The 72,089-nt window shown below is 40.1% G+C and overlaps 2 protein-coding genes across 4 annotated transcripts in view; one reads left to right on the forward strand and one right to left on the reverse strand.

Annotated features, from left to right (window-relative positions):
• Positions 1–4,726: 4,726 nt before the first annotated feature.
• Positions 4,727–34,082, forward strand: LOC134534566 (uncharacterized). The gene is made up of 6 exons (XM_063373047.1): positions 4,727–4,786; positions 6,810–6,937; positions 8,412–8,554; positions 22,966–23,067; positions 27,929–28,054; positions 30,862–34,082. The coding sequence occupies exons 1-6, from the start codon at positions 4,727–4,729 to the stop codon at positions 30,957–30,959; spliced, it is 657 nt and encodes a 218-aa protein (XP_063229117.1). The 3' UTR covers positions 30,960–34,082.
• A 31,582-nt stretch (positions 34,083–65,664) lies between these two features.
• The window catches only part of LOC134534050 (protein diaphanous-like), a 47,517-nt gene continuing 41,092 nt past the window's right edge, over positions 65,665–72,089 (reverse strand). For all 3 annotated transcript variants that reach the window (XM_063372014.1, XM_063372016.1, XM_063372017.1), the window contains exons 17-19: positions 70,332–70,496; positions 68,641–68,863; positions 65,665–66,229 (exon numbers count right to left, since the gene is read on the reverse strand). In XM_063372014.1, coding sequence (XP_063228084.1) covers positions 66,183–66,229; positions 68,641–68,863; positions 70,332–70,496 — 435 coding nt within the window. In that variant the 3' untranslated portion in view covers positions 65,665–66,182. The remainder of the gene's footprint in view (positions 66,230–68,640; positions 68,864–70,331; positions 70,497–72,089) is intronic.

The following is a 72,089-nucleotide window of genomic DNA, read 5'->3' on the forward strand; positions in this document are numbered from 1 at the left end:
TATGTTAATTTAAAACTAATGTTAAATACACAAATGTTCATATTTTAGTTTAATAACTCGTGTTAAATGGCATATGTAAAATTACAAGTAGGTATCTATGTAACTGCAGAAATAAACGTGCGTCGTGTGCAAAAAACGCACCTATCATTAGGTTATTGAATATGTAGCACATCGTTATGAAATAGGTATTATAATCATTACATAATTAATTAATGTGAAATATAGTCGAGATGTTAAGACGTTAGATTGTCCATCAATAGGTCGTGGATCGGTACTCCGCTAAATTACCTACTTAGATTGTAATTGTTACAGATGTTTACTTATCATTAAAATGATATAAAATTAATAATCTCTCTAAAACCCAGATTGTTAACAAACAGCTAAAAGTTGCACTTTTATTTTAATTTAAGGAAGGAAGTAAAAATTTTCTTGCTCATTGTTTGTGTAGATTTACAAAATGATGCAGTAAAATTAACCATTCATTTATGTAAGCATACATAAATATATTTATATAACTTACCTACCACAGAAAGTAGTAAGAATACACCATACGTGTAGGTGTCAAATTGCACTAACATCGGTGGAGACTCTGCTACCTTTTGTATTAAAAAAGCACAATTTGTTTTGCAGCTTCATAAGTATATATATATATATATATATATATATATATATATATATATATATATATATTCGAAAGGATATCTGGGATGAGTCAACAGTAGTATATGTATGTGTTTCAGAAATCTATTCTGCTTAAATTTATCACACGCCAATCAATCCCTTGCGGGACCAGTGTATATGTACTCCCATTACGGAAGAGTTCTGGTGTGGCGTGGACTCCTAAGCCGTAGGAAAACAAGATACGCCTTTTCATCACGACCCGGATGTGTTCGAGGTGGGGTTACAAAGTGAGGCTGAGGTAACCGATCCCAGCATCATTGCCATCCTTTTCTCAACCTAACCTGCACAGAACAATAAATTTCTGTACTTTTAAAAAATATATTCCTTTGGAAACCAGTTGCCAAGAAATAGTTTGCAACACTACAAGAAAGATATTTTAACTTTGTACAATTCATGGCAATGTTTTTTTTGCGTATATGTAATACGTTTTTCCAGTTAATAGTAAAAAAATTCTTACGAAAATTGGCACATAATTTTATATTTTAATTGATGTTTCATTCGAGCCTAATTTTTTTTAAACCACGGAAAATAGTATCGATTATTCAATAATTGGACTCTTATTTCTTTTCAATGTCCACGGTTATAACTGGAAAGTTATTCAGGTAACGGTTTACAAATAACTTAAACTATTGGAGGTACTGGGACAATACAAAGCATGAATGCCCGGATAAGAATCCGAACCCAGTAATATTGGGATCACTATTTTGTAGTGATACAGTTGTTTTCATGTAATTGTACCTATGTATTTGCAAATATCTGTAATGTTACATGAATATTTCTGTTCCATTTGCAAAAAAAAAAAAAAAAACGTACAATGTGTGGTTGTCTGATAGAAGCCCCATCCTAAAAGTATCACTAGGCGCTCATCCAAGTCTGTCTTAGCGCTCTCAGTAACCTGATATATTGAGTGCCCTCTCTGTTCTGAAAATTCATTCCCGTAAACTGAAACAGGAGATAGCTGAGTCTAAACTCTCATGGGGCTTGCCTTTGGGGAAAACACCCCAATAATAAACTCGCAGCAGAAGAATCATGAGATAGCCGGTTATCTTTTCGCCAAAAATTTACTTTGTTCGCAAAGTACGCAAAGTACAATTACGATTTTTTGTTTTCTAGTGAACTGTACCCGGATAATTGTTTTTATTCACGTAAATTGTCTCAAATTTGTCATAAACTAGGAAGTGCTGTACTTTGGTGCAATAAAAATAATGGATCCTTGTTTTGTTCAGTCATTCCGTGGGTGACGATAACCTTAAATAAGGTTATAGTCGCATGTTATTTCGTAGAGAGCAACTGGCCACGATTGTGTCGCTCCTGTGTCGCTGGACGCCCTTTGTCGCGTGTCGCTGCCCAGTAGACTGCGACTTCCCCGCGGCAAGTCGCCATCTATGGAGCGGCGTCTTTACTCGTAGCGACACGCGTGGCGCTGCTCTGGGAGAGAGCGACGTGACGTAACATCCGCGCTGTCGCGGGTTGTGGCCTGGCCCTGCGACTTGCGGTAACAGTCGCGACGACCGCTACTTGCGACATGGTGGTCGCCGCGACAGTAAATATTCCCCCATCCCTAGAAAAAAAGGTAGCGCTGGTGAGTACTACTTCTGAACACTGTGAAATTTGAGACAAGTTATACATTCACTCCGACTTAAACGCCTTTGACGCCTACCTCTCAAAAATATTAATTTTTTTTTCAAGGCAACCTGTGTAAATCTGCTTAACTTATATGTATTTTGAGTGTTTCTAACAGGGTGTAGGGTATTATTTAACTGGGATATTTGTATTAAAGTCTCGTTAAAAAAAAAAAACTGTTATGGAGAAAATGCCCTAGGCATAAATCGGATGTGGGAAACTTATTACCGAAATGAGGAAATTAATATGCGTATGCCGACAAAACATGCATCGATCAAGCAGTGACCGGTAGCTTTACAACCGCCATAAAAAATGTATAATACGCAGTCCAAGAGTGTATCGAAGTGGCACAGACCGCTTCAAACAAACCCAATTACGTGAGTGAGAGGCGAGTTTCAACACACTGCGTGTTGCCCAACAACTGAACACAGGCGTGAAAGGAAGGGGAAAAAACGCCTTTCGGCACAACTTAAAGGCGTAGGTAGATTTCGAAGTAACTGTTTTTCTTCTGGAATTGTTTTGGACACTTTTATAAACTCCTGGAAAAATTTAAGAACTTTATGTACATAACAACCTATATGTTCGACAATATTCAAAAAAAGATCCATTTTAACATTTTCTCATATTCCACGCTGCGAAAATATTTTGAATGTTTTTAATTTAATGCACCCAGCATTTAATGTCTTAACTAATTTCATATTATTATGCCTACTAAGGTAGTTATGCAATTATTTTCTTCCAAACACTAGTTTTCATCTTTTTTTTGGACAAATGTTTAAGGTAATATTAAGATGATAATAAATTCTGATGAATATGATATTAACGAAATTATTTTTTAAACCCCTGTTTATACGGTTAATAGTTCATTTCATCGAAAATTGTTTGAGCCAAAACATTCAGATAAAGTTTAGGAGTTTACAATAAATTATAATGGATTCGATAGTATATCTATAAAAAAAATAATGACTTTTATTGTCTTTCTATCCTTGTTATTTTACCCATTGCAGTAATGATTTACTATAAAAAATATTTTTCAGATAGAAGTTTTCAACAATATTTAAAACGTTAAACAATAATAAACATTTATTCAAAAGAGTACATGGTAGGGAAGTTTTATTTATCATATTTTTTCAAGCCCAAGTTTTTCTCAACACCTTGCAGTAATGGTTGGTATTTGCAAAAATCGATAAAAATGATAAGATTTACGAACGTGAGGATGTGATATTCATATTATAGGAGTTAAAGCGATTTTTGTGTTTCAAAAAACCTTCCCCATTTGTACCCCTTTGGTCGGATATTTCCCATTAACGAACACGGCCGAGATTTTTCACTACTAGATTTTGTGTATCAGTTTGGAAGTGATTTGGGAAAATTGGCCTTATTTGAGGAAAATTGCTTCCCTCTGAGAGAAATATCCAACTCTCTGAGGAGAATGGCCCCTCTCTGAGGAAAATTGCACCTCCAAATTTATTTTAGGAGAAAAATGGGAAATCTTCCCTGGAAACGATATTTTCCCCCTCAAAATAGGGAATTTTAGAATTTAGAATTTTTTTGAGATCTTTTAGTGGATACGTTTCACTAAAAACTGGAAACTTTGAGTCAATTTGGGCGAATTTTGAGTCAATTTGATCTAATTTTGAACTTCGAGATCGAAAGTTAATGTCAAGGCCATCCAAGATGGCCGCCGTGACCTCACAATCCAATAAGATGGCCGGCAATCCCAATCATCATTAGGGACCGGAAAAATTCGCGGGTTCAATGACCCCTAGGATGAACTCCATAGTTCTACGTACACTCGGTCAAATGTCACCCACTCATTGGCTGCTGTCTTGTGAGACGTCCCATCGTAGCAGCCTGTGATTCGATAAAGCTTTGGTCAGGTGTTTCTCATTGGCCCAGAGTCATCCAGGTGAGTTGTGAACCAATAGCAGAGGCGGCACTGAGGTAGTATAACGATTTTTATTTTAGCCTATCACGAAATGAATTCGCGAATTTTTCCGGTCTCTAATCATCACTCCTACTCATGCCGAAGGACCGGCCAACCTAATCTACTCGAACTAGCTGGCCACTTTTCCTCTACTAGACTGCACCGGTTCACACAGGTGAAGTACGTGGGCTGGTGAGCCGTGAGTGTAAAATGGCAGTGGCGGGGGAAGGAGAGTGGAGGAACTACTGTCCACATTCGCTATCTCACTCTACTCTTCCAACTACCAGCTTGAGTACTCTCCCAAGTACTTTCCCAACTGTCCACGCGAGGATAACAGCGCGACTCTACACACTTGCCCCAGTTGTTATCCCGTTAACTCTGCCCGTGTGATCACTCCTTCAGTCCGGGTTCGTGATAGGCGGCACGGCAGTTGACCGACAGGCACCAGGCACGGCCGACAATGTCAAATACTCGCTTACAAAGTAGGTACGCAAGATGCAAAATCGCAACGCAAGGGGTCGACCAAATGCCAACTCGTTGCGCTTCGGCGTGCAGGTAGCTGCGTCACGCAGCGGCGAATCCTCGCGACGGAAGTAGCGTGGGCGCGGTCGCCATCGACCTCTCGACCTCTCGACCTCTCGACCTCTCGCCGGTAGCAGGCGTGCTCGTGGTTCACCGTCCTGTGCCAGTGGCGCTGCAGATGTTTTGGTTCGGGAGGTGTGATGGTGATCATTATGATGATAATGGAGTTAATGACGGAGATTATGGAAAGATCATGATGATGATAAATAGGGGCAGGCATTTTTCGCGAAAAGATCTGAACATTTATTAGACTGCAACAAGGTATACCCGCACCTGTGGTTTCTTCCTTGTGATTGGCGGCCGTCTGCGAGAGAAGTCGTTGCCTTATTTGACCGGGCCACTCAGGATCCTTTTACTTCCGCACTGAATCACTGTGGTTGGAGTTGTAACAATCGATATGCACCTGGGAGAAACTCGCCCAATCACGAAACACAGACGATGCTATAGTTTTTTTTAACTTTCATCTAGTCTCAAAATCTTTTCGCGAAATCTGCATGCCCCTAGTTGATGATGAATGCAGTCCAGATTATTACCACTGTGTCGTACAAAGAAAATACGCAGATGCTAAACACGATGTTATATAGGTCAGAGATTGGCCTTGGAATATTTTACAAACTTTGGTCTCAAATAACGAACTTCAATATTTTTATACATTGTTTGATTAAAAACAAGTTTAAACACGTGAACTTAAGTATCTAAGTAAACATAAATATACCCTCAAAAATTAAATTATAGCCTCTATCAGCCCCCTCCACCCCTACACACACACTTGCTGCGCCACCTCTATCCATTGAAAAATCAATCAATTAATGTTCGTCACGTGCCCAAACGAAATAAATTTTCATTTATTGATGTTATTACATCAAGAAATTTTTTTTTTTTTTTTTTTTTTTAATTAAGCTTCAATACGCTGTGTTCGTGTCTGCCGAATCTAACCACCTCCCTAGCTCTGCCCGGTGAAAGACGCTTGTATGATTCTCGAATGGGTCAATGAGAACACAGACCGACCACGATTCGTTAGAATGTAACTACGTTTCCTTAGACATACGTCTTCCTACCAACATAGTATGAAGAAGTTATGCTGTTTCGTAGACTAGCTTGGCCCAAAGAAAAATGCGTGGTAAATCGTTATCTCTTTAAAATAAAATTAAGTAATGGTGGCATCTGATTCCCTCTTGAGGAAGACGTGACGTCACGCGGTCGTTTCGCGAGTAGGATATGTAGGACTTGCAGAAAGCTTAAAGCAATAAAACACTGAGAGTTGACTCAAGACATAGCGAGCCAGAAGCGTCTAAGCCTCCTGCAAAGGTGCTGCAGTTATCAGTAATTACGTATTTGGTCTTTAGATAATGAAGTTTGTATTATTTTGTGACTACGTTACTCGTACCGAGGCGAAAAAAAAAAAAAGTCTGCAAAGCGCCGACCACGATTACAGTGGTGTCAGGAGATCGTCTCGCCTTTTCCTCAGCTCTTCCGTCGCTGCTAATTGGCCGTAATTGGTTTCACGAGTGGGGTGGTGACGTCATCCTGTCAACAGCAGGAGAGACGGGAAGAAAGAAGCAAAGCCGGCGAAGTCTGCATCAAAGCGACTTGTCTCGCATTTTTGACGCATTTCAGAAGTAGCACCAACGCCACCGTCATTTGCAAAGCATCACGTGATGCTTTGTTTACGTACCACGCGAAGTTGTTTACAAACAACAGTGGCTCTACTTTGAAGATCTGTCAAATTAGAGATATAAAAGAACGTGCCCTGCACCCGGGGCGTGCGAAAGAGTAATTTTTTCTCTCTCTTTCTATCTGTCTCTCTCTCTCTTTCTCTCTTGCCTCGCACGTCGCAGCTGACGCATGACGGCAGGAAGAAGACTCCGCGCGATCGCCAGGCGCGTCACGTGACCGGGTACTTCCCCCCTCCAAGCCAAAGGGGACCCCCCCCCCCCCTACTAGAGTCACGGAGGGAGCCTGAGGACGCGACCATTTGTGCCCTCGGGTGCTGGAGGGGCGTAGCCGCAGCGACACGGCGGGGCGACCACGGGCGTCAGTCACCTGGCGTCGGCGCCCGCGGCGTGGTGTGCGGGCGGGGAGACGCCTGCCCGACAGGAAGTGGACTTCGCGGGATGCTCTGACGTGCGTAGATGCGTGCACGCATTCGCCGCACGTGGGGAAAAAAAAATTGGTTGTCTGTAAAGTCGGTTTACGGACGATAGTTTTAACGTGACAACGTCATAACAAAACATTGATGAAATGACTGCATAATTTTATGAATGAAATTGAATATTTTTTTATTGAATTATCACTATTTTGTATGGATACAAAGAAGGAGTGAAATGAAATCTACAATTTAATTGATAAATTTACTTTTATTTGCACTCATTAATTACTCTAACGAACAGATTATTTTAACTATAACTTTTATACATGTTTGCTATTTAACTTCTTCCAATCTGTGTTGTTCTGTTAAGGCTACGACGATGACAGGAAAAGTAGGAAACGAATGGGAGTGTTTCAAGTTTAATGTGCCTCGAAAAAGTCAAATCGATGGTTGTTCCAGTCGAGTGGAAGAGAGATAGATGCGGCGCAAGCGTACAATGAGCGTAACGGGACAAAGCGTAACGGGACAATGTGCGTGACGGGACAATGAGTCATCCTTTTTCGTGCGTGCAGCCGGCGTTGACCGATTTATTAGACGTGACGTCAAAAATTATATGTATTTACATTAGCCTAACGTTTGGGCAGTTTAGTTGGACTGTCAATTTATTATCCGCCGTGACCGTCCGACCTGGCCGAACAATAAAATATCACTTCGCACGTCCGTCATATTACATTTTCCAATTCAATGCAACCATATTAAAGATATGGCTATAAAACGGAACTCCGGGAACATTTCATTATAGTGTCTCCTGCTTCCTCATTATACGGAAACGTAACAAATGGCAACCAATGGGATTGAATTTCAATATTACGAAGTATTAATTTAATTATATATATATATAATGCTTCTAAATCATTGCACGAGCACAATTTACATAAATAATAAAAATAAACTTCAAACTAATAATATAACACTGGATATGCTTGCACTAGAAATAAATTTTAACGTATGTATTTAGGACAAAAACATGGCTTCTATTGGTCGCACGGAGCAACGTAAACGGAAGAGCTCATCAGTGCCCGTCTCCGTCTGGGTGCTGTTGTACAAACTCTGTTCCGTGAGATCCGTCTCCGTTTACGTGTCATTGTTGAAAGGGGCCTTAGGGAAGCCGATTAGGGGCTATCGCAGGTGGTCGGTTTGGGAATTAGGGTATACATCCCCTCTCCCTCTACAATATCCTAAGAAATATTTAAAAAAAAAAAAAAATCATTCCTCCCAACAACAAAACAACAAAAGGAAATAAATACTGTGCTTACAAACTGCTGGTCTGGTATCACGGGATAGTCATTTGTTAGTTAATATAGTTACTAACACTGCCTACAGATGTCGGATATATCGCGAAATGAAATGACCAGTAAGAGATCTCATTTGTGGACCGACTTCGCACAGGGCATGTGCACACGCGTGCGCATGGCAGGCCTTGACGGCGTGTGGGCGGCGTGGTTGCAGGGGGAACACGGACATGCGGCTGGTGCTGTTGGCACTCCTGCTGCCCCGCTGCCGCCCGGCCTCCGGCGACTCGGCGGTGCTGGAGCACGAGGTGACGGCACTGCAGGCCGCGCAGCAGATCCGCTCCGTCGGGCCGCAGGAAGGTCAGTAGTGTTCCCCTGTCCGCACGCATCGCCTCGCAACTGTTACAGCGATCTTCACGGGGGGCTTCTCGTCACACTCGGTGTTTCAGGCGCCTTGTCTTGTAAAAAAAAAAAAAAAAAAAAAATGAAGGGCGTGAAATTTCACGATGCGCGCGCAAAATGCTACGCAATTTGCACAGGATGAAAAAAAAAAGCTTCATACAAATTAATACAAATAAAAAATGTGCTTTTAAATCTTATACTTTATTTATTAAAACAAAACAAAAAAATATTTATTGTGAATATTAGTGCAGAGATTGTGTTCATAACCTTTTTTAAGTGTACATATTTACATAAGTGAGGTTATGTTCCCGTATATAAGTATAATTTATTTGCCTTAGTTTTAATAAATCATTAAATTCGAATAATCATTCAGCATATTTTTGATTTATTTATTAATTTTAACCGTGTTTTATTAATATTGATTAACAGGTTATTTATGTAATTTTTTTCTTAATTTGATAGAATTTATACTCTACGAACCGTATTTATGATACCACCCCAGGCCTTTTATTATTTTATTTACATTAATTATTTGCATGCAAAATTAAAGTTAGTTTTTTTTATTTTATTTTACCAAGTAAGTATGACACTTCTAACGTGTATACGTAAGTTCACGCTCTTCCCGAACCGCGAGGGAAATGCCGGCGTGCCTGTTGCGTGATCAGTACTCGAGCGCCCTTGTTTTGCGAAGGCGACAGCGGGGATTGCGGTGCGCGGCCTCGTCCCGCGAGGAGACAGACAAGACAAGCCGCCTCCCGCCTCGGCGGCCTCTGTGCCGCGCGGTGTTTGCTCGCGCTGTTTCCCGACACCTCCTCGAGCTGGTCGCTGAGCCCGCCTCGCCAGGGGTGTATCTGTGTTAGTGAGGCGGGATGATAAGCGCGACGCTCGCTGGTGCTCCTAGCGCGGTGTCGCCTCTGAGCTGGCGCGCTGTCTTCTCGTCGTCCACAAAACAACTGTGAAATTCGAGCGCTTACCTTAACATTGCATTGCGCAGAAATGAAGATAAAGGTGTAATGCAAGTCCCTTAAGTGCTTTCATGAATCTGTACCGGTTTTTTTTACGCCTAAAAATTACTCTGAAAACCTGTGTTTTAACCCATTTCAACTCTTCTAAAAATACATTTTAAAAACTTAATCCAAAATCAAAAGTACTTTTCGACCCTCAGAAAACTTTTAAATGCTTTTCGTTAGCAGACCTCCACTCGGATTATCTTGAGTAGTTTTGAAATCGTGTTGTTTTTTCCTGAAGCTCTGAACACTGTATGTGTGCCCGGGTAAGCGGAGCCCGTTTACAAACCGCTCAACATTTATATAAGCTGTCTGACTAATAACATTTATTAGCCATTGCAACTTTTCTATACAAATTTAGTCTCATTGTAATGTCTACGACTTGTACATTTCGGACAGTGGAAAATGCCAAAAAGGGTGTAGGTATGGTAAATTCTATATAAAGTATTGCAAATGGTTTAAGGAAGTGTAGAAAATATCTTTAATATTCCACCATAAAATTATGTCACATTTTACAAATTTTTAAAAAATTTTCCTTGTAAAGAAGTTGCATCTCCACGTGCGACCCAATCACTGACTGATACACACTAATTTAACCGTATGTTTTCTATATAATATTCATTACACAAAACTATATATATATATATATATATATATATATATATATATATTTAAACTCCGCGACCCCGGAGAAACCCCCGGAATGGCCACCGCATGGGGAGCCCAAGAAAAGAAACGGGCTCCCCATTTGGAAGCCACCTGGAAGGTTTTTTTCTGTTACACCCACCGTTTCTTTGGTAGCCTGACTTGTTGCAAGGGATTCTATTCCTTCAGACAAATGCCGCCATTTGCCTGAGACAATCCGCCTTGGAGGAGCCGGGGCGCGAACCCGGGTCCTACAAGTCACAAGTCAGGCGCTCTACTCCAGAGACAGAGTGGTAGAGCGGTGACTTGCAGTCTTCTCAACACGTGCTTACCTCTGGCAGTTGATGTGGGAAGTAATCATGTAGTTATGAAGGGTATTAAAAAAAAACGAGTGAGTGTTGTAATACCCGCCAGTGATCAATATCTAGTTCTCATATTGAAAATACACTTATAATACTTTTACGATTTAATAATGTTGGGCTGTGTTTCTCATTTTTGCTGAAACTCTCTTTCGTGTGACCACAATCCTTTGCGGTATAAAGGAGTGATATTTCCCCTTTTTAATTAATTGTGTTTTAGGATTAGGAAATACCTGCAATTTTTAGTGTTCACTTGAACTTCATACCGTGGCGATTTGATGGCCGATATATATTGTGAAGGTGGCTGGACTGCGCGATGCTGCGATTCAACTGGAATTTGCAGTGGAATGGACAATGCGAGGCTAACGACTGCTTGTCAAGTAAATGATCGCGTGCCCTGTTGTCTCTGTCCTCTTCGCTTCTGCGGTTTCGTTGTCCCTCAGTTCCGAGAAGCTCTGTAGGGTAGTCCTGATGGCGAAGGGTGTGTTCTTCCTGTGGCTGGGAGGAGAGAAACGGAAGAGGGAAGGCATTAGGGGCAGTACAGTTGCGCCTGGAACATTGTAGCCGGACTTGCTGGCAGGTAATGCGGCCTTAAAAGTCCCACAGAGGCGCATTTAACCGACGATAAGACTGCACGCCATTTCGGTGCCTGGCTCGTAGAGGCGAAGAGGCGTGTGACGCGCTAACCAGTGTCGCCCTTAGCGCCCCTGCGCTCTTGGAGCTCGTGCCCACATCCAGCCTGTACATCTGTCCCGATAACTATCGGTTCGCAAATTCTCTCACCGAATATAATGCTATTTTATTTCCTAACCAACTGAAACGAAGTGTATTTTGTAGGAGTATATCTGGATTAGGAAGAGACCTAGGTGCGTTCAAGGCCAAAGCCTATACTCCCAGTCATGCTGGGGGTTTAGCCAATCAGGGAGAGGGTACACGTGCATCGAGCGCTTTGCGGCGAGATTGGCCAGTCATGGCAGCAAATGGCGCGTGACCATCTCCCCTAACATGCTAACACAACCTGGTGTACCAACAAATAAATACTTTCTCGGCGGTCCATTTTTTACGTTAACACTATATAGTTTCAGAATTTTTTTTATTATTATTTACGGGTCATAGTGGATCATTTGGCAGTAATAGTGTGACATAAAATGGTGTAGACAGCAGTTGGCTTGCTAAGTAACATTTATCGTACCATTTTAAGTAAAATAAAATGAGTATCCGTGGGCCCGATGGGACAGTATTTGATTCTTATTTTTGAAGAATTACGAAAAATGCTGATACAACAAACTGACTTTTATTTGTAAACAGAAGCCTTAACACCAATTTCCATATTTATAACTTCAAAAATGACAAATTTCTTCCTCTATTTTACTGTGGAAATCAATGAAAAAGTAATTAATTTATGGACAAACAGTTAAATTGTCATATCTTAGTAGTGTGTATATTGATTATTAAATAATACCATAGCTAATTAATTGGGCTATCCTTTCGAACCTGTTTCCCCACTCTAACAATTATATTGAATTTTTACATTTTTCTCACAGATATCTCTACCTACACTTCTTTTTGACATAGGAAAAACTTATCAGCTATAGTCATAGGGCTTGGTCTCACACGCCATTTCCTCGTCATTACTATAATTTAAGGACTATTTCGGAACATTAAACACGATACCTTACTTGCATTTGTTATTCTATTCTCTTACCAATATTTTCAACAGCTGTTCACTAATGGTAACTACAATGGGTGTCAAAATTTACGCGAGTGTTTGTAATTATTGTCACTTGCGCAACTCTTACAACCGTTACGCATCACTTAGAGAATATCTGTAGCAAAATGTTTTTAGTGAATAACAACATATGCAAGGTAGGTATCGCGTTATATATATCGCGATCTATAATAATTATAATAACAATAAAATGATAACAAATCAACGTGATGTGGTAGCCTACAATAAGGTAACAGGCTGTTGCAGTGATTGCGTTATGGAAACCAACAAACAACAAAGTTATGTGCGAAACAGTGGTACGATAACCGCTTTTTTTTTTTTTGCTTTGAGTCACCGTGCCAAACTTTCCGAAGAAGCGCATACAGAAAATAAATCACAGATGGACAGAATGGGTCTCTAAAAATACGTAGGGCTTCATGTGTCTTATCTTGAGACACAGTAGGGCCAGATATTTTCCTTGTATTCTTTAGCTCGTTTTGGTTTAGAGAATTTTGGTTCGCCGGGCTATTTTCGTAGCCGTACAGAATCTAGCGGAGTCGGAACGATAGCGTCGGACGCCCGAGATATAGTCTGGAACAGAAACTGAGGAAATGCGTTTATTTTACGTACCAGACCGCCTCTCCTCCCCAGAGTGCCGGGATATGCTGTCGGGATGGAAGGAAAATAAATCCACACAAGCGTGTTTGACCTTAAAATAGCTTCTCTCGACGCGCGTCGGGGGGATGTCCTCTGGTGGATTGCGTTAGGAGCAGTTTCCTTCGTCACGGGCATGGAGGTAAGACCTAATGCCTCCGTGGTTGCGGAATACCACCCGCAGCAGTAGTTCTCGCTTCGAACAGATTGTCGGAGCAAGACTAGACTATGTGTACAGAATGTCCCAGAACTCAACGTCAAGCCGAAGAAAGTCGATAGGCCACTCTATTAATAACGATTCTGAACAAATAAAGTGTCACAGTTTTCGAGCTACCGGGAATCTTTTCAAAAGTTGATAAAAAATTACCACTCTGCACCAAATTATTAGATTCTGTGACTATGCACAAATTTCAAGATTGTTAAACAATCCTGTCGCAGTCGGGAAAGTAGGTGAGGGCCCGCAGCTGTGATGAGAGGCTGAGACTACCCATCCCAGCATCGCCACCGCCAGGGGAACCCCCCCCCCCCCCTTTTCCCTCACATGCTCAATCAGCCAACCAGACAGTTGACTACGCCCTGACACCCTTAGGCCCACTTCTGCCGGCGCTTTTTTCCGGGACTCCTCAATCCAGGGTGTCCACAGTTAGTACTTTCGTACTAGATCTACTACTTTTATAAGTTTTTTAGTGGTCAAGTACAGATATAGTACTTTTTTGTTTAATATAATATTATTACAGTAACTCCGATATGTTTTATTATTAAGCGTAATTATTTTTAAAAACTATGGAATATGTGTGTGTGTGTGTGCGTGTGCGTGGTGTGATATTTAAGTTAGAGCATTGCAATGTCATAATAACTTCCTAAATTGTTAAAACCATAACAAATTATAATTTAGTACTTTTTTTTTTTTTCAAATCTAGTACTTTTTTCTCGCCTATGTTGGTACGAAATATTTTTTCCTTGTCGACACCCTGCGCTCAATCCCCCAGAGAGCCCGTGATACGGCCGAGGTCCAGTAAAACCCCTCCAAGCTATCCGGGCTGGTACCGGACCTGTAGCGCCGCTCGCCGCGTCAGCTCTTCCTCACAGCTCGCTCCAAGCGTCAGGAGTACCACCACCCGAGCCGGTCACATACTGATTCACATACCTAGGGTCGACCGCTGCTCTAGTCGATCTGCCGCCTTGTCTCGCGCGCAAGACTGTTCCCGAACATATATTGGGGCGTATCATAAGGGTACGGGGATATAAATCAGGACCGCCATACGAACCATGGCGGAGGGTTTTTTTTTTAAAGAGAGGGAAGAGGCAGCGCTCTCGGTCCTTCCCATTCCAATTGACTCACGACCCAAAACATGGTAGCGCAGTGATTCCATATCTAGTGACTAAAGTAATAATGGATATCCTCTAAACAGTGTTATTTTTTTTTTGTTTTAAAATGTGAGATGTATAAGATCTAACCTCGGTAACGAGCAAATCAATGTGTTCTCATATTGCAAATATTATTATAATACGAAACTCTGACATGTAATTTTAACGCGGAATTCTTTAAACTAATGCCGAGCGTGATAAATTTACGCAAATTGTGTTTTCACCTGAATTTCTGGATGCGAATCCCACGTAATTCCCGCACCTGCCGCTAGAATTCGCTGTCGGAGGTTCCACGTCGACGGCTTTGGACCTGATTTTCGACAATGAATTTTATTAATGACTGCCCATCTTGTTATAATTCACTAAAACTGTTAATACTATAATTTTCCCTCTCGACTTTGTGAACTCTGGTTCGCGCCATCCGCTACAGATGGCAGCACCGTTGTCACACATTTCCCTTCCATTCACGAAATTACTCTTAACAGAAGCTAAGATGTTACCCATGGAAAACTTAATAACCAGTATGTCGGCCTCAGCCCCCGCTAAAAGCGACTCTTTGCCGGAGAAGTTTCGCGTTAAACCAACGGCCGTGCACTCCTAAACAGTCCAGTTTTTTTTCCCTTCTTTGTACTGATAAGTGGTACTCGCAATTCGGTAGAAGGTGATGATGAGTTATAATTTTGGCAAATATCCTCAACAAGCTGACGTAATCAGATAAAATCAAATAAAGCCATAGAAAAAATAGCGGAATCCATTTTTTTCGGACTTGCGAAACTTCTCTTTGTGAATTTCCTCTTAGATGTGTAAACACTATTTTTTTTTTTTTTTTGTTTTGCGTTCCTGGTGACATCAATATTCTACGTATGTTTTCATTTTTATATGTTTCTCTTCCGATAAATTAATGTAAAATATCGTGTTTCGACAAGCGAGTTTGCACACACGTTCACTGGAGCGGAGGACGCGCGCGGTCGGAGAGCGAGAGAGAGAGAGAGATGGCCGAGGACGGAGCCGCCCCCGAGGGGAGCGGGGAGGAAGACGCCGCCGCGGGCCCGGAGGACGCGGCCTACATGTCGGCCAGCATCGACCGGCGCGGGAACATGTCGGTCGAGCTGGGCGGACACGGGAGCACCTCCGTCAGGCTCGGCCGGCACGGGAACACCTCCGTCAGCCTCGGCCGGCACGGGAACATCTCGGTGACCCGCGGCCGGCACGGGAACATCTCGGCCACCCACAGCCGCGACGGCAACATACCGGTCGTCCACGGCCGCGGCGGGAGCTGCTCCTTCTTCTGGAACCTGGACGTGGAGGCGGACGGGCGGCGGCGCGCGCCGGAGGAGGGCGGCGGCGGCACCACCCCCGCCCCCGCCCCGGGACACTCAACCCGGGAGCAGCGGGAGCCGCCCGAGCGCTGCCCCATCTGCCTGTCGCCGTTCCGCTCGCAGCACGTCGGCCGGCCGCTCAAGTGCCGGCACAGCTTCTGCGCGTGCTGCATCACCAGGTGGACCCGGCGCAGCGCCACCTGCCCCGTGGACAGGCGGAGGTTCAGGCTGCTGGAGGTGCGGCGCTACCCCGGAGGCCCCGTCACCGACATCGTGAGCGTGGGCGGTCCCTTCGCGCGCCGGCGCGTCTTCCGGCGTCAGCACTAGCCGGCATTCCATCCACCAACCCGGTTCAAACACCCAACCTTCGTGGTCACGTGTCGGTGAATTACGTCTTTTTTTTTTTTGGAACTGTGCAGTGGAACGTATCATTTACCTAGACTCCGACGTTATTTACTCGTGTGTTGTTCTTTTATACGTATTTATACACAATCTATAAAAGTAAATATATATTTTTTTAAACTTTTCTTAATATCAAGCTGATTTATCACACTAATATGCTGACTCTCGCTGGATCCACCTATTCACAACTGTGCCTGTTATCTATTATTGCTTGAACTGTTAGCCTTGTCACTGTGTATCCTAAAAATAATGTAAAAAAAAAAAAAAAAGTACTGGTTCCCTCGACAGTTTTATACCTAGACTCTGACGTTATTTATTCGTGTGTTGTTCTTTTATACGTATTTATACAATCTATAAAAGTAAATATATTTTAAACCTTTCTTAATATGAAGATAATTTATCACTAATATGGTGAATCTCGCTGGATCCATCTATTCACAACTCTGCCTTTTATTTATTATTGCGTGAACTGCTAGCCTTGTCACTGTGTATCATAGAAAATAATGTAAAAAAAAAGTACTGGTTCCCTCGACAGTTTTAAAATTACGGGTAATTGGGTATCCTAGTAAGAGTAGGGGAGGAAGAAGCGCGTGTCATGCCAGGGGACTGGGTTGAACCCACGACCCCCGACACAAGACCCCGTCGCGCTTAGCGATCACGTCACTGAGAACCCACCAAGGCTGTCGCGACAGGAATAATTTGGGGGGGGGGGATAACCCCCTTTAAATATTTGCAACTGTGAGGTGTGTAACTCCAGCTTATAGATCTTAAAAAAAATATTAAACTTACTACTTGGCGTGGAATCAAGTACATGGACCTTCAAAAACGTAATACAGGACTATGAATACGACAGCGTAGTTAGAAAATAATTCTCCATGAATTACTGAACTCTTTTACTGAGTGTTTAAGCTTTTGCTCATCCTCCCAATTCCGCAAAAAAAAAAAAAAAGAGTCGTGGCGCCTTCACGATCTTGCTAGATTTACCTTCCCGATGTTCGTAACAAGACTCCCTATCTCTAATAGTATTAACCTATATTCGTTCATTGGGCACGATCCCATTTATGTCTTACAATTTACTAATACAACTGACATAACCATGCGACTTCGTTGAATTTTTTTCCAATCACGAAGTTGACATTTGACACATAACATAATTAAAATACGCCGACGCATGGGGTAGAAACTCTTAATTGCCGAGACTGACATGCAGTTTTTGAAGCCGTTTTGGGTCCACCAGCTTGATAGTAGCTTTCATAATATATTACTTACAGAGCTACAATGCATTGTGAGAAGTAAAACTAATTATTTGGGGGAGTTATCATTTTACTCTTTGATGACATTATGCAACTAACTGCCTCCTGTTGAAAGTCACTGGCATTTATTTATTTTTTCAACCATCATGTTTTGCACGCATAAATTGATTTGTGACATCAGTTTTCATATTACGATAGTGAATTCATCGATCTGTTGAACAATTTGCGAGTTGGTGAATTAACTACCAATCATATGCAATTGCTATGTTAACGTTGCAGAATATCTTTTAACAGGAGAGTTTGCTGACGGAGTTGCAGTTTGAATCTCTCCCACTGTGTAACAAGTGGATGCTTACAGCGATACCATGACAGCAGAAAATGCGAAAACAGTATATGACTCTGTAGATGAGCCACCAAACATTGTCGTTCCAAAAGATGTTCATATATATTACTGCGAACGTTTATTATCAGTCCTGAAGTTAGCTTTATAATACCGGGTCATGCTGGGGCGAAATATGTCGGTTTCAAAAGGGGTTGTAAATGGAGCAATGGGGATTGTCAAGAAATTAAAGTGGCCTGTTCTTCGGAGAGAGCAAATCGAAACAGGCGAATTACGTGAATGTGTATTAAGAAAATGTTATGATAATACGATTGGAAGCAGAACTTTGTTGCGATAACTGCTGCTGTTGCTACATTTCTACGCTAAAGCTCAGTTGCACGTAGCTCTCAGTCGTGTGAAAACCTTGGAAGGAGTAACATTGTCTGATTTAGAATAAAATAAATTATTGAGTAGACTACACGATTTCAAAGCCTAACTTTGTCTTGTTATTGACATTATATACTGTTACGATTTCCCTGCGGGTTCGTAAAGGATAGCCCAATTAATAGATTTTATTTCACACACACAGTTTAATTTATTACCACTACTTGTCACTTACAAATAATCTTCTAAATTGGCAGATAATTAATTACACGTAAAAAAAGGTCAATTCCCCAGTCACTCGTTTCACACACCTCGCTGGACCGCACTTCCGGCGCAACTCTCGCCGCAGCACCCCTCGTGGGTCTCCGCCGCGGGACTCCGTCGCCGCACTCCGACGCCGCCGTCACACCCTTCGCCGAGATCCCACACGACGACTCGCTCGCAACTTCACTCGGGACTCCGCCGCGCCCACGACTCTATCGCCCGGAACCTCCCGACTCCACTGAACTCACTCACTCCCTGCCCTGGAACCTTCGTCCAGGGACTTCGCCACTCTGCCGCACCCGCGGCACTATCGCCCGGAAACTCCGCCGCGGGAGAACTCCCCACTGAAATCCTCTCGAAGGTCGGCCCAACCTCCTTATATAGCCCTTGGGTTCCCGTCCAGAACAATCGGGCATGTCTCCGAGATATCGCGCGACCTTCGCCGTCGAAATGCCCAGAAACGCGTCGTGAGTCCTCGAAGGACGCGGCGGCTGCTCAAAGAACGCCGATAAACGCAACAAGCATCGGGTTCCCACAAAACGCGCCGATAAACATGTCTAAGTCCTTTTATTCCGCAGTGCGGCCTCTTTTAAGTAACTCGATCTGAGGCAGGTGCGCGCTGCGACGGTCAGGATGTAGCGAGATAGTATGACACGAGATACCAGGGAGAGGATGCGGGTGGAAGGGGGGCGCAGACAGGCCGAACGAGCGCGGCGATGCCAAGCACTGCAGCCAAGCGCGATCGTAACATTGCCCCCTCCTTAAACCTGTTCGTCCCGAACAGGTAATGCATCTCCTCCTGGAGGTCCCCATGCTACTCGAAGTTTAGGCCTCCTGCCTTTCCTCCATCGCGGGCTATACAGTCTCACCAGATAACCCTCTCTCGCAGTAGATGTTGCTTCTCTCGTCACCCAGTGACACTTCTGCGTTGCTGATGCCCAATGTCGTTCAGTCAGCCGCCCGAGCCAGGCCGACCGTTGTCTTGGATGTGCCCGATACTCATGAGAGTCTTGCTCATTGCCTTCCAATAGTTCCCTTGTCTCTTCCCCTTTTCTCTCAATTTCTTCTCTCGCAGCTACTTGTTCGCACAGCATTTCTTCCTGGCTCTTCTTCGTCTCATCTCGGTTACTCGTGCCCTCTTGGTTCTTCTGAGTCTCGCCTGGACTGCACTTAGTTTCTCCGTGTACCCTCTTCATGAGTCCTTGTGTTCTCATTTTCTCTTCTCGGTCTTTCTTCGGTTCTCCTTGGCATTTTCCCCTCTCTCTTTGGTTTATCTTCATTTCTTCTTGTTCAATATTCCTTAGTTTGTAACTCATCTTCACTACTTCTGTGCTTTTCTTCAGCTCTTCTTTCATCTTTATGTCCTGGCTGTTCTCCTCTCCTTGGATAATGTCCTCTTCGCTGTGTTCTTCGCTGGTTTTCTCTTCGCTGGTATTCTCTTCGCTAGTCTTCTCTTCGCTGGTCTTCTCTTCGCTGTTCGTCTCTTCGCTGTTCTTCTCTTCGCTGTTCTTCTCTTTGCTGTCATTCTCTTTGCTGTCATTCTCTTTGTTGGTCTTCTCTTCGCTGGTCTTCTCTTCGCTGGTCTTCATTTTGCTGTTATTCTCTTCTTGGCTGGTCTTCTCCTAGCCGGTCTTCTGTTCGCTGTTATTCTTTTCACTGTTTTTATCATGGCTATTCTTCTCTTGGCTGTTCTTCTCTTCTAGGCTTATCTTCACTTCGGTCTTCATTTCACTCTTAATTTCTTCCTGGCCACTCTTCATTTCATCCTGATCCTTCTTCATTTCCTCTAGGCTATTATTTGACCTGCTCTTCGTTTCTTCATGATGGTCCTTACTCTCATTATTTTCACTCTTCACTTCTTTCGCAGAGTTCTTCATACTGGTTATCCATTCCATCATGTCATTCACCATTTCTTCCAGGATAACCCTTATCTTCCTGATATCTTCAACATTTAACTCTTCAGCAGCCATCTCTTTCTAAAGCCTTTATTAATTAATCAACCTAAATATTGTTTTTCTAATACTGTTTTTAATTTTAAATGGTCTAGCCGAACCTTCTAATTAAACTAATTCTGACGACAGTATACTTAAACTAACTCTAGAAAATTTCAAATTCACTAAAGTTCTAAACACTAACTATATTCTCGTAAACTAAATTCTATCCTTAACTTTTAATCTAATACTGTAACTGAATCTTAAATCTATTAATTAGGGCTATCCCACTTCTGACACCAAAATGTTACGATTTCCCTGCGGGTTCGTAAAGGATAGCCCAATTAATAGATTTTATTTCACACACACAGTTTAATTTATTACCACTACTTGTCACTTACAAATAATCTTCTAAATTGGCAGATAATTAATTACACGTAAAAAAAGGTCAATTCCCCAGTCACTCGTTTCACACACCTCGCTGGACCGCACTTCCGGCGCAACTCTCGCCGCAGCACCCCTCGTGGGTCTCCGCCGCGGGACTCCGTCGCCGCACTCCGACGCCGCCGTCACACCCTTCGCCGAGATCCCACACGACGACTCGCTCGCAACTTCACTCGGGACTCCGCCGCGCCCACGACTCTATCGCCCGGAACCTCCCGACTCCACTGAACTCACTCACTCCCTGCCCTGGAACCTTCGTCCAGGGACTTCGCCACTCTGCCGCACCCGCGGCACTATCGCCCGGAAACTCCGCCGCGGGAGAACTCCCCACTGAAATCCTCTCGAAGGTCGGCCCAACCTCCTTATATAGCCCTTGGGTTCCCGTCCAGAACAATCGGGCATGTCTCCGAGATATCGCGCGACCTTCGCCGTCGAAATGCCCAGAAACGCGTCGTGAGTCCTCGAAGGACGCGGCGGCTGCTCAAAGAACGCCGATAAACGCAACAAGCATCGGGTTCCCACAAAACGCGCCGATAAACATGTCTAAGTCCTTTTATTCCGCAGTGCGGCCTCTTTTAAGTAACTCGATCTGAGGCAGGTGCGCGCTGCGACGGTCAGGATGTAGCGAGATAGTATGACACGAGATACCAGGGAGAGGATGCGGGTGGAAGGGGGGCGCAGACAGGCCGAACGAGCGCGGCGATGCCAAGCACTGCAGCCAAGCGCGATCGTAACAATACTAACAAATATTTTACTTATAATATATATTATTCTCACACAATAAATCAAATCACCGTATTTATGCTATTATTTTTCGCTAAAGAGTTCCGATGTGTTTCTACGTAGTTCTATAGTAAGGTACCTACCTGTCGTATTGACATTATATCCATAATAACTCAATCTTCACATTCGTTCTGTTTGTTGATAACTATAGTAATCTAAGTCCAGTCCAACACTTCCTTGACCATTGTTAGGTACCTGCCTTGCTTTAGGATTGGAGTAAACCTAACAAAACCTCAATTACTATAAATTCCATATTTGATTTGGAGGAGTTCCCTGGTGTATCTTCGAAGGACAAGGTCCAATAACCTTGGAGCTATATCGAACCCAACACAAAATAAATCATCATACACACAGACGAATTGAAAAGTCTCTACTAACGTGAACAAATCTTTACTTTGGAAAAGAAAACATTTACAAAAATGATCATTTTAATTATTATTATTATAAAATATCTTCTTTTCATAACATGCTTAAAAGAAAAAAAATATTATTTAAGGAATATTGGCAATGACATATCACAGTTTAGTGTCTATCTAGTTTGGAGAAAACACAATTAGTCAAAATTAAATTGAAGTCAGCCTTTTATGTAAGTTTAGTTAACTAGAAAGTTCAACCAATTGTGGTTAAATATTGAATACATGCAGTTGAAGTGCCATTCAGTAAACAAGTGACGCGGATGTGGCATGGTGCCCACATTCGATTACGGACCCTGGACCCAGGATCGGAAGGAACCCCCCCCCCCCCCCCCTCGCAATTTTACAGTCACGTGCTACACTCTATTTAGAATGTTATTTAACCAGAAAATACTAGGTATAATTATGGTTACTATTTTATAAGTTCAAACTTAGCTTTATTTATACAATTATTTTCCTTTAAAATTACCACGGCGAGTATATGCATATTTATTTCACACACTGAGATAAAACTGAAAATAGTTACAGAAAAATAAAATTAGGCTGGGCCCGGGTCCCCTCCAGGCCCGGGCCCTGGACCCAGGGGGTCCACCCAGCCCCACACTTGTGGGGGCCATGGGGCGTGGTGTCCCGAAAGTACCGTAAGCAGCGGTGATGGGCGGTACTTTTGGGGCCCGGTACTCCCCGGCTGTGAGCCCCAGCAGGGCCGGTGCAAGGTAAATTGGCGCCCTAGGCGAAAAACCTTAATGTACCTCCCCCCCCCCCCCCCCCCGGGCCGGGACACCCCCAAAAAAATTTTCCTTGCCTCAAAATACACCACGTAAGCCTAAGATTTTGTCAACAATCAAATGTAAGCAGGCTTGTGTTTTTTTTTTCTTTACTTATTACAAATCATAAACAGGTCACCGTGGACTTTAAATAATTACTTGTATCAATATAAACATTCCAAACTGTTACAAAAATCGATTTTCATCTAGTTTCAGTAATCGTTAAACATATGATATGAGCTGTTGTGTGTCGTGCTGCGCCGCCCCCAGCTACTTAGCGGTCGCCTAGTTCGCCTGTGTGGACGCGCCGGCCCTGGGCCCCAGTGCGATGCGCGGCGTGTTGTTGCAGGCAAGGCGCCGGGCTGCGCCGAGTGCTCCTACTGGGAGCGCTTCTACTGCATCAGCCACGAGGTGCTGGACGACCACTGCTGCTGCGACCAGCGCTACCAAGGTCAGCGGCCGCTCTTCACCGGTACAGGTTCAGGCCAGGGGTCGGCAGACCGCGGCTCCGCGTCTCGGCGCTGCCACCAGCACGAACGGAGATTCCGAGCACAATAAATCGGCCCAATCACAACGCGTGTCCTCAACCCACCATCGCACCGCCCGCCTCCGCACTCGCCCAGCCGCTTGTTTTTTTTTAATTTTAATAATTAATTAATTAAAATAATTTTGGTTTCCTTGCTTTATCAGTAGAGTTCTAAATTCACGTGTTATTTTTTCCTAAGTAGCCTTTATTTTTAAAGACTTTATGTTGAATTTGTGAATAAAATATTTTTATTTTATCTGGCTTTTTATAGTCTGAAAATTCCACGTAGACACAAAAAATACATGTCGCGGCACTCAAAAAAAATGGAAAAACCGTTTAGCTGTTTACTTAATACTTGGCTCATCTCACACGAAAGTCTGCCGACCCCTGGTTTATGGCTCTTTCTGTAAATTTAACACTATACCTAGTTTGCATTTGTTGTTCTGTCAAATAGTTTCAAGAGTTCTTTACTGAGCGTGATAAAAAAAAGTCCCGCAATACCTATAGCAAGTAATAGCAATTACAAAATATCAATTTTTGAACACTTAATATGACACTTACTAATGACAAAAGAGAGGTATAATCTTACATTTACAGAAATATTCCTTGCCTAATAGTGATGACGATCGCCGTCTCTAGTTCCGACGGCAAGAGAGTTGGAGAGGGGATTGTTGATGTGCAACATCTCAGCTCTCGGCACACGGCGTTTGGTGGGAGTAACTTCGTGAATGAAAAGGAAGTCCCATGGAACAGAGATTTGTAACCACGGTGCTGCCATCTGTGGCGCGAACCAAAGTGCGCAAAGCCAAAAGGAAACTTTACAGCATTAACAGTTGAATTAACTTCTACAAAATGGTTGTTAGTATTTTTTCGTCTTTTTCGCCGTTTCATTATATAGTTTGAAATTCCGCTCTGCGAATCGATTCTATAGTTTACTCAGCTACTCCGGCAGCGAATTCTAGCGGCGGCCGCGGATACTACGTGTGATTCGCGTCCAGAAATTCAGTTGAAACCACAACTCGCTTGGCATTATTTGAAAGAATTCTACGTTAAATTTCGTGTTTGAGTTTCGTATAGTAAGTGAATTAGCAACCGAGGTTAGATGCTTGCACATCTGTGGCGAGTACTGAAAAACACGCGCATGTGTTTGATGGAGGGAGGGAGGGAGGGAGGGAGGGAGGCGCTTCTCCGAGCAGCGACCGGCGACGAGGAAGGGTTTGTTGAACTGCCGACGTAGTTAATTCCGCTCGCGTCGCGTCGGTCCGAGTGCCGTTAGGCGCGTGGCCGTCGTGCCGCGATGAGAGGAAACTGACCACGGCTCCCCGCATCGTGCGACCGGCTCCAGCGTTCCGTAACTGCGTGCTGATTACGAGCACACACTTTGCGTTATAAGTTGCGATAAATAACGAAGGTTTGCGAAGAATATCGCAGGAACCAGCAACGTGATTACGAACACATCCTGTTTCGTTAAACTTCGAATATTGATGACGTTGTGGCGGTATATATCGCAAACTTTGATTACGAGCACACTTTTCAAGTGATATTTATCGCACCGGAGCTACGTTATATATCCTGGACTCATCCGCGCGCGCCTTGTGTACACCATGTGCCAGAGACGAGTTCCGCGTGGAAACCCTTGGCCGATGCCTTTCCTAACAGCCAATCTCGTGTATTGCAGTTAATTCCGTTCTCTACTGCTGTGCAATTCAGCCAATTGTATGTATGCCTGATAATCATTGTGTTTTAAAACTTGAGATTACTTTTTTACTATGACTATTTTAGTTTTACCAAATATATTCCGGTGTACTTATCATAAAGTTCCATTTGGCACACCAGTACGGGTTTATGCTACTCGTGGGTTCGCCATCTTTGTGTTACATTTCCGTCCATGGAATTCCTTTCCATTTTCACGAAATTACTCGTACAAAATGCCATATACCGAGAGCTAGGATGTTTACACATAAAAAAAATAGTGTATAGAGCACAATAGGCCTTTAAGTGGTAGAAACCAAACTTCAGCTCTATTCAAAATCTGGTTAAGACTATGCAAAAAAAAAAAAAAAAAAAACACCTAGTTCTTCCACGTGTGCGTTTATCCTGTTCATAACGGAAAAAAAAAAACGAGTTCAGAAGTTGAAATACGGCGTAGTTTCTAGAAGATACAGTCGTCTGAAATTAAGAAACAAACTCCCTTTATCTATCGTGGCGTTGGGAATGCCCAAGGAATGCCAATATTGAGCAGCCAATTATAACAAAGCCACTGGAAGAGACTGAATAGGAAGGACAGACAGTGGGAGACAGAGGTAGTGATAAAAAAGATAGAGAGACAGACAGACACAGAAAAAGCAACACAGACACAGACAAATGTTGAAAGTAATAAAACAACTATAAACCTAACATAATGTAATAATGGAGCACATGCTGGTGAAATTGACTAACTACTGTAGAACGATTAGATTTTTTTCTCTTTGCAAAATTGCAATTATATTGTAAGAACCACTATGTTCGGACAGAACAGCCTAGTAAGGCTGCCGCACGAACATACATGTAATATTACTTACTTAAAATGACATACCTACTCTAGGATTTTATATGACTAAAATTAAACAATTGTATTTGGGAATAAAAATAAAGATACTGAAATCAATTAACATACAAACAACTAATTAAATATGACATATAAGAAGAAGAACTGTTAGAGCTTGTATTCTCATTACTAAACTCTGCACAATTTATATTACTATAGTTGCCGATAGGGTGGACACTAGACTCGTAAACAGTTCATAAATTTTATATCTCAGAACAATTAAAATATTTACATTTCCAAATAAAGTAATAGTTCGTCAGAGTTTCATCTAGCTTTACAGTAGAGCAAGATATTCTTTAATACAGGATATCTGGACCTTTAGACAATCTATGGTGTTTTAAGTATTTGTGATTATTTAGTCAGTGATTATTTCAATCAAACTTTAAGAAATGCAATTTCATTGTTTAATATTCAAGAAAATAACATGTGATAAAACAACAGCGTCACCTGGCATATTTAGGTTGGCAGAGAAACTTAAACTCGCAATGTCTAAAGTGAAGTAAATTAATTAAAGCCACACAAATTTCTCTAGATAATCGACTTACAATTCGTGAACGTAATGTTTCTCCTGAAATAATTCTTGCACAAATTATATTTTCAATAAAAATAATAATAAATTATTGTGTATACTGACACAAGCCACACATTTCGTTTTAGGAACCATATTAAAAACTTTTCAAATGTTATCCGTAAACAACGAGAAAGACTAAAATATATTACTAACAAATATTGTAATAGGACAATATGGGAAACGTAAGAAATACGCGAGACAAGTTATACCCGCGAATCTGTACCTGTTTCCTCAAACTGTTCTCTTAGGAATCATATACTGTGTTAGTCTGCGCTACCATCGTTGTGGTTTTCAAAATATCTGGGTTTTTTTCGCTCAACTGTTGATTACGGTGTTCGTCTGTGCTGTCATCACTGTTTATTCACATCGCTAGGTTCACCTGTGCGTCTCTGTACAGCCTTTTTTTTTCTTTTTTTTTCAGTTTTTATCTGTTAAGTTTCATCGTTGAGTTATTCTGCTTGTCGTTGTGCACCGTAAATTTTCTTTATAAATGAAATATAAATATTCATGTAAACTTACATATTTGTTAATTTGTACATTTACATGAAAATAACTGTATCACTACAAAATAGTGTTACCATTTATGCTTCGTGTGGCCCCAGTACCTCCAATATTTAGTTATTTGCATACAGTTGTTTGAATAGCTTTCCAGTATTAGCTGCGCAATTTAAGCACGGCAAAACAAATAAAACCAAAAGTGATATAAAAAAGTTAACTTTTCTGTGGCTTTAAAACCAAATAATTAAAATGTTCATACAAAAACTTCATGCTTGTAAGCACACCCATATTTTAACTAAACACACTCTTTTAATATCCATCATCTATTTCAAAATAACTCTTACATATTTTTTTACTAGTCGATATATCTATATAATTATTGTACAACGGGACTGTGAATTTGTTTTGCAGGAAATCAACTAGAAAATTGCCAGACTAGTTATACAAATTCTATTTCACTGTTATGAAATAACATAATTCATGCTGAACGAACAACATAAGAACACATAAATTTGTTCGTTACCGAGGTTAGATGTTACTGCACGTGTTAAGGACACACTCGTTTAATAACATCATATCAGTGTTAAGAAGACTGCAAGTATCCGCTCTACCACTCTGGTTCTGGGGTAGAGCGCCTGCCTTGTGACTTGTAGGTCCCGGGTTCGCGCCCCGGCTCCTCCAAGGCGGATTGCCCAGACAAAATGGTGGCATTTTCTCTGGTAGGAATACAATCCCTTGTAACAAGTCAGGCTACCAAAGAAACGGTGGGTGGAACAGAAAAAAACCTTCCAGGTGGCTTCCAAATGGGGAGCCCGTTTCTTTTCTTGGGCTCCCCATGCGGTGGCCATTCCGGGGGTTTCTCCGGGGGAACGGAGTTTTGCAAATATATATATTTTTTTAGTTTTGTAGCGTTTTAGTTTTTAGTAACTGTAGCATTATCATTCCAACATGTTATAAATAAAGCTCAAACAAACATTTAAAACATTTTCGAAAATATTGCTTTTGAACATTGGCGATGCGCGTTATATGTTGCCGCTAGATGCCACTACTACACTTGTCTCGCATATTGCAATATTTGGTGTGTATACTTCTTGGCATTCTCAGTTGACGGCTTCTGTCTCTGTGCGCAGAGTGGTTCCCCTACGTGCCGCACCAGTGCTACCTGGAGGAGGAAATGTGCACCACGCATGCTGCCAACTGCGAGGAGTACATGCGGATCAGGACGTGCTGCTGCGACCTGCACACCGTCCTCAGATGTGAGTTGGCACACCCGCCGGCCCTCCTGGTGAAGCCTGCAGTTCACAGGGACGACAGCCACACCCGAACATTTTCCGAAGTTCTCCGATGTTTGCCGACAGCTCGTGAATAAATGCGTCCATAGCACACCCGTCCCTTAGAAAATGTAGCCACGATTGTAAAGGACGTATTTCTAATGGATAAGGGATGGATAGTATCCTAATTATTTTACCACTAGAATTATAGTTGGTTGTACTAACGTTCACGTAGTCATTTTGAGCTGTGATATCTACGACCTTTTGAAAAGATTTTATGAAGCGTGGATGTTATAAATGTCCTATAAATTTAAATCCTCCTTTCAATAGTTTTTATTAACGTCTTTGTCTCTATTTGAGTTAAAACTTACACTGAATTAATATAATATGCGTACAAAAAAAATAAGACACTGTTCCGAAGCTAATGGACGCGAGTGTCGCATCCCTAGAAATCTCGTGTTAGTGGACGCATGTAGGGATGCATTGGCATCCTTTGTGAGAATCCGGAAGCAATGCAAAGATGGCTGCGTCCACTACGATGCACCTTTACTGGATCCCTTCCGTTAGGCTGGCATTCGGATGCAGCTCATATTGCAAGAAGATATACATTTTACGTTCACGGAGTAATTTAAATAACGCTAACATAACCTATATTTAATTTTAGTTACGATAACCTTACTTAACGTAACCTCCCCTCCCGGAAAAAAAAAGAATTAAAGAACTGTCAACCAAAATATTGTAATAGGGACAATATAAGAAACTCGTAATAAATACACGAGACAAGTGATGTCAGCGAACCTGGTGTCATGGAGTGTAACTACGTTTTTTTTTACAATGTGTTTTAAGTGCGTGAAAGTAATGACATCTAGCGGCGTGGAGTGAAAATAGCTTGAAAGCAATGCAGTAAATTGTCTCGCGCTTCGCCAATGATAATTTGGCCAGAGTTTTCCATATTGTCGTATTACGATATTTGCTATTATTTATTACACTCACCTAACCTAACCTAACATTTTACTTCGGAGTTGTTCGGGCTGTGGTTGTGGCTTTCAATCTCCAAGTTGTCGCCAGCGAGGAAAATGGCTTTTCTTGAAAGTTTGCTGTTTACATGGAAACGCTGGAATCACGAGAGTTCGCAAGCCGACGCGAGTTTCGCTAAGCAGACGGGAAATGAAGGAAAGTTTGCCCCACCAATATACAGGTTATTCGCAAATCGCAGGACATAAATTTATGAGTGGTTAATTTTACTTACTGTTCATCATCCATAAAAATCAGCTGTACATTAGTATGTTCGCAAATTGTGGGGCACAAATTCAATGGGTGGAAAAAAGTGCTAAAACAAAAACAAATATTTGAAGATATTGTGTCCGGAGACAAAACATGCGTGAACAGTAGAGCGCAAATTTGAATTTGGCGGGCTTCAGGGGTTGCTCCATTGGCTAAGAGGACGCGCAGTTAGCCAGTTCGGTGCACATCACCATTCGAGGTATGGAACTCCCAGACACCAGGCAGTGGCTGGTTGAACCGTATGGTCGTCTTCCTATCCGGTGCACGCCTGTTGTGATAGCGCCCTTGGTAAATGCGCACTGCTTCGGCTACGATTATTTTCGCCTGGCCTTACACCATTAACATGTAGGCCATCTCTTAGAGTTCTGTTTCTGCTTATCAAAAATGTAAGCACCAAACTCTCTAACAGTCAACAATGCGCTAATCGCCCAAAACGCCTGAGTTCCACTCGTCGCGCCTGCTTCCCGCGAAGCGTTTAAACGCCACTGCGCTGTGATCGCGCGTCCTCTCAGCCAATAGAGTGCTCACCTGGAGAAGCCCGCCAAATTCAAATTTCTGTGCTACTGTTCGCGCCTGTAACTTCGCAGGTATTCGTTTCCGGACATAAGTTCCTGTACCAAAATTGTTTCTTTTGTAATTCCCTGCCACCCATTAAATTTATACCCCGCAATTTGCGAACAACCTGTATATAGCAGTTAGCTAGATAACCATATTGTTGCCAACTCCGTAGACTTATTATTGTGATGAAATATCAGTAATAACTTTCTTCAACAATGTTGCGCTATTGATAATGAATGATATTACTTCATGTACACAAACACAACGGAGGTAAATTATGCATAGGCGATTAAAGATTAATTTTATGCAAGCCTATTTGTTAAACTTTAAAATGTTTTTAAATACTACAAATTAAATTTAAGAGTTAGTAGTTGCAACTTTAAATTATCTGGATGAAAAATTACGCCTTTAAAACATTAATAGCGCGAAAATTTAAATACAATGCAAAATTAAATAACTAAAAAAATTAAGGTCCCGTGAGTTGCAGAGGGGTAAGCTTACTGCAATAGCAAATAAACAATAGGCTACTACTGCCTGTTGTAAGTAGGGGGGTCAAATGCGTGAAGTCACAACCTTCTTGGGCATAAAATAAACCAACAATTTCCTAACTTGATGGCCTATGAATGAAAAATATTCATTCTTGATCAGCATGTTCATACATATAATATTTAACTGCAGTTTTATCATCCATCCCAGCTTATGATATTAATTATTATTGCTACCCTAATAACATATCCATTCTGAATTCCTGACAATGCTTTGCTATTTTGACTTGTCTAAGAATTTTCAGTAATCTCTTTCTCTGTTGAGGGGTATACATCTAAAACAGTACTTGATTACAAAGAAATTGCCAATAATTTCATACTTATTTGGTTATTGTATTTATTTACATCTGCCATGGCAGTTCACGGTAAGTTGTTAACTAATGACGTTGTTGATTATTTTTTCAGGGAAGTACTTACTATCCGGCAAAGAACGGTTGACGAGTAGCAACTGGATGCTGTTACTTGTTCTGCTACTGTTGGCAGTACTGCAAGCACCATCTTGACAAACAACGGAAGGAACTTATACGGGGCTACATTCTTGTCTCTTTTTTATTTTATCATGTCGGCGACGTGGCAAAAGGAAACATTTCTAGTAGCTGAGATGTTTCAAAGAAGACGGAAGAAACTAGTCAGAAAACAGTATTCGTGCCATCGTGATAATAGTGATTGCAGTGTTTATATTCTAGACGAAGCAGGCAAAGACTTTTTTTTGTTTTCATGGATAGTAATCAACAGTGGTAAAATTAAAACTGACATGGATTCCTCTACACTGTAATGTGTTGGTACTAATATATATGTTAAGGCAAAGTTAAAGGGTTGAGTGTTTTTCACATTCCTTTAATTTTGCCTTAACATAGAACTAAACCAAATGACCATGTGTCCTCATTTAAGTTAATGAGTATTATTGAGTGGTTCAAAATCCTTCTAAAGTGAAAGTGTGGTTATAACAGACATTTATGGAATTGAATTATTTCTTACGTTTGCTGATGTATATAAATACGAAATCTATGCCTTTTATTGTAATTAATATGAGCGGAAAAACTATGACAAATTTTAGAACCCAATGCATTTATGCATACATATTTGTCTTATTAGGTTATTTTTATTTTGTTTAATATTTTTCTGAGTATCATGTACCTAGTTAGTTATTCTTCGAAATTTCTTATACATCCTATTAAGTTATATAAAGGATTTAAAGTTAAATACCACGAAACCAGATATTATTTCAAATGTTTTATTTTAATTGATTTCGTACATTTTTAATAACTAAGATTTTAAATATTATGAACAGCGCCTAGCGATTTAAAAATTAGCCTTCTAATGGGGTATCTACTGTCTAGACTTTGAGTAAGGTAATATTTTAGTGGGTTAAATTGAAGATCCCTTCGTTAAGACAAGAACTGTTACACAACAGCCTTTGATCTACGAGTTATTCATCATCGCACACAGAGATGCGTATATTGTCAAGGTGATGTGTGTCAGTCAAATGAGAATAAAAAAAAACCTTTATTTATTTATTTAGAAAACATTTTTTTTTTTACTGGAAAAGTGTACATTTTTGATAATTGAAAGTGGTGTAACCATAATTAACTGCTATTGCAGAAGTAGGCGTGAATACTGGTGTTCTGTGGACTTCAAAAGTTGTAGTTTGCTTTGAAAATCAAGGCATATGTGGATTCAAAGGTATGGTTGTTTCTGTAATCATGCACTATTAAATACCATATTCAATTTGTAAATTTGTAAATCAGGAAAAATGGTTGCGCAGATTAGACGTAAACTCTCAACAAAAACATACAAAACAAACAAAATAGGTACATCAAAACACACCAACATTTAAGTATTGTACTATTGTTACATAATGAATACATTTTTTACGATACACTTCATTCATGTTTCATACATTTTAAACAATACTGCCACAACTCAAAAGAACTTAATTTAAAGATAATGATGTAAAATTTTAATTTACTTTTAATCGAAAGTAAATTTTTAATGGAGAAACTATATAATTTATGGATATGTGTATTATTGTATCATGTATGAGTATAGACACTAGTGTTTATTGCGAACTGTGATTTCATTGTTGTAGCAGGTGAATAAACTGTTTTTATATGTCACAAGTCTAGTAATGCCATTTGGATTTTAGAATTTTTGCTAAGATCTGTGATAATAAATAAGTTCAGTTCTGAGGAAAATTTCAGTCAGTTTAATCTTTGAACACTTCCAGATTAAATAACAGTGTAAGTATTCTGGATTTTGGCCAATTACTACCCAGATATGATAAAATTGTTTATTTGTAAATGATGTTTGCTTGTCGTAAAATTGGAATGACTTAAATTAATTAAAAATATATATATAAACAAACTTACAAGCCGCATAGATAATTACACATTTTTAATGCCTGTAAATGTAAATATTTCTATCCAAATAACAACGAGGCAGTTTATATTTAATACGAAACACTATTAAGTTAGTATGACATGTACTGAGATAGAAAATTCTGTGTATTGAGTTATGAAACAAAAAGTAAATACTCTCAAATAAAAAATTTATTTATGAAGATGAAATAATATTTAAATAGGTACTAGTTTGTATATTTGAGTGTTTATAAATTAAAGGCATTGAAATACAAAAGGCTACTTTTATTTGCACATATCGACAAAGTTAATCATCTCCGATGAAGTACTATAGAGCTACGATTCGAAGATCATGTACTGTTCCAAGCTAGTAGTAGATAAAAAAAAATGTTATGAAACTATGCATTAAAGTTGTGATTTGTTTTAATTCGTATTGAATATTTACCTATATGAAAATACAGCCATATCAGTAATAAAAAAACAACTTAATAACAATTAATATTTTGCTGGCTTTGCACCTACCTATATACAATGGCGTGTCATTAACTGTTGCCAACGTGATATTAAACACGTTGTTACATACTTGACAGTATTATTAAAATCACGTAGGGAACGGTTTGTCCCACAAAATTTCTAAATGTCACCTTAAAAAAAAAAAATTCTCAGTCCCTGTTTCGAAAACGTCTTCTGCGATCGGCCACAACAGTCAGGTATGGAACACACAACAACAACAACTGCGGAGGAAGCCACCGATTCGGATGCGGACGGTTCCCCTCCGCCGACGAAGAGGACGGCTGCAAAATTTTTCAAGACGACCTTGTCCACGATTTCGGGGCGCGTCGGCCAGCTGTTCAACAGGAGCGGCCGGTCCGTGGTCGCGAGGAGCGGGAGCTCGAAGGAAGAGCCGTCGGGAGACGGAGAGGGGGCACGCGCGGAGGTCGGCTCCTGCCCCGCGGCTCCGGCGAGGGAGGGCAGCTCCATCGCGCTGAGACGCTGCGTGGGCGGCGCCTGTCTCTCCGTCCCGGCCCCTGTCCCCCGGCCCAGACAGCCGCCTCGCGCGCGACCAGGGCTCCTCCAGCCCAGGAGCCTCTCGACGACCCTCACCCAGAGGACCCCGACGCTCCCGACGGCCACGCTCTCGATGAGGACCGTACCCGCCAGTCCCGTGAGAGGGTGACCCCGGCCAGTGCCGAACCTACCCCACATTTGTACCTCTTCACCCGATTCCACCGCCCCTTGAATAAATCTGTTGTATCTGGATATTTTAAAGTGCGATTTTCAGTCATTATTTCTAAGGGGCATATAGAGGAACCAATATACCTACTTCGTATAGGTTTCAACCACGGAGTTCGGAATTTTCAGAAAACGGTATGCTGTGACGTAGTTTTTTTATATTTTACGATTTTCCGGAGAGCATAGCTCTGGTTTGGAACTATACACGTCACTTTGGCATATTATGACACATCATTTTTTTTCAGAACACAATGCATACAGATATAATAAGTTTCACAGGTAATAGCATTACAGCTGTACATTTAACGCTTAAAATATTTATCATACATTTAACAATAAGATCTGGCACAAATGAAAATAGTTAATTTAACACTTATTTATTGTTCATTATACATAAAAAAATAATTATTTAATACAAACATCAATTACACATTCAACACTTAATATAGGTAGTTCTTATACATCATTTTTGGGTGACTGTATGTAAATGAGATCGAAAAGTAACTATATAAGTGCACTTTTAACATTTACAATATTCCTCCCACAGATATATTTTTAGCCATTTAACAAACAAATCCTTAGGTTTCATGTCTTTATATCACTCTTTAACCTCACCATCGCCATATAGGTTTGACTAGTTGGCAACAGCACACCGTGCAGCAGTGTACTGTTTCCCTGGCTACTGTAGTGTCTGGCACAGAACCGAAACTCTTGTGCCGATAGACATCAGCTGTTCCGTTTCTGGAGAAGGGTGGTTTTGCTCCAACAAAGCCAACATTTTGCAGGCATCTTTGCTGTCTCTCTTAACTCTTGCCTCCCTGGAAATCTTGCGTGCTGTTCAGATGATCCAAAATTCACACCACAATATGTTTTAACTGCTTTAGTAATTTGTGACATGGATGTTAGCACTTGTGTCCATCTGGTGGCTACACTGGCGCTTAATTCCCCCTCTCGTCGACTATCAACTGTTTTATCCTCCTCCCCTCCTTCCGCGAGGACGACCACCTGGCGTCAAAACAAAAGAGTGAGTTGAAGGACCCTCCGGGAGTTCGATCCTCACAATTTTTCGCAGTTTGGACTTCTCCTTGTAGGCCTATAATAGTACCATAAAATAATTTATTCCTAATATCATAACTCATAATATATTATCTCATAATATTAAATGTATAAATACTACTATAATAGGCCTAGGAAACTGTATAAAATGATTTGAATCATATCCAAAATCCAAATTTCTCTCTCTTATTTTTTTTTGCAAATTATGTGTCAATAATGAGTCCTCTTAAGATCAGTATGTTTCCCAACATTAACCTCACAATTTGACGCGTAACTTAAAATGTAACTTTTTGAAAAATAAAAAAAAAGACAAATTTTTGAAGTTCTGTAGCCTGAGAACTACAGGACGTACAGAGCTGCGGTTGAACTCAAATTGTGGAAAATGTAGTAGTCTTAAAAAAATGGTGAGAGTGAGTTTTTCGCTATCATGTAATATGTGTATAAATTATGAGCGAAAAAAGAGAAGCTAAAATTTGGATGTTTTTTGCGAATATTTCAAAACGTACCAGAACTGCTGGATTTTTTTTGTATCGAGAGGGTAAGTATGAATTAAAATTTATAAAAGAAAAGTCTTCAAAACTTTTCACAATGCAAAACACTACACTTCCGCCAATGTTTTGGGTAGCTAACCATTACAGTGTAACAATTAGTTGAAGGATAAAAATCAGCTTCACACAGTTACCATGTAATCATGTAGACATGGTTATCCCCTAGTTTCAACGGTTTTTTGCCTTGACATTTTTAATCGGTTTGCCCGTTGCCTGGTCATTATTTTACTTTTTTCTTTTAACACGGTTGAACGTGTAGACTTTTTTAAAGGCCGAACTTATATATATATATATAGTGCATACTTTTTGTTTAATTATCTAGCAAAGTTGAATTTTTTTAACACATGTGAAGAATGGAAAGGAAAACCAAATGGAATAAATTAATGAAAATGTTTGTGTGTTAGGTATGATTTAAAAAACATTTCCTAAAAAAAAAATTTTAATTAACCTTTTAAAATCATAAAAGTTCTGATGATTTTAAAAGGCCACGTAAAATTAAACCATATCACATAGTAGCCAGAAAATCTCTTAGTATGCACCATACATGCAATGAAATAGCGCATTACACAACGGAAATTTATCACGGAGAAAGTTCAATGGTGTGTTTGTCGAAAATGGTTTAGCCACGATGTCGTCAAGATGGCGAACCCACGTGTGGCAACATGCATTAACTTTCAATCGCATCTTAAACAATTATCTAGGTTATATATTATTAGCCATGAAAATTGTTTTGATACAAACATGGCATCAAGGATAATTTACTTTTTTTTGTTCTCTATAGTATTTGAGTATTTTTTTTTTAACTAAAAGTGTCAGTTAAATACATACATTTTGCTTAAACGACAGAAATAAGTCTGTAGATACTTCATACAAACAAACCTTAACCATTACTTCAGTGAAATATCTACAGTAAATAAAAAATAAATAAAAATAATGTTCATGGTGAGAAAAATATTTTTTTGTGGTAATTCTTTTACAACATGTAAGGCACTACGATGTTATAAATTACAGTGAATTTACAGTCTTTTCAGCTAAGAATTTAACTGAAATAAACGAAGAATTTTTCGTCATTTCAAATAACTGGATCTCTGTAGAAACTAACTACGCCGTATTTCGACCTCTGAGTTGTATGTTTCGTTCTTTAATTAAGGTAAACACACACTTGAATTGAAGAAGAGTGTTCTTACTGCAACTTAAACCAGCTTTCTGAATGTTTTGTTAATATGCCAGATATATTTTTTTATATTAATGATCAAAGTAAGTGAACTCAGTTTCCGCAAATGTACAAAGTATGGCCGTATATTTACGAGTATCCCTGGAAACTCGTAAATACCAGCGTTTTTCGTAAATTGATGATGAAAATTAATTTTTAACAGTGAAGTGAATAATTATGGTTTGATTTTGTCATATTTGCTTTACTTGGAAATGTAAAAAATTATTCTCAACGATTGTTTAATAATCTTCCTGATAAAATAATGACTATTTTTAATTTATTGTGAAATATTTTCAGGTACACCCAACAAAAAGATCTCGTGCAAAAGTTAGTGAAATCATAATACATCAAAACACTTTTAGCTGTTTGATTTAGACCTTAATTGGCAGCACAGAGAAAGCTGTGTCTATAAAATAATGTTTCGTTGATGTATATAATATATATCTTCTTTATTCCTCTGTCTATGATTTATGTTATAAACATCAACGTGTTGTGTTCGGCTCTAACTCATACTATAAAATATATCACATAAAAGTTAAGTATAAAATAGCCAAATTATAGTTTTGAATAGAATGGAACAGGAACAGGGAATGGAAAACATACTGAGAGGTTTGAGGGACCTAGACTTCGAGAGCTGTCCCCGACACGTGGGAGGAGGATATTATGGGACTGTGCGTGGACCGCTGACAAGTATAATCGCGCAGTGCGTGAACGATGTTGTCATGAGGAGCTGCGAGGAACCGTACAGTCCGGGCAGTGCGACCGGAACTAAGAGGAAGATGCAGGAACCGGCGGAGCACAGCGAACCTAAGAGACGCAGGAAAACTCTTCCAGAAGCTGAAGAAGAACGGGCGAGACCGACGCCAGATGCTGTGATCAAGTGCAGCTCCCACAAGGACCAGTCCCCATCCGGACCGTGCCCCATCTGCCTCGCGCCTTTCGGCGGCCAGAAGGTGGGCCGGCCGGTGGGCTGCAGCCACGACTTCTGCGCCAGATGCATACTGAGGTGGGCCGCGAAGAAGGGCACCTGCCCCATGGACCGGAAGGAGATAAGCTCGGTCGAGGTCAGGCGCTGCGTCGGAGGCGACGCGCGCTCTTGCGTCACAGTGGTCGCCAGGCACCCGAGTTCGGAGCCATCCACGTCGGACTTGTTCAGCCTGCTTCGCACCATCGAGGAGAGCTCTTCCTGCGAGTGCGACCCAGACGAGCACTCCTTCGCCCGAGTGTATTCTCGACGAGAATTTTCTCACTCCGCGCAAGTCCGACGATCCAGCTGAGTATATGGAAAAAGTGCCAGCAACATAAGCTCCGGAAAACGATCCACATATTTAGTGTCCAGTACCTCTTATTTACCACCTTTTTGGTAAAAGTGTTGTTATGTATTTTTGTACAACAGAAAAAAAATGTTTATAAACTTTTGCATTTGTTGAAGGAATTCGTAGCTAAAAAAATTTGTGCTAGATCTTTTCGTGAAGGTTATTAAAATTGGTTAATATCATGGGTAGAGTGACCACTAATTTATAAGGCTGGAAATATACTTGTTTCCAAAAGCTCACTACAGGTGATGGTCAAATTATCTAAATTGGATATTTATAAAGGTATCGCATAAACAAAAAATCCATCGTATGTAATAGCATTTCATTATTCCACATATATTAAATTATGCACAGTTAATTATAGGGATGAAGGTCCTAAGTTACTAGCACCTTCCAGTATTTAATACTGTCCAAATCATTTCACCAGTATGATCAACCACGAATCTGTTGCAATAGATAGCTCTGGAAGACATTAAAATAGCAAACAAGCCCCAGAGACTTTTGTAAGACCGGTATTTAAGACACAAAAATAAAGATTTAGATAATAAATATGCTACATCTGTATCCAACCGTATTCCTAGTGCATGATAGGACACGGACAAACCCTTACTTTGAGGGAACAAATTTTGGTGACCTATCCGTTGCCGATCTGTTACCAAAATTCCACGCATGCGCAGAGCTCGCTTTTTCGTTGATTTCGTCCAGATGGCGGCGCGTCTGGCGTCAATTATTCATATAGGCCTATAGTCACTTTTGTGATCGAGGGACATACCAAGTGTGTTTGGTGTGCCAAATGAAACTTAATAACAGCGAAACTATCATGGAATACATTTTATATACTTTAATGGTCGTAACATTAAATAATCACAACTTAAAAAGTACTAATATTTTTTTCGTTACAATTATGTCGACGCTTTGAAACCAGTTTCTAGCCTCGCGGATGGTATCGTTTATTAAAAGGGTCGCCGATTTGTTTCCGTACTGGGATTTGGTTTGGACACGTTCTGTAATACGGCCCGCGAGTTAGTTTAAGATTATATCTCAAGACAGTGCTTATTCGCTACCTTACCCGAAAGTCTTCGAATACCGCCCTAAACCAATTTCATCCAGTTTTTGTAATCTAGTTCACTAGCCAGATAGAAGTGCTCCACTAAACTAAATAGGCGTAATAAATGCTGTGTCTTGTCAGCGACCGTCGCCGAAACCTCTGGTCGCCATTTTAGATATTTGCATCTGCGCGACTAAAAATCTGTTATCAATTATGAGTAAGGACCCCCCCCCCTTCCCAAATTATTTAAATTAAATCTTTGGAGGTGTGCCTAGGAGTTTCGGGGGTGCATGGTCCACCGTCAATCAGCTGAGGTGCTTGCCATCTGTCACAGGCTAGACTTACATCGTGTTGACACAGTGACTGTACACTGCACTAGTGAAACCTTACAAAACATCTCCACCTGTTTCCCTAGCACATCGCCTGGCGCAAGGCCCAGCGAGGTTGGGAACTCATCACGAGTAGGTTTGTTCCTAGGTACATGAGATATTCCTTAAAATACGTATTTTTAATACATACACCAACTTCATTCCATACTTATCAGCCTTATTTGGATAATAGCCTACATCCGAAATCGCACTTGCCACGGAAGCCGAACAACAGCTCGTCGATTTCAAATTCAGACAATAGGATACAGTAATTTCTTCAAAGGAAGAAAAATTCATCCAAAATATAGGTACCTAATATTTGTGAAAGGATCGTCTGGTGTTATTTGATATATTTTCTGTTTTTCATAAAATCTGAAACATTTCTTAGTAAGCTTAAAGTTCTGGTGGGGCACAGCACACAAGTAAATAACACTTGAAACAACACCAATAAGAATTCTTCGGGAGTGTGCCTGTATTTATAGTGTTGCTTAGATACTCCAATGGAAACTTGTCATTCCAGGAGAGATATGCTTTTGAGATCTCAATAATTATTTCATTAGTAATATCTCAAAATATTATCTTCAAAAGAAAGAACAAAATTTAACAATACTTGTAATACTCTTAGCGTCGCCTTAAGGACTTATCTCCATTCTTTGTGTCACTAACATGAGTATTTTGCATCTTAGGACTTTCGGTGGACCACACATGGTTATGTTTAACTTTCAGTACAGTTCTGCGACAGTTTCATGACTATCACGGGTATCATACCACACTTACCTGAGCTGGTAAGTTCATAGAGAAAGTATGATTCCTGCAAACTGAACTTACTTTAAAAATTGAAGTTATTAAATGTTACCAAATTAACTTAGCAGATGGTAATTGCCCTACAATGAAAACAAAATATAGAATAAGAATTCAATATTAAGATGATTGCTAAAAAAAAATAATGAATAAATCGCGATAGTTTTTATTTTTTTCCGACAAGTAAATCATGTGAAAATAAAACATCAAGACTGCACCAAGATGCTGTTACATGCTCGACACTAGCGCAGCCAAACTAAACAATCAATGAGCATTAAACAACAATAAGCAAGGACTACACATTCAGTGAAACAATTTTATTCTCTTGCGATTATTTATTCTCTGTGTTTAGTTTTTTTCAATGTCGCATTGAAAAAGAGTATCTTCTAAAAATTTTTGTGTTCTGATTTGCTGATTCTAAATTATCGCTAGAGATTGGACCATAGCCAGGTATGTAAAATATGGCATCTGATCATGAAATCACCTATTCTTTAAGAAATTCTGCTTTGGAAAATTTTTCTGAGTATATAAAGAAAGGAGCTGAAAATGTATTCAGAACAACTCTGACCACACTTTCGGGATATCTCAACAACATTTTTACCAAAAACAGACGTTTATTACACAGTTTAATCGGCACAAATGGAAAGAAAAGCAACAGACAGGAAGTGGAAGAGTCCCAACCCTCAAAGAGAGGTAGGCAACAACGATCAGAACCGAAGATTCCCTCGTCAGATGATTCAGAGAAGGGCAACTCGCACATCAAGGAGCCGACTGGACCATGCCCCATCTGCCTCGCCCCTTTCGTAACCCAGGAGGTGGGCAGACCGATGAACTGCAGCCATGACTTCTGCGCCGATTGCATACTGAGGTGGGCCAACATGAAAGGCACATGTCCCATAGACCGGAAGAAGATACATTTGATCGAGGTGAGGTGCTGCATAGTTGGTGCCGTGCTCTCTGTTGTCCCAGTGGTCGCCCAGGATCCGAGTTCCGAAACTGTAGTCGCCTTGAATTCCAGTTCTGAATCAGCGGTCGTCTTGAATGCGAGTTCCGAAACTGATGTCGCCTTGGAGTCAAGTTCTGAATCCATGGTCATCTTGGATTCGAATTCCGATACTGTGGTCGTCTTGGATCCGAGTTTTGAAACTGTGATCTTCTTGAATCTAAGTTCTGAAACTGTGGTTGTTCTGAATCCGCATTTTGAAACTGCAGTTGTCTTAGATCCAGGTTCCGAAACTTTGGTGGCATTGTATGCGAGTTCAGACACTGTGGCCAACTTGGATCCAAGTCTGGAAATAGATACTTCCGGCGAGGTCTCATCCAGCGAGTTTGCATCCGACGAGGATTCTTTCAACGAGTTATTTTCCATCGAGGACTCTTCTAGCGAGTTCGCATCCGACAAAGGTTCTTTCAGCGAGTGCTTTTCAGGAGAAGACACTTCCAGTGAGTTCTCGTCCGACGAGGATTCTTTCAACAGATTCTTTTTGGGCGAAGACTTTACCAGAGAGTTTTCATACGACGAGTGTTCGTTCAATGTATACATGGATACACATACAACGAGGACTTTTCCCAGACAGTACAATTCCTGTGAGGACTCTCTTTTATGGTGACCTTAAATCTGAAAAAGTGCTTGTTTTTTTAGTGAGTACACTTTTGATGAAGACACTTTCAGTCAGTTGAATTCTAGAAGAGTGTGATATCTAGATGGACCCGCGTCGACCATGCATGTTTACCTATGTCTCTACAATACCACTAACACTATTTTCAATAGAGAGTGACAATTTGTGTATATTAGCTCACTCTGATTTAAAAAAAAACCATAACAATAAAACCAATGGATTAGACAGGGTTATAACATTATTCCAAGAAAATATACAAATGCTGCAGGTCTATAAGATAGCAAAAGGTTAAATAAATGCGTGCGTGTACTTACGTACGCACGTTATAAGTTATACTTACTCGCCGTAATAAAAAAACCTAACTAAATTTTGCATACAAATAATTAATAGAAATAAAATAATAAAAGAACTGGAGTGATATTAAAAATATGTTTGGTAAATTATAAATTCAATCAAATTTAAAAATTTAAATAAATAGGCAGTATTAAATATTAATACAAACATTTGTTAAGTAGTTTTTTAATTCATTAAAATAGTCGTGATAAATTTTATTTAATAATGAAATCAATAAATATGCCTAATTTTTATTCTAATTCATTATTTTTTTATTTATTAAATATTAATGTAATAGTTTATAATGCAAATAAATTATACATACGAAAACATAACCTCACAAACACACTCATGAAAACTGCCAGGAGACTACTAAACCTTCCACGGACACGCTATGCCAGCAACAATGGAAGCTTACAAGCAATCTGACATCGTTATACATCCTAAAACGTAACCTCACTTATATAAATACTTTTTAAATATGTTTATAAACACAATTTAAATCAATAATATTCATAAAACTTAATTTTTTTAATTAATTTGACCAGTTTTCAATATCAATCACTAAAGTATAATATTTAAAAGCAGGCATATAATTTTTATTTGTATGTAGCCTATTTTTCATCCTGCGAATTTCGTTGCATTGTGCGCTAGTATCGTAAAAATACAATATACTCTTAAATAATAACTTAAACGTTGGGCTGCATGCTTTTGGTTGTCACCGAAACGTTTTAGTATTCTGAAAACAAGAGCTTTACAATGACAAAATTTTGTTTATGCAACATGTGACGACTAGCATAAAATTTATCGGCCTGTATTTTTCAGAATTTTATTATTAAAATTGACCACAAAAAACAAACACGTGATACAAACAATGGGTTCACATTGCGAAGATACGACTGAAATCACAAGAAATTACAAATGCAATAAAAGTAATTTTATATCTTTTGTTTTTTTGTATAGTAACACAGAGTATAATTAGACTAAATTAGTTTTAAGTTAACAGTTTTTAAATTGTATTTATTTCATAGACTAAGTCTAAAGATGTATAAACCTTCATTCATAGAGATTGGATATTAACCGATAAAGAATTTCACCTGTGGTCCCTTTCATGAATTCACAAGAAAAAACATATTTGATTCACTTTATATATGTCTTATCCGCTTAATAATCCAAATGCTGTTATGCTTCTTTAGCTAAACGTCTTCTACAGCCTTCTATATTTTTTACAGCCCAGCTTCTTACTTATACGAACCATAGAGTTACTAACAAATTAACGAGGCGAGAGTCATAACGTACGTACTGCGAATTAAAATAAAATGTTTCTGTATCGTTTCATAAGGTGAAAACCCCTGATCTTCCTGATATCACAGCAGGATACTTAGATGTAAAATAGTAAAAAAAAAAAAAAAAGCTGCTTATTAGCTAAGAATAATGATAAATTTGAAAAGTCTCTGTAAATTTTGTTTTAGTTAATAACTACTATGGAAATATATAACCAAAATGTTTTCACAAACTCGCCACTAGCGCAGTTAAATTTAACAATCAACGAACACTAGCAACAACTATAAAAACCATTACACATTCACCGTAAGTTACCAGTTTGATCGACCTACAATTCTCTGTTCTATGATATAGGCAATGTTGTGTAGTGTTTGGTAATGGCCAAATAACTGATGTTTGATATTATAATACCGAGATAATTTTAACATTTTAAGTTTTGCATATTCATATTTTCTGATTCTAAATTATTTCTAGTAACTAGCCAATAGACAGGTAGGGATAATATATCAACTAAATGTGAAAAAACATTTTTTTTATGACCGATTATTTGTTGCATTATATATTTCAAACCAGGAAGCCAAGAGCTGTAAATGTTTTCAGCACAACTCTAATCTCTACTTCAGGATATGTAACAATGTTCTGTATCAAAAGAAGCAATCCGTCACACAGTGTGGTCGTAAAAAATGGGAGGAAGAGGTACGTACGGAAGCCGAAAAGGTATCGCACCACAAACAGAGCTAGAGGAAGGAAACAAACATCAGGACGAACAAGCCCAGATGCTGTGATCAAGTGCAGCTCCCACAAGGACCAGTCCCCATCTGGGCCATGCCCCATCTGCCTCGCGACTTTCGGCAGCAGGAAGGTGGGCCGGCCGGTGGGCTGCAGCCACGACTTCTGCGCCAGATGCATACTGAGGTGGGCCGCGAAGAAGGGCACCTGCCCCATGGACCGGAAGGAGATCAGCTCGGTCGAGGTCAGGCGCTGCGTCGGAGCTGACGTGTTCTCTATAGTTCCCGTGGTCGCCGAGTACCCGAGTTCTGACACGGACGCTGCCGGCGATGACGATTTCAGCGAGTTAGCAAACTACGAGGACTCTCTCGGCGGCTTAACAAACTTAGAGGACTCTCTCGACGGCTTAGCAAACTTAGAGGACTTCTTCGGCGCGTTCACACCCAACGAGGACTTATTCCGCGATTTAACAACCGACGAGGTTCATTTCAACTGCTATGTTTTCGACGAGGATTATTTCAACTCTAATGATTTCGACGAGGCTTTCCTAAGTATGCACGCTTCTAACGAGGATTATTTCAACATGAACACATATGCCGAAGATTTTATTGATGAAAATACTTCAGACGAGGACTGTATTAACGGAAATGCTTCTGAAGTGTATTGTACCATCAGTAATTCTTCCGACAATGATTGTATCATTGGGAGCACTTCTGACGAGGATTGTATCAACAGTAATGCTTCCAACGAAGATTGCATTAATGGGCATGCTTCTGATGAGGCTTGTATCAACGAGAACTCTTCTGAAAAGGATTGTATTAATGGGAGCACTTCCGACGAGGATTGTATCAACGGAAATGCTTTCGGCGATGAGTATATTGACGGGTATGCTTCCGACGAAGAGTGTATCAATAGGAATTCCGACGGGAATCGTATCAGTGGGCACACTTCCGACGAGGATTCTATCGACGGGTATATTTCTGACGAAGATTGTATCAATGAGAACTCTTCCGACGAGGATTGTATCAAGGGGCAATCTTCCGACGAGGATTCTATCGACGGGTATGCTTCCGACGAAGATTGTATCAATGAGAACTCTTTCGACGAGGTTTGTATCAATGAGCACGATTCCGATGAGGATTCTATCGACGGGTATGCTTCCGACGAAGATTGTATCAATGAGAATTCTTCCGACAAGAAATGTATCAATGGGCACACCTTCCACGAGGGTTCTATCAATGGGAACTCATCCGACAACGATTTTATTGGCGGGTACGCTTCCGACAATCATTGTATAAACAGGAACGCTTATGTTGAGGATTATTTCAATGGAAACATTTCCGACAAGGATAGTATCAATGGGAACGCTTCCAACGAGGATTGTATCGACGGGAATTATCATGATGGGGATTAGTCTTCCAACTGATTCATTTCCAACCGACACATTGTATATTTGTTTTTATTAGCAAATCACTTCAACTGAAGTGTATTTCAACTAGTAAACATTTTTTAAAGTATCATATCTAGTTAAATTCTTTAAGAGTCATGTCTAGTTAACATCTCTCAGATTTTCCATGTCTAATTTGACTCTAAATCCATCACTTCCATGCAAATAATAATTATTGTGTTATTACTAAGCTGCCAACATGTATTCCAATAAAGGACCAATATTTTTTTTACACATTTGATTACTATGTTCTACTATATTTAGACTTATTTGCTGCATACGATTTTTTTACGCATTGTTCATTTTTATTAATAATATTAACATAATATAATAAGCCTTAAAAAATAATTCAATTGCAAATATCTCAACTCACACAATTTAATTTTGTTTTGTATTCCTATTTCACGTATGAAGTTTTAAAATAGATAATTTGAATCTCTATAGAGAGAAAGAATTTTCCAGTTCAGGATAGGTCCTTATTTTTATAATATGAAATTCGTCTCTATATTTTTACAACTTGCTTCTCATTGTTCAACCCAACCATACACCTTGAACCTAGAATAATTTGGAACTAAAGTATCCTACGAAATCAAAATAATTAGAATATACTTCACAGTATGAATGCATAGCTATTTCTCAGATAAACACCAACAATATCTAAGTCATGTCAAAAGTAAAATATATTTTCCCATTAGCCTGGACTGGTATTTTCAGCTATTTGAGTGCCCGCAAACATCTTGAAAATACACGACCACTTCTAAGTAAAGAAAAAAAAACCTTGCGACATCACCTACTTCTGCAGCTGGAAGTTTTGGACATAATGTCCAGGGTCAAGTGGTTTCATCTCCTTCCTTAGGTTGTGCAGGCGAACTTCATGTGAAATTGCAGTAGTGCTGATCCAAACACTTTTGAAAGCAGCTTGAGAAATCATATCGACCCACAGTTTAACTTTGCGAGCAGCAAATTAGGTGAAGTACAAGTGCATGTCATATAACGTAAAAATTCAAATTTAAAGGTAGGTATGTATTGTTGGGTGAAAATGTATTTATTTGTTGCCATTTTGAATTGCGTTTTACTTCTCGTCGACAGCAAGACGGGAAAACCTAACCGCACGATTGAGATATAGTTAGGCGAAGGAATCGCCAAAAGAGATTTTTTTCTTCTTCAGGTTTTTCGTTTTAAATAGTTCCCTGGTATTTTGGAGCCCGTAAACCACTACTATAGGCATCGACACAGGAATGGCATTGTATGTTGGGGGGGGGGGGGGGGGGGGCAATTATCACCCCAAGTAATGGGCTGGAGAAGGCATGGAAGAGTTGTATTTGTAAGAATTAACTTGAGACTAGATTGTTACCTGTATTTCGGTTCCCTTCGATAGAGTGACCAACATAATAGCGCAGAGGCGCGCAAGATTTCGGAAGTTGGAAATGTGGGTGGGAGTTTACCAGGTTACGCATCACACTTCCCCCCCCCCCCCCCAAAAAAAAAATTCACCATCGTGCCATTTTGCCCAACACACTCTCAGTGGCGGATCCAAGGGGGGGGGGGGGGGGCGGGCACCAGGGGAAAGTTCCTTCCCCCCCCCCCCCGAAAAACCATTTGTCTGCAAAATGATTGTTTCTGAAACAAATAAAATATTTTAATATGATTAATGAATTTCTTGTAGAATCATAAAATCTGGTGGTTGGATGTTATGTGTAGTGTGAGTAGATTAAATACAAATTTAGTAATTTTAAGACTTTTTTTCTCCGAGGTGAACCTCTGGATCCGCCACTGCACACTCTGGACTGAAGGCCTGCTGTCCCAACAGAGGGAGGCATGTGACTTCAGGAGTGGTCCTAGCTTCCCGCCACCAGCCAAGGTCGTGTTTCTTCGCGTCTGTAGCTCGCCAAATGTCACTTTTTATCGTGATTTCTTACTGATCTGTGAGAGAACATGCCGTATTGCTGTTGTGTTTTTGGGATGAAACGGAAATTGTGATAATGTACCTACCTTGAGTTCAGGTTATTCTTGTTTTCTCAAACACGAACACTTGAGACGAAAATTCCTCGCACCAATTTTAAACCGTGAAATTATTCCAGGTTGTATTAACTTTCTAAATAACGATGGCAATAGTTATAGATTTAACGTAAACTTTAATCAAAACCATTGTTCATCCGGTTATCGTTGTATACAATAAACTAATTATCGGTCGTCCTTAAAATGCGCACGTTTTTCGGTTCCCAATTGTTTAAAAAGATTGCATTACATAAAACTGTATATTTTCACCCATGCATTTATTATTCTGTTGGTTGCCCCTTTGTGCCATATAAGTAGCCTAGTATTTTTCTACAATAGACTCTTAGATGCTTCTTCGATTAGTTTACAAGGATAAAGGCGGAAATGTTTGCAAGCAAAACTAAACAAAGAAACTAAATCATGCAGTAAAGAATATCATAATCACATAAAAAACAATACTGCAATAAGTATTAAAAATATTAGTCGTGAGAGAACTTGTTTAGCAATAAGACCGTGAAGGTCGTCGGAGTGTGTGCACCCGGGTCGCCACCCCCTCCCTGCTTCTCAAGGGCGCCCATATGATAATTTGTAGGGGGGGGGGGGGGGCCAGACTTAGGGGTATGAAGTATTTTTAATATTTTGGAAGACTTAACTGCGGCTTGTTACTAGCCATAAAATAGTTCCAGTTCTGACCCTATTAAAAGTTTTTGTCCTGTTACTAAAATACTAGACCACAGTACTCATTCGCCGAAAAAAATATATATATTGGCTACTTTATTAATTAATTATTAACCATTTTATTGAAACAAATGAATTTTTAGCAACAAAAATGCAGGAATACAGTCCTTATACTTTTGCAGCGTCTCGGGTACACGGATATCAAGAATACAATCCTTCAACTAATTGCTCTCTTTACCCATAAATAAATGTCGCGTACAAATTAAATTAAAATAATTATAAAGTTTAAAACGTGTTGGTCAACAGATTCAACTTTGGGAGAGAAACGATTTAAATATGTTATCACAGTCAGAAAACAGTTGTTTTTAAATGTAACACCTGAACTACGCTTATAATTATAGTCGAAAAATTTTCACAATTAAATGTATATTACTATGTTTCGATATGAATCATAATTGCTTATCATTTAGAATTAGCATAGATGGATTCAGTAGTCGAGGACTATAAGTTTATTTAGTGATAGAAAAGCGCAGAAAAAATTAGTTTATTATTTAACTAGACAATTTAACCAAACAGTATTTAGAGGTTAAGGAATTAAGTGACACCAAAACCAATGAAAATAATCGAAAATTTCTAAATTCTGACATAACTCATATATCAGCTTTCCACAGAAGAGTTTAGTTCGGCGCAATTAATCCACACCAAACAACTGGACACTATGTCGACGCATATTTGAAGAATATAAGAAGATCCACATCGCAGTATAATTTTTTTTTTCGTTGTTTGTGGTGCGGGCCCCCATTTGTGGTGCGGGCCCATAGGCTACAGCCTAGATAGCCTGCGCGTAAATACGGCCCTGATAAACCCTTAAATAACATGTTCAGTACTTAACTTCAGAATTAAGAGTACATTAGAACCTCGATTTTACGGAGCCCGGACTCAACGAAGCCGCGATTTTACGAATACACTTTTCAGGAACCATCTAAAATTCGGAAAATTTGACACCAAAATATATTTAATAAAAAATTAAAAAACACTATGAAAACATAAAAATATTAATTTTAATGCACAGAGTATTCATATTTTTAAGCTAATACAACATCCATTTACCGTTAGTGAATATTGTATACGTTATTGCGTCATCATACTCAAAATCGAAAAGAAAAAAATGGACGAGGTACACTATTTGTCGCAAAGTTCGATATTCTTCGATTGAAAAATTATGTCAAGGCCGTAAAAATATTTATTTTACCGCAAATGAACTATACTCAACATTCCTTACCCATTCCAACATGTCCAGCTCGTGAGCATAGCAACTGAGCTTGAAACCTTGTGAAGCGTGAGAGAAAGAAACGATATTGAGTACTTAGCTACTTCCTCTCCTTTACGCTAATATCCAGCAACCCATGCCATTAGGCATTATCTTGACATGTGTCGCATTCATTACCTTCGCTGCATCGGTTTCCCAGTAAAAAACGCTCAAAAATGGTATAAGTGACGCAGCAAGTAGAGGTGACGAGCAAATTTTTAACTAAGCTTTTTTTAACTTACTAAACAAACAAATAATTCCCTATGGCTATCACAAATTCAAGGGCTTCTCGCACCAAAATGTACTGTGTTTTTAATGAATGTCTGTCGTTACAGAGCAGCGTTTTTCTTCACCTAATAAGCCTATGATTAGAGACCGTAAAAATTCGTGGATTCCTTTCGAGACAGGCTGGAATCCAAACTCGTTTAGCTTAATGCTGCGTCAGTGATAGGACCGCAATTTACCTGAAGGACTCTGAGCCAATGGCAAACACTCAACAAAAGAAGTATCGAATCATAAGAATCGCAATAAACAGGTGTCCCGAGTCGGTAGCCAATAGCCAGGTGATATTTGCCCGAGAACATAGAGAATCGTGGAGTCTATCCTAGTGGTCATTGAAACCGCGAATTTTTCCAATCCCTACCTATGATCACTTTAATGAAACAGTACAGGTGTACACTGAACTGTATGCTTGTTCTCCTCGATTATGTTACTAAAAGTGCGTTCATTAATATTTTTCAAGCCGATATGTTAAAGATTAACTGATAAATATAAGGTGAAGTCCATAAAAATGCAAGGCAGGGAATCCTTTCAGCTCATCAACCCTACCCTGGATAGTCTCGTCTGTGTTCAGTCGTCTCTGGCAAGGAGTGGACAAGTTTGCAAACTCAAATATAAATTTATTTTAGTAGCACGCGTCTTACGAAAAGGAAAGATATCCAAGAAAGGCATGTCGGACAACCTACTGTCACCACACAAAAGTTAACATGATGCAATGCGTGGTGCAACTGTGTTTAGTCGCTGTGATGTCACTTTTATATCACTCGTGCAATGAGGCAAGTTGTGGAATGTTAAAAAAAATAAGGGGAACGCAGGGGAGGGCAGAGGGCAGACGGCAGTCATTGTTTTTACTATTTAATATTATATATATATTCCGTTCAATAAATTATAACATGTATCTTCACGGGGTGGGGTGTTTAAAATTTTATGAAGATAACGATTTTACGAATGCAATCCAAGCGACCGTGAGCGTACGTAAAATCGAGATTCCAGTGTAAATTGCTTCCGAGTCTACTGAAGGTAGCGGAATCCTTATCCCTTTAAACACTTTTGAAGGGAAAAAGTGGTTTTCCTCTAAATTCAAAATTCCACCATAAATTTTACGTTGTAGACTTTTCTGAACAATAATTCTTATTTGAGTAACTTTAAAGGTGTTAGCTTACCTTAAAAATTGTGAATATTCTGAGCGGATGTGACGAATGAGGAAAACTAAGAAACACTACATAATAACAATGGTTTTTATCTTTACACTTTTCACTGATTTATTTACACTTAAGTTATTTATACTGACTGAATACACTAAACTAAATCTAGATCAGATGCATAAAACTGTAGACCTAAAGACTATTGAAAAATCTCTGTTTTGAGATGTTATTTGTGAACATACACATTATTATGACGAAAAAGTAGCAAAACATTTCGCTGTCTACAAGTACATGTCAACTGTCGCGTCGTCTAACTCTGACTTGTCTAAATCTTTTGTGTTGTGTTATCGCGTGAGCTTGGGCAGGATTACGAAGGGGAATGACTCGCCACGGGCGTTGCGCTTGAACAGCGTTTTCTCCCTGTTCACAACACCTTATTTCGCAACAGCAGAAACTAATGCTTGAACTAACATAAAAAATGAAGTAGACATGTAAAAAACGATATACAATAATATCTTCGTGTTGAACCACTTCTACATAATACCGAATTTAAATAATTTTCTTTAAAGTAAAACACCTGACTACACTATTTTTTTTTTTCCTTCCCTGAAAACTAGGGGGGGGGGGGGGCACGGCCCCCCCCCCTGCCCCCGGGTATGGGCGCCCTTGCTGCTTCTTCCACCGCCGCAGAGAACCGCCGCCTTGCACTGTCTCCCGCCGCGGGGCCAGTAGAGTTCACAGTGCGCGGTCAGCAAGCCCCAGGGACGCAGAGATGTGTTGTCGCTGATGGACCAGCGGGAGCAGAGACGGGCCTCGCTCGCCTGGTTCTCGCCACCGAGGTCCCTGTGTTCGAGTCTCTGCTGGAGTAGCAGCGCCCAGCGACAGGGCAGGACGGCGTCAAGCGAATAACCGGCACCACTCGAATGGCAAGCGCGAGAATCGCGTACTCACAGCCCAGTCCAATCCCGAACCCCTCCCCGATACCAAATGTCAACTCCTCCTCTATCCCTTCCCTTCCAGAGGAAACACTGGTGGTGTCTGATAACTTACGTTTGGTGCCGTTACAACCGTCTTAAACGCTTGGTATATATAACCTTATCTATTCCCAAATTTTTAAAGCCTACAATATTACATCGTAGTTAAGTTTTAAAAAATACTAAACATTAAAGACAAACATTGTAATACTCGAAAAAAAAATTATGTTTGAATTGAAAACTTTTTATGAAGAAATGAACTTAAAATCAAACAATTAAAGACAAAATTCCAATTACATACCTATTATAACTATATATTTTATCAATAAGTAAATAAGATATTGTGTATGGGCGATTTTATATATTTACATGGGAAATAAGAGATGCATGGTGCAAGAAGACAATTTTTTATTTAATTGTTAACGCTTCTTAATAATTGTTTAGATAAATAGCATTTCAAAATTGCATCGGGGTTGCTATTATAAAATTGAGATTTATAATTTACAGGTCATTACAATGAAAAAATTATTTGACAATTTATTCTTGAATTCATGAATTCACTACGATAATATAGTAGTCATGAGTTACCCCCATCCTAGTCACCGTTGGTCGCCGTATATAGGAAAAGCAAAACATTTCATACACATCGATACAACTATCTTTCGATTTATCGATTAAATTATATCGATATATTAATACCACTGGGGATAAAAATTAAAACGAAAAGCACTTTGAACTGAAATTTCAGATTTTGTCAGCAAATTGCAGAACGCTTTACGCTCAGGAGTCGCAATTTTGCGTAGGTGGTGCTGCAAGCGAGAAAACAAGGCATGCGCTCGTGTAAACCAGTTTGGGTCACTCTTTAATTGTGACCTTGAACCAACACACTATAACTACTGTTAGAAGTTACGGTTAGTTAGAAGTTAACCTCAATCTTCGTCCGCCGTATTTTGATTTCCGAGTTGTATATGTTTCGTTCCAAACAAAGATAAACTAACACGTTATTGAAAGGTTTGCTTAATATGCCTAGAATATTATTTCGGATTCATGTTCAAAGAAAGTGATCTCAGTGTCCGTAAATGCACAAAGATCCCTGGATATTACAGTTGATAACTGGGACAGTTGTGCTCCCTCGTGGCCCACGGGGCAGGTCGACGGCTCCGGACGTGTGGGTCGGGGGGAGCTGACCGCTACGTGGCCCCTGAACGAGCTCGCGATGGGCAAGGGGAGAGGTGGTGAGGCGGGTGCCAGGACCAGTTCGCCACAGTCGCGCGACGAGCGCCAAGCCAGCAGTACCGCCGTCGAGGTACTCCTGCAGCCATGCGAGCCGCCGCGGTCGTCGCCCTAGGTGCCTGCCTCGCTCTGGTCCGCGCCTGCCACGGTCAGTCCAGCACAACCCGCCCGCCCGCCATAACACAATACTCACGATGGCTGCAGTGAATTGTTAGAAGCAATGTAGCAGCCATCCTGTTTCGGAATATTTTGTGGTGTTCATATCCTTGTTGACAACAGCAATTGTTTGCTTAATTTTGTGTGTTTTTTGTATCTTTTTTTGAGTATTTTTTATTTTTATTTTTATTTATTTATTTTATTTATTAGTTTTTCTTCAACAGAAAAAGTTCTTAGCAATGGCGTATGTCCAAAAACTTACATCGTCAGCCATCACCTGGCGAACATTCACCAGTAAAGATCATTTAACTTTATTTCTGTTAGCCACGTATTTGGTGGTGTGGCATACCAGAAATACTGCATCTCCTACTAGTTACAAAACACGTCGGCTCAGAATAATCGCTTAATGAAGCAACCCCAAGCAGACTCACGTCCGACTGAACGGGATTTCATCATCGCCAGTGTGGGCCTTAGTGCCCTTTAAGTTTAAGTTTAAGTTTAAGTTTAAAGGGGAAAGGGGGGGGGTGAATATTAGGTTAAGCTGAAAAGTTGGCCGTGGCTGCTCAGGTTGTCTTGATTTTATTATTATTATTTTGTTGTGTTGATTTAATTTTTGCTTGTGGGCAATGGTTTGACTAGTTTAAAGTATTTTCTACGTGTTGTCTGTGTGGCGAGGTTCCTAAGAACGTGGGCCGCTGACCCCCTCCCTTTGACGGGAGAAAGGGCTTGGCCGGCGGAGGGGACGAGTCCTCTCTGCCCACGGCTGGCTCGGTGTGTACCTGGCGCGGCTCAGAACCGCAGTTAGCATTTCTGCCAACTGCAGCACTGCGCCGCGAGGGATTGGCTGCTGCTCGTTGCGGCCCCAGGCCCTGGGGAGCTGCAGCCTCTGCTGCGAGGTGGGCGCCTCTGGTGGTGAGGCCGGCCTCCAACAGGCGAGTGGCATCTTGAACAGTGGCGAAGGCCAGCCTGTAGATGCCGGTGAGACGCCCTGTGGTCCGGCTGCAGACGCGCTAGCACCTGGTCGGCGTGTGGCCGGCAGAGCGCAGGCACCCCGGCCCCTCTGCCGCCCCTGAGGACGACAAAGTGCCAGGGCGCACGGCGATCTTGCGAGCGCCGTCGGGGCTGCTCCTTCGTGGGCTGCCGCGCCGAGGTCCCCGCAGCTGTGGTCGCCTTGGGGGCGGTCTTTGTTACTGCAGATGCCACCGGCGGCGGCATGAGTGGAGAGAACTCCTGAGCGACGAGAAGAGCTGCTGTTGAGCTCTTCTCAGCTGTTATAACAGCTGCTTGCGTGCCTGTGTTCAGGCTCTTGGCTGGGGCGGGCGTCTGGCTTCACGTGTGCCGGCGCCGCACTGCCTGGTTGGTATGGCAGCTGCTGTGGCGCAGCTCTGGGGCAGGCTGAGCTGGCGAGGACTGCGTCCAGACGTCCTTCTCTGGTGCTACTGCTGGGGCGGGCCTTGGTGCCGGTCGCCCACACGTAGTGACCAGCTGGACCAACAGTGGCCCACGAGATGTACTTGGCGGGAGATGCGCGCGTGCGGACCGCCTGCTCCTCGAGTTGCAGCGGGGGCTGCATTTTTCTCGCGAAGCCTGGCAGTTCCCGCATCTGTTCCGAGGTCCACGCGTATACCACAGTCCTGTTCCGGTCCTCCGGTGTGCCCCGCGCAGCGATGCATTCGCCGCAAGGGAAGCCTACGATTCACTCGTCCTTCTGGACATACCCGAATACTCACGTTGGCAAGCCTTCTTTCAACAAACGAGAGAGCCAAACGTCCGATCGTGCATCTTCGGTTTTTTTTTGTTCACTGTAAATAAATATACAACTCATGATAACTAATGGTCAATTAGGTTAGGTTAGTTACATTATAAATACTTTAAAACATTGTGGACGGTTGATTTGGTTAGGATAGCTACATTAAAGATACTGTGAAATCATGTAAACGGTTTCCCCCAAATAAATACACATGTTATGGTACGGAAAAAAAAAAAGAAGCGAACATGAACTTCGGGGAACTTCGGGTTTGGCTCTCTCGTCTGTGAAAAGAAGGCTTGCCAACGTGAGTATTCGGGTATGTCCAGAAAGACGAGTGAATCGTAGGCTTCCCTTCGCCGCAAACAGCGCACCTAGGTCCGCCGGGATGCCACTTGGTGCATGCAGCACCGCGGCGAACATCGGGCCCTTGTAGGTGGTGGCGATTCCGCCCTCGTAGTGATCCTGGAAGTTCGGCATGTTGCTCGGAGATGAGGGATAGGTCCGCTCACTCTGGAAGCTAGGGCACGAATGTACAAAACACGCCGACCAAGCTTGTTTTCGAGCTATAGTCGCTCTGCTCGGCGAATCAAATCAGTGTATGGTGCTACGAGTTTGTTCGTTTGTTTGCTCGTTAGGAAGAATCTTTAAAATACCATCATGAGGTTTCTTGGATTGTGGGTTACTGCCGCGTCGAAAGTGAAGAGTTCAAACCTGATGATGGCGGCTTGCAGTGCCGACCGAAACGTTGGTGAACGCTTCACTCTCGACGCGGCTGAAATCCGCAGTTCAATTAAGTCCCACACAATGGCCAAGCAAGCTGTGATCCATGCCACTCACTGCCTTTAACTCCATGCTCATGGGAGCTCGTCAATGACGTCTAACTGCCCGCACATTGAACGCCGGTCTCTATTTTTGGTAACTGTCTGATCAAAATACACACATTTACCACAAAGGGGGGCTCGTGGTAAAAAATGGTGCCATATTCCCCAATTCTGAAGGCTGTGTGGTGTAACCAAGGGTCTTCTTAAACGTTTGCACCAAGCCGAATGTTGCACCATTGTCTAGTTTATTTTATATTGATTTTTTATTTACAAGTATGATCATAATACACACAGTTACCAAATGGGGGGCTCGTGGTAAAAACTGGTGCCATATTCCCCAATTCTGAAGGTTGTGTGGTGTAACCAAGGGTTTTCTTAAACGTTTGCACCAAGCCGAATGTTGCACCATTGTTTAGTTTATTTTATATTGATTTTTTATTTACAAGTATGATCATAATACACACAGTTACCAAATGGGGGGCTCGTGGTAAAAAAATGGTGCCATATCCCCCAATTCTGAAGGTTGTGTGGTGTAACCAAGGGTCTTCTTAAACGTTTGCACCAAGCCGAATGTTGCACCATTGTCTAGTTTATTTTTTATTGACAAGTCCGATCAAAATACACACATTTATTACAAAGTGGGGCTCGTGGTAAAAAATGGTGCCATATCCCCCAATTCTGAAGGTTGTGTGGTGTAACCAAGAGTCTCCTTAAACGTTTGCACCAAGCCGAATGTTGCACCGTTGTCTAGTTTATTTTTTATTGATTTTTTTGACAAGTCTGATCAAAATACACACATTTACCACAAAGGGGGGCTCGTGGTAAAAAATGGTGCCATATCCTTACAGGCCGACATGCCACATACATAGAACCGGCAGGAGTTGCATTTCCAAGTGTTCTGTATTCAATGTCGGTTTTGTTTACGTAAGCACATCTTTCATACATGCTTGGCGTGATTTTAGTGTGACGATAAATAAAATTTTAAAGTTAAATAATGAATAAAACATAATGGTTGTATTGGACCACTACTATGGCCCTGCCCCCCTGTCCATCTAACCTGATCTGGGCTGACCTGACCTGACATGACCTAACCGAACCTGGTAGTGGTGTGGTGGCTGCGAGTCCCGGAGGACGCTGTGCTCGCAGGAGCTGCGGTGGACTACGTGGACGTGGTCCCCGGCCCGGACAGCCGCCGCTACGACTGCCCGTTGTGCGACTCCTCCGTGTACAGCTACTGCAGCAGCAAGCTGCTGCACGACGCCTGCTGCTGTCTGGACCCCCGAGGTGAGCCACGGTAGCTAAAGCTGGACTCCCAATCATCCGTTTCATCCGTCCGTCACCCGTCCGTCCGTCATTCACGTGACCTGCAGCCAATCAGTTGGCCCGAAAAATTCCATCCGTCCGTCCGTCAAAACCTTGCCAAGCTTTAGCTTTTGACGGACCAACGGATGGTCCACCGCCTTGTTAAGTCGATCGTCTTCAATACGACTTTCCTAAAACAGTGTTCGATTATTTTTTTTTAAATTTGCAATATATAGAAGGCTGTGTCGTCTTGACCGATTATTATTGTCATAATAACGGCAAAGATTGCTTATGAGAATGAGCTTTTCGGAAGAAATGCTGATAAATTACGTCCGGGAAAGGGAGCATTTGTATAATATATATAGCAAAGACTATCTGGATAAGCGACTGAGGGAAAAAGCCTGGATAGAAATAGCTTCTCTCTGTTTCCTTTGACGCAGTAATAAAAGAAGCATAATTTTATTTATTGCTGGCATGACTAATGTTATTTTTAAGACGGCACCCGTTTAATCCACTTGTCAAAGCACGGTTCCCGCCTGTCAACTTATTACCACATTCATAAAAACAAAAGTTAATTATCCCAAGTAAATTATTTTCACCAAACGTTTACCTACAATTGAGAAAGTATGTGGCGGAAAGTTGTAGCACTGATATTTTAGAATAGTGACGGACGGACGGATGGCGGATGGTTGAGAGTCGGTAATAATTGCCGAGAGAAATAACGGACCGAAATTGACGGACGGACAGGTGACGGACGGATGAAACGGGTGATGTTGAGGCCCGTTCTCTGTGCACGTATTACTATCCGTCTGTTACTGCTATAATTCACGGCAACCAGTGAGACTCAACTTCACTTCAGCTTATCTCCATGTTGCAAAAAAAAAAAACTTATAATACGAAACTCGGACACGAAATATAACGTAGAATTCTTAAAAAATAATGCCAAGCGTGATAAAAAATACATACGCAAATCGTGTTTTCAACTACATTTCTGGATGCAAATCACTCATAGTTTCCGCACCCGCTGCTGGAGTTCGCTGCCAAAGCAATTAACGTCGACTATTGAATCATTTGATTAGCAGACAGAAATTTTAATCTATATAATGAAACGGCTCTGATTAAAGACTTGAAAAAATAATTAAATTAAAAGAAAATTGGATTCAATAGCAAACACTGTCAGGATAAACATGTTGATAGAAATTAACCACAAAGTAATGAAAAAAGCACTATATATTTATGTAAGTATTTAAATTTAATCCTCGGTTTCTATTGGTCGCCCGGAGTAACTTAAACGGAAAAGCTGAGCAGTACGGGTCCGTATCCACATGCGTGCTATTCAAGTTACTTGATATTCGTCTCAGTTTAGGTGATTCGTCTCTTTTTTCGTGTAATTGTAGAACGGGACTTTGTAAACATCATTTTCACAGAAATATAATAAATAATTATAATCAATTAATATAAATAGATGATATTACCAATGCACCAGTCTAATCAGGGCCGGTGCAAGGTAAATTGGTGCCCTAGGCGAAAAACCTTGATCCCCCCCCCCCGGGCCGGTCACCCCAAAAAAAAATTTCCTTGCCTCCAAATACATCACGTAAGCCTAAGATTTTGTCAACAATCAAATGTAAGCAGGCTTGTGTTTTTTTTTTTTTAATTTTTTACTTATTACAAATCATAAACAGATTACCGTGGACTTTAAATAATTACTTATATCAATATAAACATTACAAACTGTTACAAAAATCCATTTTCATCTAGTTTCAATAATCGTTAAACATATGATATGAGCTGTTATGTGTCGTGCTGCGCCGCCCCCAGCTACTTGGCGCCCTGGGCGGTTGCGTGGTTCGCCTATATGGACGCGCCGGCCCTGAGTCTAACCATATTTCGAAAACAAAATTCTGAAGCTCATTTCAGTAAGTTACGCCCGCGACTCGGTGGTTACAGAAAATCTTTCTAATCGGAAAGTCTGTCGTATCCGGCCAATTCCTTCACGCTGACGTCACAGAAGTGTAGAACGTGATTGGTTGGGGAAAAAAAAAGTTACATTTTATTCGCGTCGCGTCCATTGCATCGCGTCTGTCGCGCATTTGCTATGCCAGCATCACAATGACACAGACATGATCTCGTACGCTGCGCACGCCACAATCATTAGCCGACGACTTGAGCGTCGCGTCGTGACGTAAGCTGGACTCACAATGGTCCTTCTCATTCTTCCGTCAATCACGTGACTTGCAGACGATCAGATGAACAGAAACCTTGCCAAGCTTCATCTTTCGACGAACGGACGAATGAAATTATAACCTCAAAAATGTCTGAAAGGACATATATATTTTTTGGTTTGTTTATTAGTTAAGTTCCTTCGATATTATTTTTATTTTTATTTGTATAGAACACGTTTTGAGTTTTTCACGGTAACTTGAAAATATTTTAGCGTTAGTTTAGTAATTTATAAGTGCATGATCGTCCAACTGGTAAACCTTTACAACTGAAATTTCCTAAAAAAAATATATATATAAGCCTTAATAGTTGTTGGCAGCATCCAAGGAAAAGAATATTACGACGGACTTTCGACGAATGGATGGATGAAATAACCTCCTAAATGATTCCAAGATATCTATTGCCCGAATTGTTTAGCTGCTTCAACATATTTTTAACAAATGTTTGAACGCTTTTTCAACACTGAATTATATTTAATAAATATCAGAGCGAAAAAAAAATTATGGTTGGTCGATTTATTAGATATGTGTTTAACATTTATTATCGTGTCTAATATACCAGTAAAAAAGTAAATTTTCACCACTGTTTAAGCCTTCTAGTCCGATGGCAGCGTCAAAAAAAGGAAAGGAATTGATAGACGAGCAGCTCATAGTGATGGATCATTGCGAGTCCACCTGTAGAGATAAGGCACTAAACTCACTCCAGGCCCTTACAATAGACTGAGGTCGATTCCTTACCCCATATTCCTCTCCTGAGAAACTGTTGCGGCATCTGCCTTGCCGTGTTTCATAGCGTAGCCGAGGCTATTTTACACGAAAGATATCTGCGATCATGTTGATACTATAGCGTGGCCGAGGCTGTTTTCAAAAAATACAGAGATTTTTAAATGTGTATTCGTTACGTCCGGGGGCCAATAATGTTTTCTACCCTGTTTGGTTTCCCATATGAAGCGATTATTTAAGAAAATTCCTTACCTAATTTAACGTACATATAAACGATATTCCTCAGAAACTATTAGGAATTTAAAATAGGCTGTTTTCAGCTTTGAAACAAATAAACCTTAGTTTGCATGATTTTTGATACATATTTAAGAAAACTTTATTTATTCATTTATAAGTTTCTGGTCTACTAAACGCTTCCTATCATACAAACTGATTAGCACATTAATTGTTTATTAGCTATATTGTTGAAGATATGTCTGAAAATACAATATAACTGTAGGTTAGAAATTTGTTCATCGGCGAACAACTTTGTCATGTGTACGTGGGACCAAATTTTTTTTTAAAATTTTAATATGCAATATTGTTATGCGAAAGACGCGAGCAAGGGGCAGGTTTTGAGGATCTCTCCTCCAACCATTTTTGATAACCCAGCCTTCATATCCTTTAAGGACGTCCAGGCTGGGGCCCCCATGGGCATGGATGCGGATACGCCGCATACGCAACCAGGAGGGCGTTAGAGCCATTAGCTATACACAGAGGCTGAGGCTACCCATCCCAGCTTATGCACCACCTCCGGCCCCCTACTCCACTCAGCTCACCAGCAAGTTGGATGCTCCCTTAGCCCTCGCGAGCAAGGGACAGGTGGTGTTGCAGACCCCAGCCTGCCGTACCAGTGCAAGTACGCCGACTGCAGCTTCCTGCACGCCAACACCTGCAAGGAGCACCGCCTCATCACTAGGTGTTGCTGCGACCGCCTGCTCAGGCTGTGAGGCCGCCTGCTCAGGCTGTGAGGCCGCCTGCTCAGGCTGTGAGGCCGCCTGCTGCTCCCTCGGTACTGCACAGCGCCGCGGCGTGGGGTCGGATCGCTCTGCCACCCCGCCTCAGCCACGTCGCAAAAACATCGCAAACATGGCGGAAACTCGCGGAGCTGGGGATTGTCAGGAGAGACAACGTGCCATAACTAGGGACCGGAAAAATTCGCGGATTCAATAACCTCTAGGCAGTGGCGTAGCCAGGATTTGTGTATGGGGGGTGTTAAGAAGCATGCCCCCCCCCCCCCCACGGGGAAATTAGGATTTTAAGGTGTAAAATAGTGCTATTCTAGCAGTTTTCGGTTCTTAAATTTTAATATTGTAATGGTAAAATTTTTATTAATTTTAATATGAAATTTTTTTGAGTGATGAATAAGAAATTAATTAAAGATTTGGTGCTAAGGCGGGGGGGGGGAGGGGGTTGAATCCCTAAACACCCCTCCCCCCCCCCCTGGCTACGCCCCTGCCTCTAGGATAGCCTCCATTATCCTCTGCATTTCTCAAGTAAACACGCGTGTTCATTGGGTACTAAATTTTGAGGCGTCTCCACTGGGTAGCTTGTGATTCGACGCTTCTTTGGTAGACAGTCTCTCATTGGCCCAGAGAGCTCCAGTTAAACTGCGAGCCAATAGCAGAACCAGCAGAATTGTACACATGTTTGAATTTCAGCCTATCACGAAATGAATCCGCGAATTTTTCCGGTCTCTAGCCATAACTTTGTTTTAACCCTCGCCATCGCCACATTTTACCGCTTAAAACATTGCTTAAGTAGTGCTAGATGACTTCTGATTATGGTTAGTCCGTCGTTAAACACAGTCACTTCCATAAAACACACTACTCTTCAGTCAATGTTTTGGGCGCCTAACCTGCCTAGGTAAAAAAAAAAGGGGGGGGGGTGTCTGTAAAGTCGATTTTCGGACGATAATTTTACGTGATAACGTCATAAGAAAACATTGATGAAAAATTGCATACTTTTTAAATTTTCAAATATTATTTACAGTTTTTGTAAATTTAATTTAAATAATTTGTTTAAATATAATCACGAACAATTAGTTAAAAAGCCCGCCTTAACATGTTTGATATTATAGAAGATTTTCTCGCACGGTGGTTGGACGCTCGGCTCAGACGGAACGTGACAATGAGTCATGCTTTTTCGTGCGTGCAGACGGCGTTCATCGATTTATAAGACGTTATCACGTCAAAAAAACTTTTACCCGGTCACAATGTAATGGATGGAGATAAGAAGCAAGTGTTTTTTTGTGTGCAATCTTCGTCATTTTTATAATTGAAATAAAAATGAGAATAACCCTTCTCTTGCCTGTTATGAAAGTTAACGTTAATGTCTTGAAATAAATCGAGAAAATTCATGTGTTCTCATGTTGCAAATGCGCTTGGACATAAAATTTAACGTAGAAATCTGAAAAAATAATTCCGAGCGTGATAAATGTACGAAAAAAAATTTTTTTCAACTACATTTCTAGACGCGATTCACACGTAGTTCCCACAGCCACCGCTAGAATTCGCTACCGGAGCAGCTACCTCTACTATCGAATCATTCGATTAGCAGAGCGATAATTTAAACTGCATAATGAAACGGCTCCAATAAAAGTGAAAAAGATTTGAAAAAATACTAAACCCCTGCTTTGGACCTGATTTCTAACAATGAATTTTATTAAAATACTGCCCATCTTGTTAAAATTCATTAAACAGTTTTCCCTTTGTATTTGTGGACTCTGGTTGGTGCCATACGACACAGATGGCAGCACCATGGTAGCAAATTTCCGTTCCATTAATGAAATTACTCCTACCAAATGCCGTATACCAAGAGCTAAAATGTTTACACATCAAAAAACAACCTTTAATTCGGTTAAAAAAGAAAATTATGTTAAGTGCAAAAATAATATAATATTAAAAAAGTAATTTTTCATTTTTATACAGGTGATACGTTGTAAGTCTCTTTAATCAACGGTGGTTTCATACCCCCCTTGGAACAAAGGACTTAATGCGACTGAGGTAATCTGTTAGATTGTAAAATTGGCACCCAGCATAGTAATATTATTTGTAATTATAATTCTGCAACAATAGCCTAGTGTTGCACATATCTGGACTGACATAAGATTCATTTGCTAACATATTCTCGGCTGAAGGAAATCGCTTGGCAAGGATTTATGAATGTTAAGAAGCGATAGCTGTTCGAGAAGACTTCCCTTATCGGCTAGTGCTCTACAAAGTGGAATGCAGTATTGTAGGCAACTGAACATGAGAAATATTCGAACATTTTATACTCAGATATAATATTTTGTGTCCTTTCAACTAGTTAACAAAAGTGTGGATTATTTTTATAAAGTTAGAAAGTGTAAATAAGTAAGTAAAATGATCAAACTAAGGTTGCGATACAAATTGATTTAGTTACTAAACATTTCCCTCCCCCTTTTTTTATCGTTAATTTTTGCAGAGAATATATTGACTTTTTTTTTGGGGAAAAAAAGTAATAGTAATTACTGGGACAGTTTATATTGTGTTGAAAATTTTTACTGACTAGTAACAAAACACTAATTGTTTTTATTTAAAACGAAATTTAGTTTCTATCCTATTTTCTTCTTTGTTTTCAGGTACTATGCGCCAATGTGAGATCCGCTCGTGCAGAATTTCCAGCTCAGTGTTTTCAAGTTATAGTGAAATGCTGACATCCAGAAACCTCTTGTTCTCTTATTTATTTTTATAACTGTTATTACAAATCTTCTTAACTCTCAACTAGTGGAGTGAAATAAATAAGATGTGATTAACCTATAACAATCGATTTACGAATACAAATAAGAAAATATTATTTCGAAATTCTTGATGTTCAGAAAACTAATATAAATTATTATATTGCTATATCAACATTTGGATAGTAAAACTAGAATTTTGGTTTGATATTTTTTTTAATTTTCTGACATGATTTGAACCCTAGTTAACAAATTTATGTTTTATTTTTTTTGCATAAAGACAAATAAAATAAATTTATCGTTTATGAGGCTCCGAAAAATGTCTAACATAAATCAGAGGTAAAGCATGAAATAATGTGCATTGCGTGACATTAATGGTGATGACTGCTTGACTAAATTTATATATTTGTGTTATAGCTTATTATTAATTTATTTTTGCTGATTACATTTCCAGTTATTTTATAATTGTAACTTTTTAAAAATAAAAAGTAAGTGTATATTGTTTGTTGGTTTCTTTGAATTTGTAGAAGATTAATTTTTTTTTGTTTACATTGAGTATTACAATGTCATTGGCCTTCGTCTCTATCGATCTGCTCTATCATTTTCTCTGTATGCCGCGTGGTGTGTATAGCAGTTTTATTGCTCAGTGCTCGCGAACATTGCAAGGAAAACTTCAAAACGTAACTCGAGTTACTTTCCGTGCAAACAATTACTTTTACTTTATCAGATGCCAGTAAAACATGTATTGTACTTTTAAGTACAACCAGGAGATTGAATTAAAATTGTTTATAAGATATATGCTTCCAAAGTATACACAAATTTTAAGAAGGAAAAACGTTCTACGATTTGAGAAATATTTGGTATATATATTTTTGAATTATTTCCACTGTCATCTTTAGTACTAATGTTTCTAGAAAGTTGTTTATTTTATAATATAATTCTCTAAATATAATCTGGTAAAGGAATTACAGTATTATTACTAATATAACAATTAAAGGTTGTTCACATAAGTGTTCTCTCAACACTGTTCTTAGATTCACCTTTTATAAGTGTGTTATATGTTTTACTATACTTTTCAGGTGAAATCCCGGTAAGGTATAGGTTATCAGGACCAACCTGGTTAATAGTACTGGAGTCAAACAAACTTTACATCTACATACATTTTAATTTTATTTTACTCTACAATATGCTAATGAGCTTTTCTCCCAATAGTTTTCTCATGTATTATTTTCCCCCTTTTATCCCCTCCTCCAAAATAACCATTAAATGATCTCGGACCTTTTCCCTCTCTGTCTTCCAGACGTCGTCCATGTTATTGCGAGGTATGTCAAGCGCAGGTAAGACTTGGCCGGTTCATTCCATTCCTTCCTCTCGTGCGCGCCACTGCGGTGCAAGAGTTCAGCAATGTGTAGCAACTACCCTACCAATAGGGTAGCCCACACCTCAATGATTTCAAGAAGTTTCTATTCATTAAAAACAAGTGATAAAAATATGCAAGAAAACAATCGACAGACTTGAGTACCGTGATGCACTGAGAACAATTAAATAATATTTTTTTATTTTATTTTAAATTATTTACACAGTTTAACTGAAGTAACTCATTAAGTACATTGCAACACCATACACCATAGATGACACAGGTTATTTTTTTTTTTCCTTTTCGCGTTATAAATCTCTAGAATAAAAATAATAAATATCTACCGCACTTCATCGGAATGAATGCAGCGTATATATTTTGTTGTTTAGTTTTGGTCTTGCGGGTAAATGATGGCGACAGGATGAACGTCTTCGTCTCTGGGTCTGTGGTTGGACCGCGCGGTCCTCGGGGTCTCCTCCGCGGACGGGGGCCTCGCCGTGCCTCGCCGGAGTTCCGCCCCGTACACGTCGCCGGTGCTTCTCGCGTGATTCACCAGCTGCGGATCGAGGCGGGGACGTCGACGCGACGCAATTCAAATACAGTATTTTTTTTGTTTGCGCGGGAAATGTTCGATTGTAATGCTTGTAGCAATGAACGTCCTCGACAATGAGAACACAGCGGACTGCTGTCAAGCTCCAGATCTGGACCGCGACCTCTGCACCGTCTGCGGCTGGCCTGGAACAGAATTCACACGCTGTTAGAAAACACGGTAAGTTTACGTACTTTTCAGCGAAGAATTAAAACTCAAATAAAAGAGGATTTCTTCGTAATTTCAAAATGACTGAATATTCGTCGAAACTAAGCCGTATTTCGCGCGCGTGTGTGGGGGGGAGGGAGGTGAGGGGGTCAGACATCCCCTAAGTATTATGAAAATACTAAAACTTACATAGTAGCTATGATAAAGACCACTGACCGCATAAGACTGCAAACGTCTGTGTTTTAAATTTTCAAATACAAACATCACCAAATGAATTTTTATACTAGGTTGAGATGGGATTAGCATTCGTTGTAGAACACCTCCCAGAACAAAACACCCCTTCCCCTTTCCCACTAAACACAAATGCAGTCCTGGCTACGACGCACTAAATATTCATGTATGGTGATTTATGCTATATATACTTTTATCACTCCCTAACGTATGTACCACGAATAAAAAAAATGGGTGCGTGTACTTATGTACGCGCGTGAGACGTTATACTTATTTGGCATCATTAAAAAATAGTTTTTAATTACATGCAAATAATTAATTACAATAAAATAATAAGAGGGCGGAAAAAAGAGTCAAGACAGTCAATACAGTTCAGTTTAAATTTTTAAAATTAAATAAATAAAATTGAGAGAATAATAAATATATATGACATAATTTGTACTAAATATTATAAGATTCTTAGTTTTAGATATTTATTATTGATTATTTAATATTTTAAAAGAAAATAAATAAATTTAATAATAAATTCAAAAATTTAATTTAAGTTTATTCATTTTTTAATTATTTATTACTTTCTTAATTTAATATTCACTTTTCATTTTTATCAAAAAGTTTTCATTAAATTTGTTCATTTATTTTTATAAATATTCATTATTTATTCAAATTAATAATACATATTAAAAATTAATATTTTATTTTGATGTTAGATTTTATTTTTATAACAATTTTTTATTAAATGTTTTATTAAATTTATTTCTTTATTTTGTAAATATTAAATAACCAATAATAAATTTTTAACATTCATTATTAGTATTAATTATATTAAAAAATAATATTTTAATTTATATCAATAAATAATAAATACGGATAGTTAACCTCAATTATATTGGAGCACTTGAAAAGTATATAGGCACAATTTTTTTACTAATTATTACGAATAGTAAATAATATTAATCAAAATATTCCATTTAAATCACTACTGAATATAATTTATTAGCACATACATATATAATTCGCACTTGTATGAAACTAAAACACGTGTTGTGAATGTAGAAACTAGAAACATGTGGATAAATATTATAAATATGAAAACAGTGATCAGAGGCGACGAGCGTGCCAACATGCGCGACTAATAGAGGTTCTATTTATATTTTGTTGGTAGCTTTTTTTCGAGACTTAATGAGCTATTTAGCGGGCAGCTTCAACCTGTTAATTTTGTGATACAGTGATGCGCGTGCATCTTAAAATTTCACTCTCATCATTTTTTGCATAACGCGCCTAAAGAAGTATAACTTCAAAAAAAGTAAAAAAAAAAAAAACCTACCGCTTAGTTTTGAACCACAGTCCTTCAGCATATTGACCGCGCAGTATAACCAGGGCTCTGACAGAAGGTTACGAGGAAAATGTGTATTATTTTGATGTAACACGAAAATAATGTGTTTTTTAATTAAAACCTTGGAATTTACTCTTTACTATGACTATTTTAGTTACCCAAAATAAATTCCATGGTAATTTCACTATCTATCATAAAGTTTCAATTGACACACCAATACGTTTGGTATGTCCCCTAATGTGGGTTTATGTTCGTACACGTGGGTCCACCATCTTCCTGTGAAAATGTCGTCACATGGTGCGCGCGCAGCATCAACCTGTTAATTTTTGTGTTACAGTGATGCGCGCGCATCTTAAAATTTCACTCTCATCATTTTTTTTCATGCCGCGCCTAAAGAAGTATAACTTCAGAAAAAAAAAATGTTCGGGAACAATGGCGGACGCCGGAATATTTGGGGGGGGGATGCAGGGATCTAGCCAGGGGGGGAAGGGGTTTAGGGGGTTCAACCCCCCTCCCCCCTTAGCGCCAAATCTTTTATTAATTTCTTATTCATCACTCGAACAAATTTCATATTAAAAAAATTACCATTACAATATTTAAATTTAAGTACTGAAAACTGCTAAAATAGCACTATTTTACACCTTAAAATCCAAATTTTCCCGGGGTAGGACCCCCGGACCCCCCCACTTTAATACGGGGGGGGGGGGGGGGGGCAATGCTTCTTAACACTCCCCATACGTAAATCCTGGCTACGCCACTGGGGGGATGTTATGAATATCAGTGAAGACAGTATGATGCAGTGTGAGAAGTGTCAGTAGTAGAGACCTCTGGGGCGGCCGCGCGACCTCTTGGCGCGCTGCTCGCGGCTGAAGGCGGAGCCGGTCTGCAGGGCCTCCAGCAGGCTGTCCATGACTCCCTCCTGGGGGTCCTCGGGGCTCATCTCCAGCACGGTGCCCCCGGCCGCCCCCGAGGCCCGCCCCCGCTGCTGGCTGCGGCGCGCCGCCGCCTCCTCCGCCTCCCTGGCGCGCAGGTTGTCTGCGTGCGCGCGCTGCGGGCAATAGTGGCGGCCCAGGCCGAGTCAACCATCCGGCGTCTCAAGTCAGCTGTATATCTATCTACAGTCATATTTCAACTAACGCCTGCTGAGATAACTAACTATGCCCAGATCTTGCTTAGATAAGATACCTAACTCAGTTGTTATAATTAGAGACAGGAGAAATTCGCGGATTCATTTCGTGATGGGCTGAAATTCAAACATGTGTATAATTCTGCTGGTTCTGCTATCGGCTCGCGGTTTAACTGGATCTCTCTGGGCCAATGAGAGACTATCGACCAAAGAAGCGTCGAATCACAAGCTACCCAGCGGAGACGACTCACAATTTAGTAACCAATGAACACGCGTGTTAACTTGAGAAGTGCAGAGGATAATGGAGGCTATCCTAGAGGTCATTGAATCCGCGAATTTTTCCGGTCCCTAGTTATAATGTATACCACGAAATTTACAGGTAGATTTATATATAATTTTTGGTTTGACAGCTGAATATTCTTCCATTATTTCTAAGAAAATAACTGGTAAATGATAGGCTAGCCTAGTTCTTAACCAAGCACGTTATTTTATTTAATGGAATAATTTGTTTCGAATAATGTCTCGCCTAAGTTTTTTTCAAAATGTGGACTCGTTCATGGAATAGAATCATGGGCGTCGCAACCGGGGGGAAGGGGGGAACACGTTCCCCCCCCCCCCCAAAAAAAAATAATAAAAGTCTTCAATTTCGTCCCCTCCAATAATACATTTAGTTTCGTAGTTATATTAAAAATATGATTTCTGTGATACATAACCCATATGTTGCGCATGGTGCATTTAGTCCAATCGTGGTAACGTGAGCACTGTGTTTTTACAAATTTGTTCTCTGAAAATATTTTTTATAAAAAATAAATTATATATTGCAACCAACTATAATTAGAATATTTGGGAAATAAAATGCCTAAAACCACCTTTTTGCACCTTCAAACCCCAAATTTTCCCGGGGGAAGACCCCCGGACCACCCGCTTTTTTTCCCAGGGGATGAATATTCATCAACAACGAAATAAATTGCAGTCCCCCCCCCCCCCCCCCCCCCCCAAAAAAAAAATATATATCCTTGCGATCCTTGCGACGCCCATGCGCCTGCTGAGATAACTAACTATGCTGAGATCTTGCTTAGATCAGATAACTGAGTTGTTATAATGTATACCACGAAATTTACAGGTAGATTTATTTATATATATAATTTTTGGTTTGACAGCTGAATATTCTTCCATTATTTCTAAGAAAATAACTGGTAAATGGTAGGCTAGCCTAGTTCTTAACCAATCACGTTATTTTATTTAGTGGAATAATTTGTTTGAAATAATGTCTCGCTTTTTTTTTTTTTTTTTCCCCTCTCAAAATGTGGACTCGTTCATGGAATAGAATCCACTGGATAATGGAGACTAGACAATATATAGCGACATTGAATAACAGTATTATACTCACCTGGAAGGCATCCTTGAAAGCTTTGATGTCTCCGAACAGTTCTTCAACAGTGTATTTAGTTTTGTCGAACACGAAGAACTCGGAAACTTCGGTGAAAGCTTTCTCCATCTGCTTGAACATCTTCAGCAGCGTGTCGTGTTCATTTCGCGCTTCCTCCAAAAATGGCTGGAATATAAGTGTAAGGAGAAACGTGCTCTTGTTTGGCTTGTGGGTACTTCATGTGCTGGAATGTTGCAAGCCTGCAGGAACGCCATGGCTGTTCCAACAGAGCACTTCCCATATGCAAGGCTTGCATATGTACTGGCTTTCGGTCTTTATGGCACAGTGCTTCAATGGAACTTGAAGCGGTAACATTATATATTATATATTAATACAATAACAACCCAAATGTATTAATCCCTTTTTAGCATAAACCACGCGGTTAATACGTATAAATATTGTATCATTATATAGATATATTTTTTATTGAGATTAAAATAGTTTATTACCGAACAACTTTTAATTTAATTTCGATGTTATTATTGAATATTTGTCATTTTGTCTGTTTGTTTGTTCGAGTATTGTGCAAAAACTTACTGGACCGATTTTGATTAAACATTTTGTGTTTAAAAACATGTGTGTATTTTAACTCGCTACGATGACGGGAGCCGGAGAAATAGAAATAAAACCTCTTTTTTTTCACAACCAAGTGCAAACAATGTAAGGTGAGCTACCATCACTACCAATACCCACTTCTACCAATACTACTAATGTACCACATCTATAATCTTATTTATTTATTCTATCGCAATCGATTACCATTTCACGATTGACGACGACTTCTTTACTACATGATGTGATAATTAAATAAAATAATCGCACGGGGACACACACTAGTGTCATTTAATAGCGTGATAATTCTACCACTTTCCAATTGTCTCCCCCGACGTCACCAGGGTTCATTCTCTGTTGGATGTGGCTCCTTTGGCAGTAATGTTCCCCATGGTTCTTCTATTGCTTCTGTCCGTGCATTGGCCTGCAGCTCGGTAGCGGGGTCCCGCAACCCGCGCCAAACCTTTTAATTTTGGTTTTACTTGCTTCAGTGTCGCGTTAAAAATATGAACATTAATGGGAAAAATAAATTTAAATTTTTTTTATTATGTTTTAACTTAAACGTGCCGGTCAATACCATTTCAATTCATGATGACGCAATTCTACCGGAAAGTTTATCGTAAGCCATTATCAAACTGACCTGAGAATAATTTATCAGGAAAGAATATCAGAATATCCTAAAATAAGTTTAAAAAAATCATCGTAAAAATTTAAGTTAACCGTCGGATTGATAATGCTGGGTTTGATGCTGTTTTTTTTTTCATTTTAATTAATTTATTACATTTGGGTACAAATCATTATTTTTTCCCATTGTATCGAGTGATTTGGTTTGATGTATTAGGTTTCCTACTCATTTCCTTATATGTGGATTTATTTCAGTTTAATTTGTATCGTTTAAGATTATTTCGGTTATTTCACATTAATATGCTCAAGTAGATAAAATTTCCACACATTTAAGTCCTCTCCTTTGATTTATTTCGTTACAATTCATGCATTTAATCATTGTAATTATTTCGTTATAAATGGGTTCTTTTGATGCTGTTTGTTGTTTTTTTACTTCATTATACGTATTTTTTTATTACATTTGGGTACGAATCATTTCATTTCTATTGTATCGAGTGATTTAGTATGATGTATTGGGTTTCTGACACACTTCCGTACGTGTGG

This window comes from Bacillus rossius, chromosome 7 (assembly GCF_032445375.1).
Source record: "Bacillus rossius redtenbacheri isolate Brsri chromosome 7, Brsri_v3, whole genome shotgun sequence".
Lineage (NCBI taxonomy): Eukaryota > Metazoa > Arthropoda > Insecta > Phasmatodea > Bacillidae > Bacillus > Bacillus rossius.

What these genes read in the sequence shown, in the direction of transcription:
- LOC134534566 (XM_063373047.1), top strand. Translation starts at nt 4,727, where the DNA reads ATGCAAAATCGCAACGCAAGGGGTCGACCAAATGCCAACTCGTTGCGC. An exon ending in CTGCGACCAGCGCTACCAAG is followed by an intron (nt 23,068 to 27,928) that starts GTCAGCGGCCGC and finishes CTCTGTGCGCAG; the next exon opens with AGTGGTTCCCCTACGTGCCG. An exon ending in CCTGCACACCGTCCTCAGAT is followed by an intron (nt 28,055 to 30,861) that starts GTGAGTTGGCAC and finishes TTATTTTTTCAG; the next exon opens with GGAAGTACTTACTATCCGGC.